Raw genomic sequence first — 72,089 nt, 5'->3', positions numbered from 1 at the left:
CGGGCTGAGAAGCATCTCAGCAAGATCCTTCGCCACAAGGTCAACTACTTAGGCGAAGCAAAAAAGTATTTTGTACAGTGGGAGGAGATAGCAGAACCGACATGGGAGCTAATATTCTGGATGAAGAGCCGCTATCAAGAAGAAGTCATGGCCTACCATGAAACAAATGGCACCAAGGGCGGTGCATGATTTGAACAGGAGAGTCTGTTCCCCTGTGACCTACTTTGTATAATTGTTTCTAGAGTCTGTTTTGATTTGGTTGAATCATGATGTGAATGTTGACTCACTTGTAACTTTTTCCGAGCCACCCTTGCACTTTGGTTTAGGTTGATCAATACCTTGAAGGGTTAGCCAGTAGATCTGAACTATAATGAGTCTGTGGGCAAAACAGTGAATGAATGCAAATGTGTTGGGCTTTCTTTGTTGACCCTCGTTGTGATTACATTCAATTGATTTCAATTTCACTTCCCATTTTCTTTTTCGCTCTCTTGCACTTTCTATACTCAAAGCTTCTGCAGCGACAAGCGAGCGATCAGAAAATCTTACTAGCTTATTGAAAAAATAGGCTCGTGACACTGGGTGTCGCTCATCTTAGTGATAAACTATAGCTAAGGTTCCTAGAACAGAAAATTATTCATATTTGCTTCCATCCTGGCCGTTCATTTTGTAGCCCATGGATGCGTTCAGTTAAAGAGTGAACAACACTTTAATTTTTTGTGGAGCCCATCTACATGAAAGGCATTCATTTGGGTCCTTAGAGGATGAACGATATCCAAAGCTCCTTGGACCATTGGACCTGATCTTCGCTCAATTTTACTTCTTGCACGACTTCTTAATCTTGTACTTCATATAGTACTCCATTAACCCTTCTGAGAGAGGAGTTAGAAATGAGAGCAGTGTTGGGAGCGGCTATGGTCTTATAAAATAGTGTGATGCATTACAATTTATTTATTTTTTAAAGGCAAGCTGGAGTTAGGTAGACATCTACCAGAACAACCACCACCCCATGTGGCAGAGGGATTCGATCCTGGGCCTTCAGCTTGACACAGGACCCCGTTGACCACATGGGATACCACTTAGGTGGTTGTGATGCACCACAATTTCATTAAGGTGATCGATTTAAAAACGTCCTTACCAAGGATGTTGTTGCCAAATCCACCAATTTCATCACCTCTGTCATCACTGCTCCAACAACGGATCCAAAATAATGTGTGTGGTTACTATTGTAAGAGGGATTAAATAATGCTCTGAACAAAGAAATAATTGTTTTGTAAGGGATATGGTCATAGAGGGTTTCATGCATAAGAATGATTCCTAGTAATGTATATCAAAACATGCATCTATAATTCAAGCAAGGTGGTCGTGGCACCCCACCTGGGGTTTTTCTGGCCTCCTCAAGGGTTTCTTGTCAGGTGGTGAGATTGGCACTCTGCTGCACAACCCACTTTCAAGTGGTTAAATCCCCTCATCCTCCTCTTTTGCCCACTAGCCTTAGGGATGGCAGTGGATCGGGGAAACAGAGCTCTGCCCCACCTTGCCCCATTTGGATCGGAGATAGAGGACATAAAACGGGGATGGAGGCAGGGATGGAGGTTAAAATTAAAACCCGTGTGGGGATGGACTTACGCTTTCCACGCCCCACCCCGTCCCGATCCCCACCTTGTTCCGTCCTCAATCCTTCTTTAGGGATGGCAATGAATCAAGGGAAAACGGGGCCCGCCCTGCCTAGCCCCGTTTGAACCAGGGATGAAGGATACAAAACGAAGATGGAGGCGGGGGATGGAGGGCAAGATTTTGAGACGGCCATCCCTAACTAGCCTGCTGTTTTGGTCTTAAAGCAAAGGACACACGGTAGACATCCAAATAAGCATATAAGTGCCAACCTGGATATGAGTCAGGTCAACCCAAAACCCGACCCAAGTGACATCCAGGTTGGGTTTAGGCTATAATTTGTCTCTGATTGTAAGTTCAAAACTCAATGGTATGTTGTATAACTGATGGGGGGTTCTGCCTAACTCAGCTTGCCTATCAAAAAAATTAAAAATTGATCCATGTATTTTGTATGTATTTCTAAGCAAAATAGACATTTTAAGAACTTTTCAAATGATCCTGGTCAATTTTGGACTTACATTTTCGTCAAAACCCAAACCGAGCTGTTTTTTATTCGGGTGTCACCCCAATGGATCAGATACCAGACCCGTTGGCAGACCTACCTGCTTTGTAAGGCAGAGTTCAGGTAGAACAGTTTTAATAGGCCTGGTTAATGGCATGAATATGGCTTTCCCCTCTAATTGAAAACAAACTTTAAGCTATCTTTGGAATTTCAATACATTTGCGACATATTTACCATATAAAATGCCCTGAAAGTAAATAATCACTTTATAGTTAAAGGTAATTTAACGAGCACTGGAGAGTATGGATATGCTTTTCAAAGGGAACAGTACTAATATCATGCCGTGTTTCTTAGCCTGCAGTCTAATTCCATAAACTATTCCCACTAGCATCTGGACCCACAACCCAGATCTCTCTATATCCAGATCCAAACATACAAGAGGCCCATTACCATGTCAACTAAATCAAACTCAAATACTTAAGGGAAAATTCCATTTAGGTCCCTTCTTTTCACCCTTCATTTCAAAAATGGTCCTCATTATCCGAAAATTCCTCGAATGGACCATAGGTTTCCTGAAACTGTAAAAGAGGGGCCGTGTCAACATCCAACATCTTGAAAAACATGATCTTTTAGGTTTCATGTATTGTCTTTTGAAATCGAAGAATATGTTAGGAAACGTTCAAGCAAAAAAATGAAGAAACAAGAACAATCAAATCACAAAGAAGATGAACACACATATTTATGTTGAAAAACCTTCTCTCAAACTAGAGAGAAAAAAAAAAACACGGCCGCCCAGAGAGAAATCTTATTGCTCTTTTCTGACTGTTACAAGAGAAAAAAAAAAAGAATTTATAAGGCAAGGGCGACAACCCTAAACCTAAACAAGTCGAGTCTGATCCATAAGAAACCGGGTCTCAAACACAACTCATCAGAATACCCGCATCGGGAGGAGCCCCCGAACCCCCTTCCTACAAGGGCAAAACTCTGAATCAGGGTCCACAACTCATCAGAATACACATTCATTCTCATGAAAAAGAAAAGGGCAAACATTTTAAACATTTGATTGTGAAGGTTATTGTTATAATTTAATTTTATCATTTAACTTGAGTTAATACCTACCCAGGTTGCCCGAAAGAAAAATAGAAACAGAAAATGTCTTGGAAGAGGAAAACTTGGTCTTTCAGGTGCATGTGAAATGAGAAATGAATTGGGAAACTTTTAACAAAAAGAAAACACTTACCAAACATGAGAAACATGCATCCCACAAAAAAGATACACTTAGGAAACACATAGGAAACATGTGGAAAATGTTTCTCAAAATTTTTTGATGTTTCCCACACGTTTCGGAAATGGATTCCCAAGAAACGCATTTCCCATGCTCCTATAGCATTTTCCGTGACCCTGGTTAATACACAATAAGAGTAGGCCTCTATTTGACAATTTCCAGGAAAACAGAGGTCCTTATCAGCAAATTCAGAAACATGAGGCCATTGATGAAATTAGGGGCCAAACATTTAAACAGGAATAGGAGCAGCTGAGCCAAGACCCAAACCCATAGTAGTCGTCAACTCACCCTACCGAACATCCACTTGAAGTTCTTGAAAGATCCGATCGAAACATTTTAAGCATTCGATTGTGAGGGTTATTTTAGTAATTTTATTTTATGATTTAACCTGAGTTAGAAGTAGGCCTGTATTTGAAGTTTCCAGGAAAACAGAGGCCCATGTCAGTCCGGATCGTACGATTATTCATGGTTCTGAGAGTTAACATGATTGTCAGTTTTCATATTCTAACAACCCTATATATATCATTAACTAAATGTGTGTAGGGGTGCCAACGGGCCTGGTTTACCTGGACCCGACCCGGACTAAACCCTATAGGGTCCGTCCTATGGTGAAAATTAAGAAAACCTGATTAAGACCAGGGTCCAGACCCGAAGGGCCGATCAGTACATGGACCTGGGTATAGTTTGCGAAATTTTATACCAGACCTGGGCCCGACCAAAGTTCCGATTAAGACCCATAAATTTTTAATGTAAAAATTATAAAAAATATTACTTTACCAGGTCTGGTTCATGTAGTTCTTATAGGTTCCGGGTATGGTTTCTCTTGTAATAGACCTTATTAGACCTGGGTTTGGACCCGATACCATACTAAAAAATCTGGTCCAAGTTTGGTTTCATCGGGGTCCAAACCAAATAATAAATGAGTGCCAAAATGATGGAAAACACTGGTAAATAATAAATGGGTACCAAATTTAAAAAACAAACAGAGAAAAAAAACATTTAAATAGAAAGCTCCCAGCGAGGATCGAACTCGCGACCTTTCGCTTACGAAGCGAACGCACTACCACTATGCTATGGAAGCAGGTATTGGCTGGTGCACACCTGGAAATTTTACTTATCACAATTTACCAATAAAACTCATACCAGATCCACTTGTTTACTCGGTATTTGTCAGATTCGGTAGAAAAAAATCAAAACCATACATAAGCCCAATTATAATCGGGTATGGTTTTCACCAAAACCAAATGCAACTAAGCGAAATCTAATTCAGTCGGATATCGAATAAAATTTGATTCTTTGAAATGCAGGGCCCCACCTTTTATCTTTAAAAGACGGCGTTAGGGTGTAACTGGCCCGTCCTAACTGGGGCAGCGTTTGTCCAGCCAATCAAACATACCCTTGGCATGTATCGAATATAAGATTTTGTTTGGATTTCAGTCAAGATCACAGTCTCGTTCCAGTTTCCAATCAATGGAACTTGACAAAGGGAGCCCCAAGCCTATCACAAAATGTCATATTTGACAAACTGTTTACTTGACACTTTTGCCCTCTTATCGCCTACAAAAGTAGGCACCTTCTTTAAACCATTTGTCCATGTTGCCGCCTGCAAAAACTAGGCGCCATGTAAGTGGCACCGAGAAAGATCAGGAATCATGTAAGTTGTCGCCTAAAAAAATAAAGTGTCATGTAAGTTGTAAAAATCAGAAGCCTAAATATGTAGGCGTCAAAGGCAAAAAGTATCAACAATAAATTGGCCATGTTTGTTATATTATCTAACTTGGGGTTAGCAATGGTATTTTCAACTAAAACGAGCAACATTTACGTCATTGTCAATATAAATTAAAGCATGTACGAAGTTCACATATTAACTATAACCATTGTTGTTGTTCCCTTTTGACTTACATTGTAAAGTTATGTTTAGAGTCTATTTTGCTTTTGTTGAGTCTGATGCAAGCTGCCCGGTTGAGGTGAATCAATACCCCGAAGGGGCACCCCGTATACTTGAATTGTAATAGCCTGCAGGCAAATTTGTGAATGAATTAAATATGTTGAGCTTTCTTTTGTTCACCCTCATTGTGATTGTTTCTTGTAATTGCAATTCTTCTCTCTCTATTCTCTTTTGCACTCTGATTACAAGCTTCCGCGACTGGCAAGCGAGCTGACAAGTAGGCTTATAGTGGTAAGGAAGGATCGTCGCGCCGTGCTGGCCTATTGAAGGAAATAGGCTCATGACAAGTGGTACCAGAGTCTGTTCTCGTGCTGGAAAAGAAACTCCGGAGTCGGTGTCAATAAACACGTCGACAGACTGCGATTTGTGAGCAAGACATCGTGGTACCTTATCAAAACTTGCACAACACCAAAGGCAAGGCAGTTGCCAAAGTTGAAGAGATGGGTTCACCTTGAAGCCAAGAGGAGATGGTTGCAACTGTCAACAGGGTGGTGGAATATGTGACTTCGCACGAGGAAGTAATTTCATGTGCAGCTAAATCATTCGGTGGATTAAATGATATAGTGGCGAGCCTGCAAGAGCAGTTGAACTTACTAATGGAGCAGGCCACTTCATTGATGACTACAGTGACCGACTTGCAGACTGAAGTAGGGGAGCTTCAGTTGAAGAACCGCACATTACAGCGGTCAGTGATTTTAAATGCCGAAAATGGTGAGAGGCCATCAAGAATTGATGTCCCAAGACCTGCAAAATTCAATGGTTCTCGTAACAACAAAGCCATTGAGAATTTATTTTTACAAGTAGAAGACTACTTTGATATTCAGAATGTGATTGTTGAAGATCTGAGGATTAAGGCTGCAACAATTCTACTCGATGGAGATGCTATCGCTTGGTGGAGGCGGAAGCGCAGTGACATGGAGATGGGTTAATGTGTGATAGACACCTTTGATGACTTCAAAATGGAGCTGTGCAACTGCTTTATGTCAAGGAATGCGCAAAGGCAGGCATACTGGATGGTTGGCAAGCTTAAACATACTAGTTTGTTGCAAGACTATGTCAGAACGTTCTAGAAGCTTATGCTGGAGGTGTCTAACATGCCAGAAGATGACAAGTTCAACAGGTTCATTGTGGGACTTCAGCCATGGGTGCAGTCTAAAGTGGAAAGGAGCAACCCCTATATTTTGGAAGATACATATGTGACAACCGAACGCTTAGTTGATACTCAGCGTAAGCCTTTCACCCCATCAACCAAAGTCGGAAAGAAGCGTGACCACAGAAGCAAGAAGAACGAGCGGCGTGACAACAAAGGTGAGACATCGACACGCCATCAATTCGACAAGAAACAGAACTACACAAAGTATAACAACAGTAACAAGGGTGCGGTTGTGACATGCTGGTTATGTGAAGATAGGCATATCGTCAGGCAGTGCCCAAAATGCCTCGTGAAGGACGACGAGCATGTCAATGCTGCGCAGGCATAATGCAGCGACACTGAGACTATGCAACCACATATGAGAGTCATGTGATCGATCAATACAGCTAGAAGTTACGCAGTTGAGAACATGCAAGTTAACAAAGAACTAGTGTATCTCGAAGTCATTACAAATGAAAAGTCTACTTCAGTTATGGTAGACTCTGGGACCACACACAACTTTGTCTCGCAGAAAGAAGCAGAGTGGTTGGGCATAAAGCCCAGGCCAAAGCAGAAGACCATCAAAATGATGAACTCTGAGGCAAAGCTCATCATTGGTGAAGCAAGAGATGTGGCTATCCAAGTGGGGAGTTAGGCCGACAAAGTCAACTTCTCTGTGGTGCCCCTAGTCGATTTTAAGATGATTTTGGGTATGGAGTTTCTGCGGAGCCAGAATGTTATGATGATGCCAAAGTTTAACATATTAACGATTATGGGGTCAAACCTGTCCCACACAGTGCAATGCCTTACGCAAAAAACACAAGTCTTCAGTGTTATTGGTGATGTAGTTAAAGAAGGGTGCCAAGCATGGAGAGCAGACATTCTTAGTAGTTGTGCGTGCAGAAGAAGGGAAGGTGGAAGCAGCAGTGTCGTCGATCATAGCCCCACTGTTAGATGAGTTTTGGGAGGTGATGCCTCCAGAATTGCCAAAGCATCTTCCACCAAGACGTGAGGTCGACCACAAGATTGAGTTGACCCGAGAGTGAAGCCTCCAGCAGTGGTTCCATATCACATGGGGCAAGCTTGAGTTGAAGGAGCTGCGCATGCAGCTAGATGAGATGTTGGACACACGCATTGTTCATCCATCGAAAGCTTCATTTGGCACCCCGGTCCTTTTTCAGATGAAACATGATGGCTTCAAATGGTTATGTGTGGATTACCGTGCTTTGAATAAGGTCACTGTAAAGAACAAGTACCCATTGCCACTGATAGTGGACTTGTTCGATCAGTTAGGCAATGCCCGTATCTTTTTCAAGTTAGATCTGTGATTGAGTTATTGGCAAGTGAGGATTGCTGAAGGTGATGAGTCGAATATAACTTACGTCACCCGCTATGGTGCTTACGAATTCTTAGTAATGTCATTCAGGTTGACAAATGCTTCAGCCATGTTCATAATCTTAATGAACCAGATCTTCTACCCTTAGACAAGTTCGTGGTAGTCTACCTGGATGATATCATGATTTACAGCAGCAACATAGAGGAACATGTCCGGCACTTGCCAACAGTATTTCAGGTGCGGAAGAAGAATGACCGCTGTGTCAAACGAGAGGAATGTCTCTCCGGGCAGGAGGAGATCAGATTCCTTGGCCACGTTGTGGGGGGTGGTGCGCTGCGTATGGATGGATAGAAGATAAGGGTCATCCAGGAATGAGTTCTGCCAAGAAAAGTGTCAGAGTTACGATCATCTTTTGGTTTGGCAAACTACTATCGGTGTTTCATCGAAGTCTATTCTCTCATTATTGCGTCCCGAACAGATTTGTTAAAGAAGAATCAGGTATGACTCTAGACAAGAGCGCGCCAAGATACCTTCGATGGCTTGAAGAAAGCCTTAGTGAGGGAGTCAGTGTTACGACTGCCTAATCACTCAAAACCCTTTGAGGTCTACATAGAGGCCTCAGACTTTGCCATCGGTGGAATTATTATGTAGGAGGGTCATTTGATTGCATATGAGAGTCGAAAGCTGAAGGATGCAGAGAGGCGTTACACGGTACACGAACATAAGATGACTGCCATTGTGTATTGCCTCAGGACCTGGCAGCACTACCTTCTGGGTGTTGAGTTCATCGTCAAAACGCACAATGTTGTCCTGAGTTATTTTCAGACACAGAAGAAGTTGACGCCTAAACAAGCTCGGTGGCAGATGTTTTTGGCTGAGTTTTATTTTACCTTGGAGTACAAGGTTGGAAAGACCAATGTTGTGGCGGATGCCCTGAACCACAGGGCTGAACTGGCAGCTGCGCACGCGGAGCCTTCTGAAGCGCATTTTGAGGACGCATTATTGAGCCGCATCTGCGAAGGGATGCAGCAGGATCCGACAACACAATACCTTGTTTCTCTGGCGTAGGCAGAGAAGACTCGAAGATTTTGGCTACAAGACGACCTCCTCATGACAAAAGCAGAACACTGACTAGTTGGCTACAAGATGCTCGCTTCACGGACAAGTTCTGGCGTTATGTATTTTGACTAGTTGGCTCTGATTTGCTGTTTTCAACAAGCTTCCATCCGTAGACAGATGGGCAAACAGAGCGCATCAATGGGATACTTGAGTAGTACCTTAGACACTCTGTTAGTGTCAATTAGGAAAATTGGGTGAATCTCCTTGACATGGTATAATTTGGTTACAATCTATAGAAGAGTGAGTCTTTAGGACACAACCCGTTTGAGATAGCCACAGGGCAGCAGCCACTAACCCCGCATATAACGACCCCAACTCATACCCCTTGAAAATGCAGATTTTTTTTAAACCATGAAAAAATCTTCTCAGAAACCCGGGCCTTTACAGTTCCACTCTCAATTAGATAAAACAACCAACCACAATAGAGCTTACAATTATCATCCATACCAAACCAAACCTTCATTGAAATAATAAGTGATAAGTCTCAAGACAATTGCATAAATGAAATTCAGAGTGCAATAACAACTAAATGAAACGAAAAGGAAATAAAAGAAGACTGAGTCACACTGTCCATTTGTAATCTGTCTAGCAAGTTTGTGACACCCGTAACTTCCCCAGAAGCCAGTCGGTTCACTAATCACCTGCGGCTGCAAAAAACCACAGAAAGAGGGAGTCAAAAATCTGAAGAATTCTGCGTATAGATCTCTAATAAAATAAATGAATATAAAGAACACATATATGATTTCATGCAATAATTCAGAGGAATGCAATTATGACAATTATATAATTCAATTAAGCATTCATGTAATAAGAAGCATCTATTAAGCATGAGAAAATATTAATCAATAACAGGGATCACAATTTAAGTAAGCAGAATATTTAACATGCATTAGAAATTAAACATTATGCATCCACCAACATGTAACAATTAAATGAACAGGTAAAATATGCATATTCTAATATATAGCAAGAGTATGCATGATTTATGTGCAATGCATGGACACTTTATTATTTTTCATTAAAGTTTTTCTTTTCATATGCATGCCCTATTAAATACATACAATTTAAGTTCCTTTTTTTAATTATTGTTTCCCGCGAATACACCAAACGGGTAAAATCTCTGAGGTCAAGTTAGGTTTTCAGGGTAGCTTAACACATAATTTGTATTTTATTACTGGGTTTCAAAATTAGCCCTCGACTAATATCAGGAAATAGCACCATCCATCGAAATATTGGAAATCAACATCCAATGTCAGAGACACCATGGAAATCAGCATCCACTGGCGCACTTTCTTGGTATACCAAAACAACAGTTGTGTCTACACACCACCTACAGGCAAAGTGACAGACTCTCCCTAAAACCGTGGCCAAGAGAAGAACCTTAATATCGGGTTCAGGAGTAAAAAGTAAAGCACACAGAGTTTTTGTGTCCTCGTGGTCCCCCAAAATTGAATCTCTAATATTCTCATTCTTGCGATGAGAGATCTCAGAATGTATATTATACTATTCTTATTTATTATTTTTTCATTAAAAGTCAATTATTGTGTTTTGCAAATCAGTATGCAAAAGCACAGGCAAAAGCTTGCATCTACCCCTGCGAGAACCATCACATGACTCCCGCTTGTGGAAACATATAAAACAGTATAATATAGTGCAATAAAAATAAAGGTAATTTTTGTGATGTATTTAAAAGTGCATAGAGAAGGAGCAAACCATACCTCAAGGCCCACTTGTCTCACGATGATTCATTTCGATCATCGATGCACCATATACAAAAAGTATAACATAGGCAATATCTGAAATAATGTCAGCAAACCTCCAAATGCACATTCATATATCTACCAATTTAACCAATTAACAATATACATGAAATATAACATTCATATATGCAAATTTAACCTGTGCATGATATATCACCTTCATGTGCATGTGCTCGGTATTCATGTGCATGTACCTTTATGTGTCCAATTCACAAACATGCTTCTATTCATGAATCATCTTAAGTTGGACAAGTGAGCATTCATGCATTTATGTACATGCAAAACACACATAAATCTTATTTATGTTCATGCACTTGAAGCAAACTTTATCATAGAATAATGCTTAAGCATGTCACATCAAATATATAAAAAATTCCAAACTTAACATGTAGTGAAATCAAAGTGCATGTAGATAATACATTCTTGAAATTTATCATGTATAGAGAGATTAAAATTCTAGATTTCACTAATCACATAACCAGGCACTGTTTACATAAGCTGAACAACATCACATCATTAACAGAGCATGATTCCAATAAGAGATGATCTTCTTAATTGGACTAAAGCAAGAGACTGCGTTCTGTCAATGTGTGTTGCCTCAGGTAGCCCCACAGACATATGGTATTCAATCTCAGACTATACTCAGGAAAGAAGGTTTCTCATCCAGATAATTAATTTTAGTTATTAGTCTTACAACAAAATTTATTTTCTATCGATGGATCTCCTATACAGTCACTTGGTCATTGAACCTAACACAAATATGTTCATGATAATATGTAAAGTTTTACCTCATTTTCCATTCAGACTATTTTATAAAATGCAATAAGCAACACAGGGTTTTATCCATGGGGCCTAACACAAAAGGAATTCTACTACCTATACCCAACCCATAGTTTTTGTCTTTATATACAGAAAGTTTACTAATATGAGCCCAAAAAATTAGATTTTTCATTTACAGAGAAATCACCACTTTTGAAACACACAGAGGCTGATTTTATCTATGAAACATACTAAAAAAAAGAATGACTAGTGTAACACTCGAGTCAAGGATGTCAATGTATTTATCAATGCCAAATAAGAATATCAGGATATTGAACCTAAATGGGCTTCTTAAACAACAATCTCTTTTTTTTCTCATGGGGTGTGGCCCGGGTTTGGACCCGAGACCTGGAAACCAACCTCTAGTTGGGTCCGTGCCTCACTCATACGATGTGGATCCACAAGTTGGATCCAACAGTGGATCCTTGAGTTATATGCATATAATTTTTATGTTTATTATTATTATTATTATTATTATTATTATTATTATTATTATATATAATATTATTACTATTATTTATTTATTTATTCTTTTCTTCTTTTCTAATAGGTTTACATGATACTATACATACATACCGTTTTATGGATCCTGGATTCGAAATACGAATCCTAGGCCCATTTTTCATATTTCACATTATTTTATTTTATAAACAAAAGTAATTAGCGAAAAAATACGGTTATTACACCGCACACTCTTGCCACACAAGAAAAGGGAAGGCCATCCTTCGCCTATCAGTTTGTTCACGACTGACACAGACAAAATGAGTTGGCGAAGGCATTCTTACATAAGGCGGAAAAGAGAATGAAGAAGTGGGCAGACGAGCATCGACGGGCTGCTGATTTCCAAGTTGGGGACCAAGTGTTGGTGAAGTTATATCCTGGTCGCATAAGCATCTTCTGCGGGCGACATTGCAAACTGCTCATAAAGTATGAAAAACCCTTCATCATCACAAAGAAGGTAGGCAAGTTGGCTTATAAGCTGGAGTTGCCCACAGACTTCAAGGTGCACTCGGTGTTCCACGTGTGCAACCTCAGACAGTTTCATCCAGACAATGGAGATCCGAAACACAACGTGCCACAATGCGTTTCCATTATGCAAAGGGCCCGGGCAGCACAACGGGCCGAGAAGCACCTCAATAAGATCCTTCGTCACAAGGTCAACTACTTGGGCAAAGTGAAGAAGTACCTAGTGCAGTGGGAGAAAACAGTGGAACCAACATGGGAGCTTGCATTCCGAATGAACAACCGCTACCCGGCTGAAGTCAGGGCTTACCATGAAACAAATAGCGTTGAGGACGATGCATTATTTGAAGGGGGGAGCATGTTCACTTGTGACTTACATTGTAAAGTTGCGTATAGAGTCTGTTTTTCTTTTGTTGAGTCTCATGTAAGTTGTCTAGTTTAGGTGAATGAATACTCCGAAGAGGCAGCCCGTATACTTGAACTGTAATAGCCTGTGGGCAAAATTGTGAATGAATTAAATGCATTGAGCTTCCTTTTGTTCACCCTCGTTGTGATTGCTTCTTGTGACTGCAATTGTTTTCCCTCTATTCTCTCTTGTTCTCTTGCATTCTAATTACAAGCTTCTGCGACTGGCAAGCGAGCTAACAAGTAGGCTTGCGGTGGTAAGGAAGGATCGTCGTGCTGTGTTGGCCAATTGAAGAAAATAGGCCCGTGACAGTTGTTATAATCCATCTGAATAGGCAATTCAAATCGAATAGGCCTTTTGCCAAAACGGTCAGCCAAGTTTTTGGACGAAACTGCATAATCGAGCCAATTCTACCAAGAATCGATTTAGTTAAATGGTTTTTTTTTTAAGTATACAAAATAAAATTAAATAAAAATTAATCTTTGAAATCATCTAATTAAAAAAATGATTTGATTAGATTCGGTTTGAACCATTATTATTTTTTTAGCAAAATAGATTCACTTAGATGCTGTTTGGATGACACCCAAAACCAGGGTGAAACCCTTTCATGATCCAGCAGACTTACAGAAACTTTTAAAAACAGCTAATCCATTGATGTAAATATGCTTACTTGCAGGGACGGTCCTTATGTTCACTGGCATCTACTTGGTTCCATGGGTTTAGAATAAAGAGGGATATGAGCTCGCTCAAGATGATGAATAAGACCAACGGGGGCTCAGCTTGTCTGGTAGGAGCAGCTAGTGCACGTCACCCTGTGTTGGGATGTTGCGGGTTCAAAACCCAAAGGTATAGTTGTATAACTGGTAGCCGAACCCCAGCTTGCCTTTCAAAAAAAGAAAAAGATAGAACAAGATTTTGTTGAGAACGAAGAACAGACTAAATCTTTTTTCTTTTTTTTTTTGTAAGGCAAGCTGGGGTTAGGCAGACCTCTACCAGATAACTCTTAAGCCCCATGTGGCAGAGAGGGATTCGAACCTGAGCCTTCAGCTTGGCACAGGACCCGCTTACCACATGGGATACCACCTCGGTGGTAGAACGGACTAAATCCTTGCTGAGTTGAACTGCCTCTGTAGTAAAGCAAATCAAAGAATTGGTGAGATATACTTTGTGCATTTGATCAATGTAGATCGATGGTGTGTTCAGCATGATCAATTTGTTGTGAATAAAAGAGTTTTGAAGTGTTGCATTGCCATCGATTTTTTTATCGCTTGAAAAACCCACTCACACATTGGAATTTAGCGATCCAAATGTCGGTCCTCACAAAACAGACCATATAGATCATATTTATAAGGTGAAAATTACCAAAAAAAAATTTGTGTTACAATTGTTTATATATACAAATTAGGGATGTCAACGGGTAGGGTTTACCCGCACATGACCCGTCTCATACGAAACCCTATAGGGTCTAGGTATGGTGATAAATAATAAGACCTGATTAAGACTCAGGTCGGGACCCGAAGGTCTGATTAATACATGGATCCAGGTATAGTTTATGAAATTTTATACCAGACTTGGGACCCACCCGAGTTCCGATTAAGACCCATAAATTTTCAATATAAAAATGATAAAATTTATTATTTTACAGGGTATTGTTCTGGTCTGGTTCATGTAGTTCTTATCGGGTCTGGGTAAGATTTCTCTAATGGTGGGTCTGATTAAACCCGGATCTAGACCCAATGCCAAACCCAAAAATCAGGGCCAGGTCTGGCTCCGAACCAAAACTCCACCCATTGACACCCCTAATACAGATGGTACAGCAAATTCTTTTATTTGTGTAGGTGTGAAAGGCTGAAGTGAGAATTAGGTACGAATGAAGATTTTCGGAGGTCATTTTTTTCTTACATGCAATGTGATCCAAGTACTTGATCATGTAGGAATAAATTCCAGTGCCATCCAATTCTGACATGTAAATAGGTTTCATATGGCTTGAAAATCAATGGCTCAAAATTTTCATAAATATTAAAGTTTCTAAAATTTATATTTCCAAAATAAACATTTTTCAAGCATCAAGTCCTAGCAAATGGACCATGCAAAACATATTCGTAGGATCGGATTTGAAAAAAGAAGAAGCATCAAAGTGCTCCATATGGGCTATTTTATATGCATCCTTCTCCTTTGAATTGTGAGCTTGTAGCTTTTAAGCTCTCTTAAAAATTGATTTTATTTTCAAAGGGCTCTTGAGAATTGAATCTTGTACCATATTGGTAATGATCAAATGTACTGTAGCACTACGTACGGTTAGATGTAAAGTTTATTGCAACCAAACAATTGAATACATACCATCAGGGGCTCCGCTTGTCTGGTAGGAGCAGCTAACACAAGTCACCTTGTGTTGGGACGTTTCAGGTTCAAAACCCATGGGTATAGTTTTATAACTGTGCCTAACCCCATCTTGCATTTCAAAAAGAAAAACAAGAGAATACATCACAATAAGGTATTGCGGTCCACAATTACCAAAGGGGCTCCGTGTGGTTGGTATAGGAGCTGTCAGTGCACATCTCCCTGTGGTGGGACGTTACAGGCTCAAAAACCCATGAGATCCGTTGAATAATAACTGGTGGGGGGTCTGCCTAACCCATAGTGACAAACATTAAAAATGGCAAAATATCATTTTTTTAAAAAAACTGGTGAGAATTTTAAAAAAAATCATAAATCTTGCATTTTTTGGCAAAATCTTGGCAATAAAAAAATTAATTAAAAATATAATTTATAAGAAAATATTAATAAAATTTATTTAAAAATAAAAATACATGATTTTTTCATGATAAATAGCTATTTAAAATGTAAATATTGTGTTTAGATCGTGCAGTATTTATGTTTTTTCATAAATTTCGCGATATTTTGAAAATCTCGCAAGAAATTGCCGTTTTAAACTTTCAGGCAATTTTTCGCTAGATTTTTCATAAATCTCACGTTATTTGTTACTATGGTCTAACCCCAGCTTGCCTTTAAAAAAAAAAGAACCAAAACCTTCCACATGGTTCTCTCAAGCACCCTAGTATACTCTACTTGTTCACCTGTGTCAGGTACGGTCAGTTCACCGGGTGGATCGCCCTCCCAATTCTACTCAATAAGAAGCTGCCGTTCCGGTGCCTAAGTGAGATAGTATGAAACGTCACCCATATCCTTAGGTTGATTGAAAACGAGAAAATGTTCTTGTTACAATGGTATCAACTTTAGTTGCCTATAGATAAACATTCTATGAACAACCTGCCGTATTTCAATGAAATCCACATACTTGCAATGTTGATTGCAATGCATTTATAAAATGATCTTAGAATTAAGACTCAGAAACATGAAAAGCCATTCTCGACTCATGTTTTTTCTTGTAAAGAGCTCATTCAAACTTGTAAAACAGGGATGGCAATCAGAACATGAACCATGGGTGTTAAGTAGATATAAATATATTCTGAACATATTTTACAATGCATAGTGTAATGGTGAAGAAATGGTTGAAGGTTTTGGATTGAAAGAAACTTAGTCAAATCCTATTGCCCTATTTGACAGGTTTCAGGGAACCCTGTAGGCTGTGGCCCATGTCAGAATTTTCAGAAAAAATAGGCTTATTTTTGGAATTAGAAGCAAAAGGTTAAGCTCTAAATCAAAGTTTTTTTTATTAATAAATTATAACTTTTTTAAAGGGTACAAATAAGTTAAATTTATGTGATAGATGGTTTATTTGATTTTTTAAGGACGGAAAGATGAAAGCCAAGTTACAGGTCCAAACTGAGTTCTAATTAAAAATGAGCAGAGGGGCAAAACAAATGTGTGTGCAATGTGAGGGAGTGCCGGGCATTAACAAAAAAGACTGAGGTGGTATCTAGAAAAAATAAATTAAAGAGTACACGTGGCAGAAAATCTTCACTACTTTTCTCATAATCTACTTCATAGTCAAGAATATTCTTCCGGGGAAGTGGGCCCATTAAGTGACCCGGTTCTCAATGAAGGTTCCTTGTGCCAAGCTGAAGGCCCAGGTTTGAATCCCTCAGCCACAGCTTGCCTATCAAAAAACAAACAAATAAATAAATAAATAATTGAAATGTGAGAAATGCAGAAAAGCTTGAGGGCCCACGGTCTATTCTTAAAAAATAATCATTTTTATTTTAATCACAGGTCACTGTAGCTGTATTAGTTTTGTCCCTGTGACTAATGTGATTCATGTTCATGAGCATTAACTTTCTTATGTTTTTTGAGATTGTGAATTTGACTTGTGTAAAAATCTATCATATAAGAATATGTCATGTCATGTCATGTCATTACTTTAGAACATTCACCGGTAAGCATTCATGCTTAGTAAAAGTTTCACAAGTTTTATGAGTTTTGAAGCTTCAACATTAGTGAGAATCACATTGCACTTATGCATGTATTTGCAATGCTCCTATGAAAGTTTTAAAATGTGAGTTACAAAATTACAGGTGTTGCAAACATTTAGAGGATTACACTTTTTTTATTCTCTTGCTCCTTTAAGACTTCTTCATTTACTCAGTTGCTCATCTTCAGATCCTAGAAGGTTTTACTGAAATTTTCAGTTAGAACATTAATTTGTATCTGGTTTCTGATTCACCTCATGTTTGAAGATACTAACAGGCCCATCACTTTTCACCATTCTACCGACGCGATACGGTCCCCCTGCACCTGATCATTCTTCAACTTTTTCATGCAGCCTGTCGGATGTGATGCCCTACAGCAGATGATCGGTGCTTAAATGCATCAACCAATATGATTGCAACTGATCTTTTTTTTTTATGGTAATTGCCCGAATCTTCTCAATATGAGGTAATCATCAACCACATAATGCTGCGATTAGGTGCAATGTGGTTGCACAAAAAACATGTGTCATCCCATCTTGAATGACACCTATTCGGTGGGACCGTAGGCCTTATAAAAGTTGATTAGTTCTTAAACTGAATCAGACAATTGTTATTCAAGGAGATAGAGAAATCACATGGCATCTCATAACTGCTTGTTTTGATTGCATTGTGTTAAAGGCCCCACCATCTCTAGGACACAAAGCACCAGTAACCAAACAGAAGGACAGGTGATATGTCAAAAACACAAATGTTATGTATTTTTAAATCCTTACCGTCAATGGCTTTCATCTTTATGTAATGATGACATCAGCTTTTCGGGTGGTGATTTCAAAACACACACACACACATATATATATATATATATATATATATATATATATATATATATATATATATATTGACCTGTCACCTGATGATCTACTGAAGTGATATGCTAATTAAAACACAAATACTTCAAGTTTTGAAATCACCACCGTTCGTTCATCCGCAGCCTATCATCATTTTTGGTGGGCCCCATCGTTTGTACTATGAACGAACGAATGGCGGTAATGAAACCCGCAGTCAGTGATGATTCCAAAGTCTGTTTTGGCATGAAAGCTCCGGATGGTGGCGATTTCTGAAAGCAAAAATTTTGTGTTTTGACATATCATCTGATGGTTATAAAGGTAGGTATTTATTTAATTAGCAGCCCCAACTTAGACATATATATGACCATCGGTTGATGGTGCTTTTTTGGGGTTTATAACCAGAAGAACCGAACGCAGCCTGGTAGCCCTGAGTCGACCTGCCATACCAACGGTCGTCGTGCCGGCAGCCTAAAACTCCGAGGCCAGCACCCTGAGGGATAGATGATGAGCAGTCGAGGGAAGAGAGAAAAGGAAGAAAAAGAAGGAGATCAAGCCATGGTGGGGTGGTTATCCTTCGCTGGAGGGAGGGAAGATCTGTCCGTCATCGTCGTCTTGATCGCTACGTATTTGCTCTGCGGGTCATATAGTGTGTTCTCGGGTCGAGTCCTCGCCTTGGGCCTCAACCCTTTGTTCCTTGTGATCTTTGGTAACTTTGCCACTGCCATCATCCTCTCCCCTTTTGCATTTTTCATGGAGAGGTAACTAAAATCTCTTTTAGTACCATTTTTTTTCTCTCTTCTTTGTTTGGTTTTTTGGCGAGTTTTCTAGTGGAAGAAGGATGGTGAGTTTTCTAGTAGAAGAAGGAGAAGCTTTTTTTTTGGATAATCCAAGATAAAAACCCCATGCCACCGACCCCACATTGGCCGGCGCTACCGGATGGTAAAAACCCTTGATGTTCGTCCTGCCCACCGGGGAAGAAGAAGAAGAAGAAGCTATTAAACTAGAATTGTAGTTATCTACAAGAAACTATGGGAGAGCAATTTATGAGTGTCTCGGTGGTGGACTTGATTTTATTGAAAATGATGAGAAATGTGTCTTTTTAGATTATTGGAATCTTTGGTTTTTTATGGAAGAATCCATACAATATTTATTATATATGAACTTTCTATACCTGTTGTTTTAGTTTTCAGACATTATTGTAGGCAGAAAAATTTGTTTGATGGTCAACTTTATATATCTATTTCCTTTTATGACAGGGAGAAGAGACCTTCCAAGTCAAGTCCACGTCTATTAATCCAATTTCTGTTCATTTCACTTGGTGGGTAAGTAATAAGTTGTTGCATTTTTTTTGGGTTACAAACTAATTAAATCAAGTAAATAGTTTAAATCTGCACTAATTCTCTGCTTTCAACATATCCCAAGTAATTGCTATAAATACTTACCAAAACTGAAATTTTTGAAGAATTGTTAAAAGTAATTATTGGTTAACTTTAATTGTGCTTTTTTTCTCAAGGGCTGCTACGTCTCAATACCTCTTGTTGTTGGGTATCAACAAGACCTCTCCTGCCATTGGATCTGCCATGCTGAATTTGTCTCCTGGCCTCATCTTTGTGATTGCTTGGTTTCTTGGGTAAATTCTATTTTCATCCTTTATCTCTTTTTTGCGTGGTGCCTTGCTACCATTTTCAACTCTCTCTCTCTGTCTCTCTCTCTCTCTCCATGATTGGATGGGGCCGGTAAACTAGCTGAAGCCTACCGAAGGGTGTTCAAGCTTGACTCATTTTTTGTGTCAGAGCTGAACTGAGCTTGAGCTCATGAAAAGACAGACCTAAACAAGCTGAGCACCATATATATATATATGTGTGTGTGTGTGTGTTTTCAGAGTTGATAATAATATTATAATAGAATTTGGACCCTAAACTTACTAAGCCAAGCACAAATTGACTCTCATTTATAAAATAAGTAACCATTTCAAACTTGTAAGCAATGGGATTTGAACTCTAAACTCATAGCTTGCAAGACATACACTTCAACCATCTTCACTTTAAGTTATAAAATATTTGTAAAATATATTTATTATCAATTAACGAGCCTGTAAGAACCAACGAGCAGCTCATCTAATTTTCCAACCCTATGTTTGGAGGTGAAAAATAAGAACTTTGTTAAATAGATGCACCCACGCTGGTGTAATGCAGATTGGAGGAAGTAGATCTAAGAAGCAGGCCAACCTGGGCCAAAATTTTGGGGACGATTGTTTGCTTGAGTGGGGCCATGGTCATGGCCTTCCTGCAGGGCCCACACATTCTAAACTCGCTGGTACAGGTGTCTGCATTCGTCGAGGACGGCTTTATTGGTTTCCTGTATCTCCTCGGTGCAGTTTTTACACAATCTTGCGTCATCATCCTTCAGGTACTCTCCTAATTTTTTTCTTTTTTGATAATTTACATGTCACTTAGGGTCAGTTTGTTTCATTCGGGCAAGGCATTTGATGGGAAGGGAAAATCCTGCCAACTCAGCTTTCTCATGAGAAAGAGTATGAAAGGATTTAAGCATGTGATCAGGTTACTGTAGCTGTGAAAGTATTGTCCATCAGAAAATGATTTATGTGATTCACATTCTCAAGCATTAACTTTATCTTGTTTATTTTTACGTTGTGAATTTGAGTTGTGTGAACATTTATCACGTGAGAATGTGTCATGTCATGTCATGTCACTGCTTTAATACATTTACAGCTGAGCATTTAGCGCTTGTGAAAGTTTTACACAGGGTTGAACTTGTGTGAAATTTTTACAAAGTTTTGATGCTTCAAAGTTCGGACGTGAGAATCACGGGATGTTTTTTTTTTTTGCATGTTTGCAATACAACTGTGAAAGTTATAAATGTGATTTAGAATCACAGTGTTGGGAAAGTTACAAAATCACATGCATTGTAAACATGCCCGGAAAGTGGCAAGTGATGGGCTAACTTGTGCCAACACTTTTCCACTGCAATGATGTGATTTTCATTCATGGTTCCACAAGGATTAGCAGCTCACCACTTTCTCATGAGAGGGTGGTGTATGTTCGCCCCTGATGATTCACTGAATCCCACGTCTGTGTTCGGGGCTTTGAATGAGCACCACGTATACAAGCACATAGGGCTCGTATTTCCGTGTATGTTGACATAACTTTGCATCGGACTCTGGTGTTGTTGCAAAGACTTAAGTACCCTTTCTTGTTATTCTTCTCATAAAGTGATGGTTTGAGAAAATGACAAAAATACCCTTCATTCAAAAAAGAAAAAAGAAACAGTTCAAAAAAAAGACAAACATGTCCTCCATCCAAAAAGTCGAGGATGATGTTGACTCTTCAACGTCTTCTTCTTCTTTCTCTATTCAAAAAAAGGACAAACATGTCCTCCATCCAGAAAGTCGGGGATGATGTTGACTCTTCAAAGTCTTCTTCTTCTTTCTTCGTAAAACACTGTAAAACCCTCTGTCTTTAGAGAAGAAATTAAGGGAGGCAAAGAGTTCTTCCTGTAGAAGGCCATGAACATCAACCCTCTCACTCTTTCTCCCTACTCTCTCTACTTCTGTGCACATCCAACAGACGATCCTACATTGCTTCATCGCCATCTTCTTCTTTTTCCTTCTTCGTAAAACACTATAAAATCATCTCTCTCTCTCTAGAGAAGAAATCAAGGGAGGTAAAGAGTTCCTCCTGGAGAAGGCCATGAACACCAACCCTTTCACTCTCTCTCTCTCTCTTCTCTCTCTACTTATGTGCCTCATTTAGAGTTTTTGCCCTTACAGGAGGGGGGTCCGGGGGCTCCCCCCCCCCCTCCCGGCGCGGTTAGCGGGCGGGGGTCCAGGGAGGGCCGCCCCTGGCGGGCTTAGGGGGCAGCGCCCTCCTGACCAATTTTTTTTGGGCCTTCCAACAATGATTTGTAGTATTATCGGGCTTTCCTACAGCAATTTGTAGTATTTTTGGGTCTCCAACGAAACGCTATAGTGATTTGCGGAAGACGCTACAAATCGCTATAGCAATTTACGGAAGACACTACAAATCGCAAATCGCTATAGCGATTTGTAGTGACTTCCGTAAATCGCTATAGCGATTTGTAGATTCTTTCGCAAATCGCTATAGCGATTTGTAGTGTCTTCCGCTAGCAAATCGCTACCCGAATTAGGACCAACTTGTCAGGGTCATATCTCCCTAACCGGATGTCATATTTCAAATCCGTAAAAAGTGGTGTCTTCGTTATTAAGTTTAGTTTATTTCTGTGAATTTTCAGCAATTTTTATTGTCATTTCATTCTCCATTTTAACTTCAACGATACATTACAACTACAATCATCAAAAGAAAGATTGCCCAAGCTAAGAGTCTTGAGAGAGTAGAGGAGGGCCTCACCACCCATCGAACAACAAAAAATACAACGACTCAACTTCAAGTGCAGTAAGGACTCAGAGTCGAATAAATTTAGAGGCAGCTCATCAGTAAGGACCCACAACAGTCAATGTGCAGGTCAGTCGGTGCTTGATGGAGCAATATAGGATCTTTTGATGGATGTGCACATAAGCAGAAATAGAAGGGAGAGAGAGAGAGTGAGAGCGTTGATGAGCCCCCGGACCCCCCTCCTGTAAGGGCAAAAGGCCATGAACACGCTGGGAGGAGCCCTCAGACCCCCCATTCTGTAAGGGTAAAAACTTTGAATCAGACTCCATAACTCTTCAAGCTGAATGATGCTACCCACACTGGGAGGAGCTCTCAGACCCCCTTTCTGTAAGAGAAAAAACTCTAAATCAAACTCCACAACGCTTCAAGTTGAATGATGCTACCCACGCTGGGAGGAGCCCCCAGACCCCTCTCCTGTAAGGGTAAAAACTCTGAATCAGGATCTACAACTCATTTAGTTGAATGATGCTACCCACGCTGGGATGAGCCCCCAAACCCTCCTCCTGTAAGGGTAAAAACTATGAATCAGGCTCCACAACAGTCAATGTGCAGGTCAGTCGGTGCTTGATGGAGCAATGTATGATCTTCTAATGGATGTGCATAGAAGCAGAAATAGAAGGGAGAGAGAGAGTGAGAGGGTTGATGTTCATGGCCTCCTCCAGGGGAGATTTCTTTCTCGGATAATCCTTCAGTGCAAAGACTGTGTCTTAAATAATCATCTTCGGGGCACTTAAGTCTTTACAACCACTCCTTTTCAAGAATCGTCATTTTTTTTTGCACCAATGGAGGAGAGGGTACTTAAGTCTTTGCAATCGCATCAAACTCCAACGCTAATTAATGCTGACAAACATGGGGATACGAGGCGCACATGCTTACATACGTGGTGCTCTTTGGGACCCCCGAACATGAGATGTAGCTAACTGCTGTGTTGGGGGGGGGGGGGGGGGAACATATAACCTGCTTTGCTTTCTCATTAAAGTTGCACTAAAGAAACGAACCCTTAATGAACTTACCTTTACCCACCCTTATTTTTTCAAATATTTGAAATAAACCGTTACTTTTTGAAGAAAATTGCTCGTATGACCGCTTGTATTTATTTTTTTATCTTCTCATTGCTGTAAAAATGAGAAAGCGACGGACATGATATTCAATAAAAAAAGAAAGTTTTGTTGTGGTCTTCCCTCTTATTTACCTTATTTTTGTTCGCACCTTCGTGATTAGGTGGGTTGTCACATCAACTTGTAGTTCTTGTACGTTTACCACGTGGGGGATCAAATATCCAGCACATGCCTATGGAGCTTTGGGACGATTGTTTTTATTTTTTCTAAAATCTGACCATACAGATGTGAATGATTATGCGAGAATCGACTTTTAAAAATCCCGATTCCAACACCAAGTAAGTTTTTAAAATATTCAACTAAAAAAATAATTTTTCTCAAAAAGCATGATTCAAGGGTGTTTTCCTAACAAATCAATCGTCTGATTTAAGGGTCAGATTTTTTAAAAACAACCTGAAAACGCCTATCCACTGGTAGGCACAAAAAGCATTAGGCACCTCCCCATTCCCCTCTCTCTCTCTCTCTCTCTAGATCTTCCGGATTTTTCAGACCATATTCTTATTTATGCTGATGATATGATTATTTTTGGGCGAGCAAACGTGCAACAAATGCTTAGATTCAAGCTTATTCTCCAGTTTTTTCTTTCTCTTTCTGGGCTTTCCCTAAATGATAGCAAATGCTCTATTACTATGTTCAATGTTCAGTATCCTATGCTTGCAGCGGTCAACGGATTTTCAATTGTGCAATCTTTGAGTTGCCGATGACGTATTTGGGCTTGCCGTTACAAGTGAAGCGCCTATCTTCCGCTGCTTGGGTTCCAACTATTCAAAAAGTGAAAAACAAGTTTTTTTCGTGGCAGGCGTCTTATCTCTCTATTGCTGGCCGTCTGACTTTAATCAGACATGTTCTTTCTTCTATCCCTGAATTCTTCATGTCAATGTTCGTGATGCCGGTGGGCGTGGAGAAGCAGATTTGTCGTTTAATGACGGATTTTCTTTGGTCTGGGTGTCAGCTTAAGAGTAAGCGCCATTTGGTTGGTTGGCGAACGTTGGTGTTACCTAAGCGTATGGCTGGCTTAGGTGTTTTTGCTCCAAGACAGAGGAGTATTGCTCTTGTGGCCAAGCAATGTTGGATGGCCCATCAACCAGGTTCTCCTTGTGCTCGTTTGCTTCATGCTAAATATGGTGCTCCTGATTTATCTAACTCTCGTCATGGAACCCGGGGCTGGCGATCTCGCACTTGCGAAGCATGTGGCTGAGAGCCTTATCGTCCTTCAGAGATCAAATTGGGGATACAAGTAATTATGATCAGTGGTTGCATTGGGCTATTGCACCAAATGGTGCGTTCCACACCCATAAAGTGTATAGATCGTTGCTCGCCCCAGGGGCAGATTGGTTCCCTGAGTGTGCGTTATGGGGTAAGGGCCCTACCCCAAGATCTCAGGTCTTGGCTTGGTTAATTTTGCATGATAGGGTTCAGACTCACAGTTATTTAAAGAAGTTGGGTTTTCAGTTCCCAAGTTGGTGTGTGTTGTGTCAAGCTGCTGAAGAAACTACTTTTCATTTATTCTGGTCCTGCCCAATCTTCGTGGCCCTATTTAATAGCACGTGGAGATCTACGAACGTAATTGTTAAAGAGGAGTCTTTTGCGCTTGATCTGCTCCTAGGCCCTATTGAAATTAGACGTTGCAAGCGGTGGAGACTGATCTGGAAGACATGGTTGCTTACTACTTGGTGGTTTGTTTGGATGGCACGCAATGATGCTACTTTCCGTCAAATTCCGGTCATCCTTAACAATCTTGTCCATAAAATCTTGGTTGATGTATACGCGATTCTAGGTATGCATCTTAGAGACCTCTCCTTCCGTCTGAACAACGTTCACTCATCGGTGGTTCCTTCTTTTCCAGAGGATCCTGGTTGAGCTTGGCTTTGTTGTTTGTTGCTAGCTGACAGTAGTTTCTTTTCCTTTTGCTTTTGTTTTTCTATATTTTAGTTTTGTTTTCTATTTTGTTGGGTTCAACATTTTGTTGATCTTCATGTGTGATAATGTTGATCCTCTTTCGGCTCTCTCTCTCTCTCTCTCTCTCTCTCTCTCTCTCTCTCTCTCTATATATATATATATATATATATATATATATATATAGAGAGAGAGAGAGAGAGAGAGAGAATATATATATATAGAGAGAGAGAGGTTATTCTCATGGTTTTTAAACTCTACTTGTTAACCAAATCGGAGTCTATATGGATTATTTAATCATATTCTTTTGACATAAAAATACGACTTTTTCTTGGTACAGGCTGCAACTTTGATGCAGTACCCAGCTCCTCTCTCCCTAAGTTCCATAACATCCTTAATGGGCTCAATCTTTACAGCAATTCTGCAGCTGATTCGGGAGCACAGGTTCGATGTGGGCGGGTCCACGCTGAGCCTTGGTATCCTTTGCGGGCTTGCTATAGTGGTATAAGATACTCTCCCTCCTCAAGTTTCATAACTTTTCATTTTCTTTTTTGCTTTTTTGTTAATAAAGAAAAAACACCTTGATTGCTCCATAGCAATGTTTCCAGTATCTGTATCGACCGTAGGGATGTACAATGACCCCAGCCTTTGGCTCGAGCTTGACTTGTTTAAGTTCGGCTCAAACTCGTTTCAAAAATAAATGAGCCGAGCTTGAACAAGGTTTCAGGCTCGAAACACATAAATGAGCCGAGTTTGAACAAGGTTTCAGGCTCGGAACACATAAATGAGCCGAGCTTGAACTGGCAGTCCAGCTTGAATAAGCTTGGTAAGTCCGATTAAGCTAGGTTCACATAGTTATAATAAAAAATATATATTTATATATCTATATATTTTGTTCATTTTCATATTACAAAGAGGATTTTACCTTACCTGATAATTCATTGGTCATCTCTTGAAGAGGCATTTGTTCAAATCTCACCGTTTTGCATCTCTTTCAAAAAGGCATTTTACACAATTTTCAAAAAAATTAAGAACATTTTTAAATTAAAGGTTTTCAGCTCGAGCCCGAAGCCTATCCGAGCCATGGTTGTTCAAGCTTGGTTCGAGCTCGAGCCGAGCCTGAACAACCTGTTTTCCATCACGAACCCAGTTGAGCCAGCTCAAACCCGGGTCATGTGCATCCCTAATCGGCCCTGAATCATTGGGCCACCCATTCAGCTGTATCGGCCCATATCGATACTCAGCTGAACCGTTATGTATCGACCCAAGAATACTAAAAAATTGTTATGTGTCAATCATAACATGACACATGTTAAAACTTTTAAAATAATATTTAAAAATATTTTTTGGTGTTTTTTACATTTATTAAAAAATAGCCGATTCAGGCCTGCAGCATGCTGAAATTCGTTCAATACGATACGTAATGCACACTAATACTGATAACTTTGATCCAGAGTCCAGACACTTCGTTACGTGGTGCTGGTCATAGCCCTTTTTTTGAGGGAAAGGCAATCAAGTGCTGGCCATGGCCCTGTTTCAATGTTTTCGGAATCGTATCGGACCCTGAATCGATTTGAAGGAAATCAGCCGATTATGATTGTGAACCGAATTTAACTGAATCGGCCAGTTTATAAACGGTTGATGACGTGTCAGGAAAATATTAAAATAATATTAAAAATCTATTCTAAGCCATTTCTTTAAATTTATTTAAAAATAAGCCCAATCAACGAAGTTTCGTATTGATTTTTTGCCGGTACAATACAAGGCTTGTGGTGTGCACTTCAAATCTCACTAGGATTTTTTTTTTTGGAAGGGTTTCTATCAAATGATTTTCATTAACGAATAATCTATTTATTTTTTCTTCGAAGTGTCTACTAGATTATTTGTAAAAGCGAATGATTTATGTAAAACTAATGGTTGGCTTTGGTTAATGCGGGTTTTCTATGACCTTGGTCTGATCCAACAGCATTTGGACATGGACCCTCTCAACTGGGTCAAATCGGTTTGCCCAGGCCTTGTAACCTTGTTATTAGTCCTTGAGAGCCCTGGTTGCGCAATCTAGTTGTGTGGCCCACACCCAGGTCAAAGCCAGTCGGACATAGACAAGGATCTGCCAGAGTCTATCCGGAGCATGTCCCATTCGCTGCACGGGAAATTGAGACTTGATCCGATCAGGGGTGCTTTGGATTTCTCTCATCTCAAGTAGATGCATGGCATCCAAATTCCAAAGCACTATGGGTAAAATGCACATCGATTGCATGGATGGGTGCCACTCTTTTTTCCAATGTTCAGACCAATGTTGTTAGGATCGTATCAGACCTTGAATCGCTTTCAAAACGATTCAAACATTCCAATTTTTAACCAGCAGATGAAACACATCAGTAAAATTTTAACATAGTATTTTTTAAAAAATAAGCCGAATCGGCTTCGGCTTGTTTTGTATCGATTTTTGGCCGATACGATACAAATCGGCTGATTCGCTCGTAGCTTGGCTATACCCGGGCTCATTTGATGATTTTGAATGAGCTTCATGTGACTCGAACTGCGGCACGCTGCAAGCAGCTCGGTTCGTTCACCAGCCCTAAGAACAGTAGTAAAAAATAGCTTGAAAAATTAACCATATCCTTTGGCATTCTCATTAGGCAGGCTTTATGAATGCGGTGTCCCTCAACTTGCAACTGTGGTCAATCAAGAAAAGAGGGCCGGTGACGTTCTCCGCGTTTTGCCCAGTAGCCACAGTTTTCTCAGCCATTCTTTCATCCCTCATTTTGGGGGACTCCTTCCGTTTGGCAAGGTATGTCAAAACACATCTTTCTCCTACATCTTTTTTTCTTTTTATTACACAAAGAAACTACATCCCAAATCGGGGGCTTCGCTTGTCTGGTAGAAGCAGCTAGTACACGTCACCTTGTGTTGGGACATTGCATGTTCAAAACCCAATGGTATAGTTGTATAACTGGTAGGGTTACGCAGACCTAGTTGCACCGATCTTAATTATTAAGCCTGCCATATATATAAAAGGTCGTTGTCTTTGGGTGTAAAATTAGGAAGCGGATCAGGTCATGCTGAACATGAGCGTTTTTGTTCATGCCGACATCGTGGCCATCCGATTTGCATTTTAAAAAGCTAAAAAGTCAACAAAACCACGTGGCATTCATCCAAAATGCAAACAGACGGCCACGATGTCCGCATGAACAAAAACGCTCATGTTCAGCATGACCTGATCTGCGCCCGTAAAATTATGTGGGTACCTCCTCGACCCTCAGTAAGCCTCGTGCAGGAAGCAGATCAGGTCATGCTGAACATGAGCGTTTTTGCACATGCCGACATCGTGGCCATCTGTTTGCATTTTGGATGAATGCCACGTGCTTTTGTTGACTTTTTAGCTTTTTAAAATGCAAATCGGATGGCCACGATGTCGGCATGAACAAAAACGCTCATGTTCAGCATGACCTGATCTGCTTTCCCTACTTGGCCTTGCCGAGGGGGTGATTACTCGGGCATGATGGAACCTGCCCAGGAGCAGGTGGAAGATCTATAGGCTCGTGTGTGCTATCGTCCAAGCACACCAATGCTGAGCAATAGTAAAGCGCTATGCCCGATTGAGCGGGTATAGCAATGGCCTGAATTTGAGTTTGGATACCTCGGGTGACGTGTGCTAGTGCGTCCAGCCTCACAAAATACACAAAAATAAAAGGTACAAGGCCAGCAAGGGGTGCGGCTAGCTCTAAAGCTAGATTACAAGGCTGAGTCAACAATTTTTGGCAAAGAAACCGTACTTACAAAATTCAAATCAAACTCAAATTTGGACACATTTAAGTACAGTGTCCTAAGCACCTGTAAATAAAATTTTACCTCAAACGCACATATATAGATTTGCCGGAATAGCTCGTGCAGGCCGATCTGTCCAAACTGGATGCGCACAGGTTGTTCGCCTATGTGGTGATGCGCCTGATGCATGTGTGCGCGCATGTATGAACTGAACAAGTGCTGCAACTCCTCCAAATACCGCTGCACGCTCTGATGTGGTAAGTGCATAACCTTTCTTTTGAAGGATCTCACTGGAAATAACCGCCCAGGATAGAGCTACTTCTAAAGGAGAGTCTTTGGGCCAAGGGAAATCACTCACTGCAGTTTGAGTTTTGTGAGGATATTCAACCCAAAAATTTTGGAGCTCTCTAGCTGAAGAATACAGATCCGGGATCAGATTTCACAATTGAGTTAAGGATTATTTCATATCTGTGCTTCAATACTCAGATCTAGCGTCGGCTACCTTAGATCTTCCGGCAAACAGCTATAGATCGAGTCACAAATGCTTCAATTTAGGTGAATTCAACTCCAGGTAATTTCCAGATCCTCAATCAAATGATTTTACATCAATTCCACGGTTGAATTCATCAAATAAGAGCATAGAGCACTCGGTTTTATGGAATCCACTTAACGATTGTTCAAAATCAACAAATGAGGTTGAATGATGAGCTTCATTCGATGTCCTCCTTAGATCAGATGACCAATCCATTGCTCAACCTTTAGGAAATGCTTTAGAGGCTGAAAATCCCTCCAAAGCACGCCGAAGATGGCCAGAGCTCACCGGATGTGCTCTCACCCTTGCCAAAGTGTTGATCGGACACCGCGCCAAAGTGAATAGCCTAGCTCAATGAAGAACTAGACTCCTCCAATTGAGCCTTAAGGACTCGATTGACCCAAGGCTTAATGCCCTCTACTCGATATGAGTAGCCTAAGAGAGAGACTCTCGAGAAGGAAAATTCAATTCAATCTCAAAGATTCAAGATTATTACAAATGACGCCAAATGGGGAAGCAGATAATATCAGGTCATGCTGAATATGAGCATTTTTGCTCATGCCCACATCCTGGCCATCCGATTTGCATTTTAAAAAGCTCAAAAGTCAACAAAACCACGTGGCATTCATCCAAAATGCAAACAGACGGCCACGATTTCGGCATGAGCAAAAAAACGCTCATGTTCAGCATGACCTGATCTGCTTCCCCAAATGGAGCCTTTTCATGGAGGCTACAAAAACCCAAAACCACTAATGGTGGTCTGAGTGGAAAGTCCAGTTGGCATTGACGTGGCCAAGTCCCAACTGTCGTGCCAAGTCACCGTGCGCATGTGCATTGGGCTCCTACCCAGCGTGTTGTGCCAAGCATGCATGCACTCACAGCTGTGCACGCGTGGCTATGCACGTGTGTACGCAGGCCGCACATGCGTAGTTTCTGTCCGGCGTTTGAACTTTTTTTTTTTTTCAAAGGCAAGCTGGGTTTAGTCAGACCCCTACCAGTTATACAACGACGTGCACTAGCTGCTCCTACCAGACAAAGCGGATCCCCTTGGAATCTTCTTCTTCTCATGTCTTATGCTATATGTGTACTGTGTTGGTTGCTGATCCAATTTTACTCTTTATGAATTTGTTTACCTGCAGCCTTATAGGGATGGCCCTTATATTTACTGGCCTTTACTTGGTGCTATGGGGTAAGACTAAAGAGAGAGATGCTCTTTCTAGCGATGATGAAAGCGGTTTGCTTGAGAGGCAAGAACAGACTAAAGCCTTGCTCAATTGAATTGGTTATGTAATAAACCAATCAAGGAATTTATGACACTCTTTGTAGATTTTTTTTACTTGTAATAACTTCAAATCGTGGCACCAATTATATGGACCCTACACGGCAGAATTGTGGCTTGTTAACATCCAATGAGGGGCCTACACTTGGTCTTGAGGCTTGAAAGATGTTCAGTCCCCATGACTTTGGTATTAAGGCTTAAAGATGGTGCAGTGTAATGAAACTTGAATTTTTTTTATATATTTACACTGAGAAACTGTCCTGGCAGCATAAAAATCCGTGGGCTTACCCCTCGGTAGGAGCAGCTAGTGCACTTCACCTTGTGTTGGGACGTTGCAGGTTCAAAACCCAATGGAATAGTTGTATAACTGGTAGGGGACTGACTAACCCCAGCTAGCCTTTCAAAAAAAAAAAAAGGTGATGCCCATGGGGTTTGAAGCTAGACCACCTGCCCAATGTCCTAAGTGCCATCACTACGCCAAACCCCTTTGGGGCGTAATGAAACTTGCATTGAAGAAGGGATATCATTAGAAAATTTTCATCCGCTTGGCAAAGAATGAACTGTGTTACACATAATTAGGGGTTTGGTTCTGATCACCCAGGTGGATTAAGACCTGGTTTTGATTTCTGGGTATGGTATCGGGTCCGGGTCTAATCGGACACACCCTAAGATAAACCGTACCCAGACCCGATAAGAACTACGTGAAACAGACCTGGGATATACCGAGTAAAACAATATTTTTTATCATTTTTGCATTGAAAATTTTCCGGTCTTAATCAAAACTCAGGTCAGGCCCGAGTCGGGTATAAAATTTCACAAACTAAATTCGGGTCCATGTATTAATCGGATATTCGGGTCCGAACCCGAGTCTTAATCGGGTCTTCTTATTTATCACCATACTCGAACCCTATAGAGTTTGGTACGGGTTGGGTTCGGGTAAACCAGACCCATTGACACCCTGCTTATAGTTACTCGAAGCTTTTAGAAAATTTTCATGCTGCTTTTTTTAATAAGGGAACAACCCTTCCATTACCGACCATACTTAGAGCGAATGAAAGAAAGAAATGTGGATCAGATATACGTGGTTCGGCTGTTCAGCCTACATCCACGACAGAAAAAAGAGCAGATTAATATTATTACTCTAATGGAAACCCCCACTGTACATGACCAATATACAAGACAGAGGGGAGAAAGGATACAACAGGACACGAGAGGCCACATTTATATAAGGAAATCGGGTGGTAATAGGAGGTAAGGAAACACAAGTTGGGTCCAAGTAAGGAAATACAACACATATATTGGCAGGTCTCCGGTTGATAATGTTGGAAGACAGTGGCCAAAAATAAGATTTTGTAAGATCCAGATCTCAAACCTAAACCTAAAGACATGTTCTTAAGATCACTATCTTTAGAACTTCATTTGTTATGTTTTGAGATTTCTGAAAATGAGAATTGAGAATTATTAGTATGTCCGACTCATCAAGATACAACTAGCTAGGTTTGGATCTCAGGAGAGAATTACTATTTCGCAATGCCAAGTAACCTCTCTCACACACGACTTTTATCTCAGTGCTGATAGACATTGGTTCGACACACAACTTCATGTGTGCATAGATGGCTAAGAGGGTCAAGTGTGTCACTTTTCCTCAGCAAGGGTTGCAAACTCACCGCTCTATGCCATCTAGTTCAGTTGGAGATCCAAAGGATGATCCTGACCATGAACATATTTCGTATTGCCGATTAATTGTGCCGAATTGACATTGTGGCTCGACTCGATTGTGCTCTTCTTGTAAAGTTGGCAAGCTGAACATAAACAACAGGTGTTTGACTAGGCTCGCTAAGTAATTATAAATATATTTTCGATATAATTTACGTTGCTGATCTGTTTATTGTAAAAGAAATAGCTGAAGTGTTTGGTTTGCTTGCAATAGGTTTAAAGTTAAAATCCTATTGGTTCTTGCTTTAAATTGGCAGAAAATCTTCACTACTTTTTATCAGAATTCACTTCACAGTCGAGAAATCATATGCATGCATGCCCACAAGGGCTCCACATTCCTGGTTAGGAGTGACTAACCATGGTCACCTAACTGGGGATAACCACGTTTCGAAACTCAAGGATGTGTCTTTTGTTGCATGTGAATGTGTGAACAATGAAGGGAGAGTTTTCTTGTGACCTAAAAAGAAATTCATATACGTAAAAAATTAATGTTGATTGTTATTTCTAAGAGCATGTTATCTTACTACAACGACGTCGGATGGTATAACTGAAGTGCGAGAACTGCAGCAAATCAAAAGGTTCAGTTTTTATTTAATTAGTCCATGCTTTAGAGATGATGCCTAAAATGTGCTTGTAATTTAGAAGATTACACTTTTCTGATATCTTTCAACCCAAAAGGTTTTATTGAAAATTTCAATTAGTTAGCACCTCGAATTCTGTTTCAATATACTAACAAGCAGAACACTCCAGTCGTGATTTTGATAGAACATGAAAATAATAACTGTCCCTAGACAAGAAAATACTGTGTGGGTCAAGGTCTTCACCATCTCAAAATTCTGCTCTCCCTCCTCGCCTTCATCATCGCACAGGTTTTTATTTTAACCTCCATCCATGTTTCATGTCCTTCATCCCCAGTCCAAATGGCGCAAGGTAGGGTGGAACCTCATTTTCACCCGGTCCACTGCCATCCCTAAAGAAGAAGGTCAAACCGTCCAAGTGCATTTTAGTTGTTTTATTAACAGGGATCAAGGACAGGGTGGGGTGGGACGGGGAACCCATAAGTCCATTCCCGCATGGGTTTTGATTTTAACATCCATCCCCATTTCATGTCCTCCATCCTCAGTCCAAACTTTGGACAGTTCTGTTCAAGGCAAGGCACCTTTGATACCTTTCATCATCCAGATGAACGACACCCAAAACCACCGGCAAGCTTCATGTTTATAACAAGTTTCAACCATTCATTTCTAATCGATTGATGGTGTATAGTTCATCCAGAAGGTGAATGGCACAAAAAATTCTTGGGGCTCTCCTTGATGACGGAGCACCACTGGTATGAAAGGTCGGATGAGGTGCAATCACATTGCACACTTTGCAGCTGCACCCATGGGTGACAACGGATCAGATAGACTCATGAGGTCGGATTATTAAATGGGTCAGGATGGTTTATGAAATTTTATACCTACCCAAGTTCTGATTAAGGTCAACGAATTTTCAATGTAAAAAGCTTTTTTTTTTCACTGGGTATGGACAAGGTCTGGTTAATGTAATTCTTATTGGATCCGGGTATGATTATTCTTATGAAAAATGGATCAGACATGAATCCAGATCTGGTACCCATATTGCTTAGTTGGACCGGGTTTGGATCCACCCATTTTAGTGAGGTCCAACCCCTTGACACCCCCGCCTGCACCTGAGCGCCCACAATCTTTCGGATAGAGACTGTCACCAATGGGGCCCTCAGATGTACACTAAAAGTGTGCAATGTCATTGCACCTGACCGGGCCTCCTTAAATGATATAGGGAAATTTTCATTTAAGGCCCAACTTTTTGCTCCTAATTTCAAAAGTGGGCCTCGCTTTTCTAAAATCCCAAGCATGTGCCATACTTTTTCAGAAAACACTAATAGGCCTGGAATCATATTAAAATTAGGGGTGGCAGTGGACTGGGCAGATGTCCGGGACAAGATCTCCACCCCCGCCCTGTCTCAAAATTATGCCCTTCATCCCCACACAGGTTTTGATTTAAAACTTCATCCCCACCTCTATTCCCAGTCTAAACGGGGCGAGGAGGGACAGGGTCCCATTTTCCCCGAATGTCATCCCTAAAGAAGGTTGAACCGTCCAATGGTATTTCAATTATTTTACTAATGGGAATCGGAGACGGGGCGGGCGGAGAATGCGTAAGTCCATCCCTGCATAGGTGTTTATTTTAACCTTCACCCCGCCTTCATCCCCGGGTGAGGCGGGGCGGGGCGGGGCCGGTTTTCCCTTGTCCACTGTCACTCCTAATTAAAATACAGATTCATTCCAGTGATTTTCTTGTGGAAGGAGAAGGATTCATGTGGAAGACCCATAATGATTTTCTTTGTTGGTTCATATCGCCGACCCCAATTGTTTTGGGATGAAGGCGTAGTTGTAGTAGTTGTTGTTGTTGCCCAAACAATTCCATGAAATTTTATTACTTGGTATGATTGCTTTGATGAAACCATGGTCAGTTAATATGTTAACCTGCAGCCTCAGTGTGATAGTCCACATATATATTTGCTGGCCTTTAAGAACAAAGAGGGATATGCTCTCACTCAAGATATTCAAAGCGATTTTCTTGAGAAGCAAGAACAGACTAAACCCTTGCTGAATTGAATTGGTGGTGTAACAAGCCAGTCAATACAAGGACGTGGTGATGCTCTTTGTAAAAGCTGCACTGCTTGTAACTTCAACTAGTTGACGCCAATGTAGATCCTACACGGTAGGATATTGATGTACTGTTGACAACCAATGAGGGTCATTCACGTGGTCTTGAGGCATGAAGGTAATGAAGTTCAGCCTTACATAGGGCTGTCAATGGGTCGGGTTTGTATCTGTACCTGACCAGACCCGAACAGGAATTCCCCGGTTTGGGCATGCATGCAAAAAGCCAACCCAAATAATATTTGGGTCAACCCGACCCATGCAATATGTGGGCCGGGTTTGGGTCATGATTTTTTTTGCCAGGTACGTACCTGACCTGACTCGAGTATTTTATATGTATTTTTAATAAAAAAAAATCTAAAATTATCTGGGTCTGGGTTTCGGGAGTAATGGGTCCATGCAAAATCAATTTGAAGATACTAAATGGGTTGCTTTTTATGCGGTTCCGGCCCTATAAATGTATTGGGCATGGTCGATTTATTAAGAATCCATACCTGGATTATGTGTTTCAGATGAAAAAAAAATTGTGTTTGGAGCCTCAAAATTTTACAAAGATTTTGGACCGTTGATTTTTAGAACTTTATAAAAACCCACCCATGCATGGAATCAAACGCTTTAAGATCTTATCCCAATAAAATCAAGTACATAGATCGCAAGTACGGTTAGAATTTAAAAATGAAATGAAAAAAACATGAAAAACCTATTTAGCACACGATTTAGCACCAAATGGGTTTAGCACCGACCATTACTCTGGGTTTGGGATTCCATTTTAATGACCCGGCAAAACCCGAACCCAACCATTAATTATATGTGTTGGGTTGGGTACCGGGTCCGCCCATGATGGGCGAGATCCGGACCCGGCCCACCATTTGAGGAGGGGACGGACGGTTTTGGAAACCACCCACTCCCCATTTACTGAGGCTCTCTCATTTGGGCAAAAAAAAAAACAGGGAAGACACAGAATAGGTTTTCGTTTTTTTTCTTTGGAGTGTGCTTAAGGGAAAGAGAAGGCATTGTGTACGTTGGTACACAGTGGGTTACAGTGTCTTTGAGAGAGAGAAATCTCAGTAGAGAGATTTGTGCAAAGAGAAAAGAAACAGTAAGAAGAAGAAAAGAGTACGATTTCGTGGTGAATCAACGTGATTAGCATTTGGACTCGTGAAATCATCGTTCTCTCCAAGTGAGAGCACGCATCCGTTGAGCAAAAGCAAGTATAAACGATCCTCTCACGCTTCCGTTTCAGAGAAAGGTATGTTTCGATTACTACAATATGGGTGACCCGACCCGTTGACAGCACTAAGGCTTGAAGATGATGAAGTGTAATGAAACTTTCATTGAAGAAGGAATATCATTAGAAAATTTTCATTGGCTTGGTAAAGAATGAATTTGTTACTGTTAGAAGCTTTTAAAACCTCATAAAGCTCACTTCATGAATGTGAAACCACACGTTTCTTTCATTCTTTCATTCTTTCAGAATTTTCACAAAAAGCACGTTAGAGAATGAAAAGCTTGCTTTTCTTAATATGAAAGACTTCTTTTATATTAGAAATGCATGTTTAATTTTATAACGGGCGTACTTTATTATTAAAAAATATGCTTTCATTATAAAGCTTATATAAATTGTTAATTAGGTAAAAGGCTTAAAAGATGCATTAAAGTAAAAACATTGGTGGTGTTTGCTCTTTTTTCTTCTGTCACTTACGCTTCTCTTTATACTTTTTAAACACTTTATGTTTCCCATATTCTTTAAAGTATTCACATTATACGGTGGTTGGTCATGGAGAGACCAGCTTGACATCCACACATCTTGGCATTTCTGGATATGAATGTGGTGTTCATTGATATGCAATGCATGAAATGCATATCATTTTATCATACGTTCATGCATTTATATGTGGTTTTATGGTATAAGTATCTATGTTTATAATGTTTAAGGTGCAAAGAGGTTTCAATTCTAATTTCGCTTAAAACTGAGTTAAAATGAGAGAGATAGAGTTATTTCAAGATAGTGGATCAATTTTTTAAGAGATTTTGATTCATATCTAACCCAAAGCTTTCACCGTGGATCTTATATCAGATTCATACTCAAACTCATCCAAGATCCAAGGTAAAAAAAAGTCTGATTCACCCTCAAAGATGGTGCTTAGAGGTAAATTGCAAATTTTAATAATTTCAAAGTGAATCTTAAAAATAGCTTGAACTGAGGGTTGTTTTAGGGAATAGATAAAAAATTTTATATAAAAAGAAAACTACAACAACCCTAAACTCGTTCAACAGTCTTGGAAGTTGCATCATTCTTTATCTTCTTCTTCTTCTTCACGTTTTCTTCTTCCCCTTCTTTTTCTTCTTCTTCTTCACGAATTTCTCTTCTTGTTTTCATTTTCATTTTACTATGTGATTCTCTTATAAATCTTCGTGTTCTTCGTGTTTTCTTTTTTCCGCTCACTGTATTTTGTTTCTAATCACTGTAGGTATACTTTTTTAGAGCTTCAAATTGTATTTGGCATTAAAATGTCAATTACCTTCATTGACCGACGACCAAGAATCTCATCTAGCAATTGTTGGCCATCTTTTCTTCTCCATCGATCTCTCTTTTCGTAGATTCAGCTTCGAGACAAATGCAGCAAGAGGTTATCAATATGCAGTAAAGAAAAAAAATGTAGGTACGTGTTTTCAAGAAAGGTGGGCGGCTCTCTTCTAGCTAAAATTCGTCGGACAGCCCTCGAGGTAAGTCTTCGCACCCACTGCTTGTAGTTAGACATAGAATAGATTTAATTTGATTAGAGGCATAGTTTGTTGTTAATTTATTAAATCAATTTGTTAATTGAATTGTTGTCTCATATTTTAGAAATTTTATTTCGATTAGATTAATTAGAATTAGATAAATTAAATTTACTTGCATAATGTCAATCGGTATAGCATGTCATGCATTTTTAGCGTATCCTAGTTAATTGTGATCGTTTATTAATTTTAGTTCAATAGTACTTAGATTAAATTTATTTTCATCTTATAGTTTTACTTTAAATTCTATCATCATCCATGTTTTTAGGATTAATTTAGTCGATATTAGTCGGGTCTTGTTTAAGTTAGCGGTAGATAGTTATATCACGTGGTTTAGTTTATTTTAGTGTTTTTAATTAATTTTCAGCATTGTGTCATCATGTTAGTGATTATTTTTAGTTTAGAATTGATTCTAGTATAGTTTACATTATGATTAATATTTAATTAGATTGAATTGCTTAGTTTTTTATTATTTTATCATTAAAATAGAAATTGGTAAAGTGAATTTTGTGTTTTAGTGCATCATTTCATGTAAATTTTTGTAGAATTTTGTCCAAGGACAAGGCGGATACGTAACTAGAGGATATTGGCTAGGTCTATGCCAAATTTGAGGAGATTCTGATATGTTTTGACCCTGCCCATCCTCTGTCCAAAGTTGACAGGTTCTGTTGAGTTTGGGTTTTCTTTATTTGTAATTCGGGTAGAATAGTTTGGTTTTTTTATTGTTTTTGGGTGTTGCTTTGTGTTATTCAATATATTAGTGTTAGTTAGGTCTCGTCCATGTGTGTGTTGATTTTCGTCAAGAAAAACATAGGTATTTTTTATTTATTTTTCTTTTTAGTTGTGATCGCTTCTTCCTAAAATTCGTCGGATAACCCTTGAGGTAAGTCTTCTCACCCACTGCTTATAGTTAGGCATAGAATAGATTTAATTCGATTAAATGTATAGTTTATTGTTAATTTGTTAAATTAGTTTATTAATTAAATTATCGTCTCGTATTTTAAAATTTTTATTTAGATTAGATTAATTAGAATTAGGTAAATTAAATTTAATTGAATAGTGTCAATCGGTATAGCGTGTCCTATGGTTTTAGCATGTCCTAGTTAATTTCGGTCATTTATTAATTTTAGTTTAACAGTAGTTAGATTAAATTTATTTTCATCTTTCTATTTTGCTTTAAATTTTGTCATCATCCACGTTTTTAGGATTAATTTAGTCGATAATAGTTGGGTCTTGTTTAAGTTAGCGGTAGATAGTTATATCATACGATTTAGTTTGTTTTATTGTTTTTAATTAATTTCCAACATTGCATCGTCATGTTAGTGATAATTATTTTTAGTTTAGAATTGATTTTAGTATAGTTTATATTTTGATTAGTATTTAATTATATTGAATTTCTTAGTTTTTAATTGTTTATCGTTAAAACAAAAATCGCTAGAGTGAATTTTGCATTTTAGTGCATTATTTCATGTGATTTTTTTAGAGTTTCGTCCAAGGACAAGGCGGACACGCAACTAGAGAATATTGGCTAGGTTTGTGCCAAATTTGAGGAGATTATGATCTGTTTTGACCCTACCCATCCTCTATCCAAAGTTGACAGGTCCTGACGAGTTTAGGTTTTCTTTATTTTCAATTCGGGTAGAATAGTTTAGTTTTTATTATTATTTTTGGGTATTGCTTTGTGTTATTCAATATATTAGTGTTGGTTAGGTCTGGTCCGTGTATGTGTGCATTGATTTTCATCAAGAAAAATAGAGGTGTTTTTATTTAGTTTTCTTTTTAGTTGTGGTCGTTAGTATAATCTTTTTGTTTTTGTTTTTGTTTTTGTTTTTGTTTTTGTTTTTGTTTTTGTTTTTGTTTTTGTTTTTGTTTTCGTTTTTGTTTTCGTTTTTGTTTTTGTTTTTGAATAGTATTAAATTAGATAGATTTATTGTTGATTATTTGATTAGTTATTGATTTTCTTTTAGTTATTCTTGAATTTAGTTAGAATTAATTTGATTGAGATTTTAACTGCTAGTCCTGCGAGCTTCTTGGTTATTTTAATAATAGTCTTGTTATTATAGGTATAGTTGTGTTATTTTGTTTTGCAAGTATTTTCTCTTAGAGGTTGTTATTTACGAAGTAGGGTATCTATCATTGCCTCTTTAATTGAGCCCGAAGAGAGAGAGAGAGAGAGAGAGAGAGAGAGAGTCCTGAGCTTAGATTAGGATTTGTTATTATTTTTAATCGTGTTTACTTTTGTCGCATTATAATTGAAGTGATAGTGTTATTCTTTTATTTATTTTTTTGAAATATTAATAAAGTGAGGTTTTTAAGTGAAATAATATACCTTATTTTATGTTCCTTGTAGAGATGATCCGACTTGCCATTATATACGAGTGCAAGGACTGATTTTGAATTTATTATTTGGTGTGTAGTTCTTGTTTTAAAATAACCGTTGTAAAAAATCACACCATCCATCTCGAGAAATGTTGAGATCAATGGTCATCAGCACCGGAGCTGCATGCCAAGCGCCACTGCATAAAAAATAACCTATTTCTTTAACATTTTTTTTAATACTTACATGAAGAAACTAATCCCAGGATCGGAGACCTAGTCACTTTGGCTTTGCCTGGCATACTTACGATCACTATCCTGGCAGCGTAAAACTCCATGAGCTTACCCCTTGCCCCAAGAGAGTCGTCATGCTTAGGCTTGTGCAAAGCGTGACACCCATGGGATTTGAACCTAGACCACCTGCCTAGTGGCCTAGGCCCCAATCCCACTATGCCAAACTCCTTTGGGGCTCTCTTTCTTTAACACTTGTTTCAAGCTACACAGAGTCGCTCCTTGTACCATATTCTTAATTGGTAACTATGATGTCATTGGTAGACCCATAGGGTTTGTTGTAGTGGGATGGGGCCTAGACCATTTCACGGGTAGTCTAGGTTCAAATCTCATGGGTGCCACCTCTTTGCTTAAGCCGAAGCTTGGCGACTCCTTGGGTTCAAGGGATACGATCTCATAGTTTTACGCCGACATGGACAGAAACCGTTAGTACGGCAAGCTGAGCCAGCACGGCTAGGCCTCTGCGCATAGTGTAGTTTCTCCGAATTAAAAAAAAAAAAAAAACTATGACGTAAATGGCGGTGACATTTGACCCTTTTTTTTTATCTATTGTTAAAATCAAGAAAAGAAAAAAAGCATTTGGATCAATTGTCACTATCAGGGCCTAACACAACCTATTTTGCTTTTCTTTTTTACATTTAAAATGATCAACAGATTTCTCCCATTTTTTGTGGATCCAGCACCACAGGGAACTCGTATCATACTCGGGAGTCAGGACCTAGGGTTCCACTATGAAATCTGAGTTAAATCCCGATCCACAGTCAGACCCATTTTTTTAAATTCAGATCCACTGAGAGGTCAAGCATGACATAGCTGCTAAACCTTACCAAGTGTTTAACTGTGAATGGCTTGGTGTCCATCCAGAGCCCACCATGACCAAGTCAAACTCGAGCTTAACCCAATGTTGACTTCATGGATCATGATGGTAACCAGGGAGTGAATCTAACCCACCGGATAGACTCAGACCTATGTCTAACCGGATCTAAGGATGCATGTCCTGGTACATGGCAGATTTAACTGGGTGGCAATGTAGCATTTGTTTAAAGGCCCAATGAAACGAGAAAAGACAAATAAATAAAATTAGTTGGATCAGACTAGTGTATGCTTAGTCAGTATATGAACCAGATCCACATCTGAACTAGTTTCCTCTTGTCATAGACCAATCATTTGGGCATCGTCACTGCAGGTAGGGTACAAGAAGTATGGATTTGCAATGATCATGGTTGAACCAAATTTAGATCTACATTTCAAGAAATAACGTTTGATCTGGGTTTGAACTAGTTATGACGAAGTAGGGTTGAACCTGGATCAAAGTTTCATGCAGTAGTACTGAAACTGGTTAAGAAACCTGACTTATCTATACTGGAACGCATAACCCATACAAGTTTATAATTTCAGTCATATTCATACCTGGATTTGAACTCTAATTAAATTGGCTAAGGCTTGATCTAATTTTTAAACTCATTTCAGAAAATAGGCAATATTGTCAATTTGGATTTCGGACCTGAATCGGTTGAGACTCAAACTGAATCGACTTGAATCAATCAAATTTATTTCTTTTTAACTTTTAAAAAAATCATGAAATTTTATAAAACTAAAAAAATATAAAAAATGGCATAATCGGCCATTTCAGGCTGAATCACAGATGAATCCTCTGATTCTGTTTTGGGTCAAGACCACGATAACATTGGGCTTGACAAAACCTAACCCAAACCCAAACCCACCCAGTTAGGCTCCTATTTAGGCCAAAGAGATTTGCGCGACATGATCTAGATGGAGAAGATTGTGCTTGTGGGCAAAGGGGTGCTCGCCCAGCCAAACATGGGCTATGGTCGACCACACAATGCTCACGAAGACGCGGTCTGGAGAGGTGACCGGGCTGACCCACTTGTAAGTAGGCTAGGAGAGGCATGCCCCTAAATAATCGCTCTAAGTAATCTTATTCAATTGTGGTGATGACTTGTTGGACCAAGTTCACTTCATCCCTTCCTCCAACCACATCAACTTGACCAACTTTTTTTTTCTCTTTTTCATAACTAAGATACCCTTTTCTTTTTCAAAGGATACCTTTGTACCTTACTTTGAAGATGACTACTCCACCCCTAAAGCTTGATTTTTTCGTTATCGTTTTATGAGTTTGTAAAAAGATGCATGGACATGAGGGCACTTCGGCTCGCAAGATTCAATATTTTTTTTTTCAGAAAATAAGACATGAAGGCATATAATATTTTAAATTTTTAATCAATTTTTTATATTTTAATATTACAAATATACTTTTATTGAAAATATTAAAATAATTTCCCTATGGGTCAGTGTGCGTATGTCTTAAGCGTGTCACAGAGATACACTTAAAATGGCATGTCCTTGTGACATAGGCATAGTGACAAATATAGTGAGATTTATGAAAATCTCGTGAATATCGTGAGAAATTGCCTGAAAGTTTAAATGGCAATTTCTTGAGAGATTTTCAAAATATCATGAGATTTATGAAAAAAAAACATAAATACTGAGATTTAAATGCGACATTTATGTTTTAAATGGCTATTTATCATGAAAAGTGTGTATTTTTTGAATAATTTTTATTAATATTTTCTTATAAAAATTATTTTACATATTTTTTAATTTATTTTTTATTGCTGATATTTTGCCAAAAAACACAAAATATATGAAAAATTTTCAAATTCTCACAAGATTTTTTCATTCTTAATGTTTGTCACTATGGACATAGGTTGTCCTTCGTGCGCTCTCACTTACACACATAATAATAAGAGACATGTAAGATATATTAAGCAACTTCTTAACAAAGAGAGGTAGAGAAAGTGCTAACATGCCTCCTAGAATCATATTTATTTTCTAGCTACTAGGGTGGTTGTAAAGGTGTTGAGTTGAAGACTCCGGATCAAACCCCGCTGGCACACGGGTGTGTCGGTAACTTTCGGAGGTGGGTCACATAAGGTTGGGTAGTGTGGAGCTTACTTGGGATTTTTTTCTCGGTTCGGCAAGGGTTCCTCCTCATAAAACAAAACCAAGATTGGCCCTTAGTTCAGAGAGGAACTCACCTCCCCAACTCATAGTTGGCATAAAAAATAGCTAGGCTGGTCGTTCTACTTGATCGGGCATCGATAAAATTAATGTCATTTACAAAGATTGCAGAATGTACCAAAATTAACTTGATATATACGTTGTGTAACATATAAGACACGTTATTGGACTCCCCATCTTTCCCATTTTGAACAATAAACCCTCCATCCGAGATTAGGGTTACTAGTAAATAATAAATTTAGAGATTAAAAGAGGGCAACCCACATGGTAGCCACCATCATATACTCCTAGGTTTATTCCATTCATATATCAAGTATAAAGGGAGATTGGAAGCAAGAAATTTTTTTTTTTATTAATTTTATTCTCACCTAGGGATGGCAGTGGATTGGGAGAAAATGGGGCCCGCCTTGCCCCGTTTGGATCGGGGATGAATGCGGAAGGTTAAAATTCATCCCCGTGCAGGGATGGAGGCGGGAATGGACTTACGCTTTCCCCGCCCCTCCTCATTCCCATTCCGATCCCCGCCCCATCCCCAATCCTTCTAAGGGATGACAATAGACCGAGGGAAAATGGGGCCCCACCCCGCCTTGCCCTTGCTTGGATCGGGGATGGAGGACATGAAACGGGGATTGCTATAGAGGTGGAGGTTAAAATCCATCCTGGTGCAGAGATGGAGGTTAGGGTTTTGAGATGGAGCGGGGGTGGAGACCTTTGTCCCCGCCCTCAGTCCATTGCCATCCCTATTCTCACTCCCAATATATAGTCAAACCACATCCTTTGAGACATTGGGAGGAACTGAGGATAGCATGAAGGGTATTTTGGTCTTTTAAGACATCCTGGAAAGAAAATAAAGAAACCATTGAAAGTTCTAAGGCTTTTAGTTCACTAAATGTCTTGGCCTAGACCAAAAAAAGGCGGTAGGAAAAATTCTTTAGGAGGGGACACAAAGGGAATTAATCAGAAAGAACAAGGAGCAATCACCTACCGACATACGAGGGGAACGGTTAACCCTTTTCATGGCTTAGAATTGAAGCGATATGAATAAAAGCCGTCCGCCATGCATCCCCTGGCCGGAAAAAACTGGCAAACGGTCGCCCATTCCGGCACGCTGACCTAAATCCGGCGGAGCCACTCCTTCACCACCACCACTCCTCCCAATCCCCCTACTCATTGGAAAAGTCCTCTCTCTCTCTCTATCTCTCTCTGTATATGCGGTTGGCTCTCATTCACCAAAAAAATCTTTCCTTATTTTGCTCCCTCTTTCACCTGTCATCTTATTCATCGCCTACAGGCCACAGCAAAAGCCATGCATTACAAAATAAAGAAACATGCAATAATAGTCTAGAGATAGAGAGAGAGAGAGAAAAAAAAATAATTGTCGGTGCTGTATGGATCACAACCACCAAGGCTTCAAATACAGCTGCAAGATCTGCAAGAGGGGATTTGGCTGTGGAAGAGCTCTAGGCGGGCATATGAGAGCCCATGGCATCGGCGGCGACATCGACGGCCACGTTGAAGACAGCGATCCGACGGCTGACTGGGAAAACAAGCTCGGCAAGTTGCCGATCAAGCACATGTACGGGCTCCGGACCAACCCCAACCGGCTCAAGAACTGCAAGTCTTGTGGGAACTGCGGCGAGGAGTTCACGTCGTGGGATTTGCTCCTCGACCACGGGAAATGCACGTCGGACGCGGAGTCACTCGTCTCGGGCGATGATGAGGTGGCGGTGGCGGGAGCCGGAGGCGAGAGATGGGCTAAAGGGAAGCGGTCCGAGAGGGTGAAGCAGTGCAATTCGAATTCGAACTCGAGCCAAGAGGAGGAGGACTTGGCTGCAAATTGCTTGGTAATGCTAGCTTCCGATGGGCGACTCGGCACAGACCGACGGATTCCGGTGGAGACCGAGGAGTCGTGCGCATCAGCCACGAAGGAAGATCCATCGAGCAGCCGGATAATCTCCACCGATCGCGTGGGGGTTCCGGCGGCACCAAGAAACCAATTTGAGTGCAAAGCGTGTAAGAAGGTGTTCAATTCACATCAAGCACTAGGGGGGCATAGGGCCAGCCATAAGAAGGTGAAGGGTTGCTATGCCAAGGTTGATGAACAGGATGAGAGTTATTTGGAGGAAGATGTGATCACTCATGATGAGTACTCTGTCCCTCCAAGGACCAAACTGTTGCCTCAGCCAACACAAAACATGTTGCCACCAACCAAGAAGAAGCCAAAGGTGCATGAGTGCTCCATATGCCATAGAACATTTGAAACTGGGCAGGCACTTGGGGGGCACAAGAGGTGCCACTGGGTGACCTCAAACTCAAATGATGCAATGGTGCAGGTGAGAAACCAGAGGCAGAGGCCCATCTTCCATGAGCAAATCGATCTCAATTTGCCGGCGCCGGCTGACGAGCAAGCTGGAGTAGTCCTGGAACAAGAAAGGAGGGTCAGGGAGACAGCTTCGTATATCCATTCTTCATGGCTGGGGATGAGCTCAAAGGCTGTGGAGGATGAAGTAGATAGTAGGGTGAAGATTGGGAAGCTGGGTAATTTGAATGATATGAGCTTGGGGAATGGATCATCCCCATGGTTGCAGGTGGGAATCGGGTCATCAAACCATGAGGATTAAACAAGATTTGTAATTTTTTATATATATGAAAAAAAAGAAACCATAACTATATATAGGGATCAATCAAAAAAAGAAACAAATCACACTTTTTTTTTTCCATTTGACAATTATTTCTATTGATGTATATGTATTCACCATTCTTTCTACTCCTGATTGGGATGTTCAGGCAACAATATTACTTGAATAAAGCAGTTGTATTTATCATTTCCTTTTTCATTTTTACATGATTTCTATGAGTTTCCATCAAAATGGGGGATGAACTAACAAGAGAGACTGAGCTTTTCTCTGTGTGGTATGCATGTGTGTGTGCTTACTATTCTCAAACAACTCATCCATCAATAACTGTAATGGGCCACTCCTTGCCATGAACTCCAAGCCATGGGTTGCATTTCACACTTCACTTCACACAAGTCTCGCCACCTGCGATGCATCAAATGAGATAGTTGGATGGTTAGGTCTGATTGGGATGCAGTCATCCCTAAAATCATAACCTATCGTCGTACCATGCAACCCTGGGATCTCTAGTTACTAGAATATGAGAACTGAAATTATAATAACTAATGTGAGCCTTGATTTTCATGGGTTTTTTGTTCTTTTCTTTTGAATCGAACCTTACAGATGTGATCTATAAGCTTAGTTTTATAAGAACCCATTCTTGAATCATCCAATTTTGATGCATAAACAAGATCTTTTTAAGGTTTTTAAATCAATGGCTCATAATCTTTATAAATATTCAAGCATTCAAAAATCACATTTTTTCATCATGCCCACATGATCCAATGGTTGATTCCTAGCTAATTCATCATGTCAAGCACATCCACATGGTTGGATTTGCAAAAACAAATGCTGAAAATGCCTATAGTTCTGCTTCGCTGTGCTTGACATCATGAAAAATGCTCAAAAACATCGTTTAAACCACCACTAAAGGTCCTAAAATATTTTTATTAATGTCGAGTGCATCCCCCGAGGGCGTTAGATACGATTTTGACCATCGTAAAGACTAGAAAAAGCACAAAAATGCAATTTTTTTTGCATTTTTGCTCTGTTTTCGTGTGTTGATCATCCACCACGCGCAATGATGGAACATTTATATATATGAGATACCACACTTGAATTAAATGCTAAATGGGGTACGGTGTTAAATGGGACATGCTATTAGATCACTGGAGTTTTTTCAAAATTTTGACCATAAAGATGTGTTCAACATGATTGATTTAATAGAAAAAGGCACTTGAACTTAGGGTTGTTTGGTTCCAACCCAAGTAGAACCACCTGATTTGAGATGATGCTACCTGGTCTGGACCTAGGTCTAATCAGACTCACCATAAGAGAAACAATATTTAGATTTTACAAAGATTTCATGAGCCAAACCTTGACCATATATACCTAGTAAAATAATATTTTTTAACTTTTTTACATTGAAAATTTGTGCATCTTAGTCAAACTCAGGTTGCTTACGGGTCTGGTATGAAATTTCTCTCACCATACCGAGATCCATATATTAATAGGACCTTTTGGGTCTGACCCAGATTCTCGTGAGACCTTCTTGTTTATCACCAAACCCTGGCCCTATAGGATATGGTACAGGTTGCATCTAGGTCAAACCCGAACCATTGACACCCCAACTTGGACCATGCATTTTGGACAGAAAAATGGTATTTGGAGCTTTGAAAAATTATAAAAATTGTAGGCCATTGATTTTTTAAACCTTATAAAATCCCATCTGTGCATCGGAATCAAAGGCTCAAAGAACTTATTCCTATAAAAACAAGCATATAGATCACATCTGTTCTGTCAAATTTTTGAAAAAATACAAAAAACACAGTAGCATGACCCATTTAGCATCGTGTTCATTTAACACGCACACACACATTTATATACGAAACATATATGATGGTTTTGTACCATGAAACCATATGGTGACAAACACTATTATTTGTATGGATTTGTCCACCAAATGGTAGATCTTACCCTACAAATGGGTTTAAAATGATTTATTTACTATGATATAAGGTTTTATCATGTCTAATACATCATATGATTATATTTTTGAGGCAGTGAAAATCACTGTCTCACAATTCATGAAAATAAGGACGGTATAGTAGTGATATAAAACATCATATTTCAGTCAACCTTGATGCATTAAAATAGTAAATAAAACATGGTAAACATAATCAAAAAGTTAGATTTTGCATTTGGAGCTTAGATACATGAAAGTGGGTCGGTGCATGATCACTTTTGAACATGACCAAAACAAACTTCCGCTGGGTGTCAGTGTAAGTGTTTCTGCATTGGGACTTTTAACAGCGACAAAAGTCGCTGCTAAAGGTGTTAGTTTGTGGAACCTTATGTTGAGTGTCCATCACGAGCGCGATGGGCACTCTGCACAAGGTCATGTTCGAAAGTGATCATGCACCAACACATTTTTGCCCATATACACATATGAGAAAATATACTATGATTACGTATCATGACACCATATGGTAGTACACACTCTTGTTTGTACAGTTCTGGCCACTAAATGGTAAATCTAATTAGAAGATTTTATCATGTCTAATACACTATAAGATTTTATTCTTTGACAGTAAAAATCAAAGACTCATAATTCATCAAAATGAGGGTGGTTTAAAAATCATATAAAATTTTGTTTTTTAGTCAACTTTAACTCATGAAAATAATAAAAAAATATATCAAACATGATCCAATGGTTAGATTTTTTTTTTGAGATAGCTCTACATAAATCAAGTATATATAGGAAAATGGAAACCTAAAAAATGGGCACTGTGCTAAATGAAACATGCTATTGGATTTTCAGTGTTTTTTATTTTTGAAATTCCAACCCCATAGATGTATTCAGCATGATTGATTTACTAAAAATTACACTTAGATCACGCATTTTGGATGGAAGAAATGGTATATGGAGCCTCAGAAATTTATGATGAAAATGATAGTCCATTGATTTTTAAAATCTTATAAAAACCAATTGATGCATTAGAATCAAAGGCTCCAATAAGTGATTCCTATAAAAACAAGCATATAGATCACATCTATGCGATCATGTTTTTGAAAAAAATACCAAAAATCCAATAATTTTGTAGGTTTTCATTTGCACACACACACACACACACACACACACACACACACACACACACACATATATATATATATATATATATATATATATATATATATATATATAAAGGTTCTGTTTTAAGATGTCCCATGAAAAATGGTTGAGCTTACATCATATAAAGTTGTGGCAATATAAAGCCAAGCTCTTTAATTAAGATTAGTGGTAACCTGATACACCAGACCAGGTTGCCGGAATAAGGTGTTAACTCTTTCATCCCAGGTTTGATTAAATTCCTACTGGATGTATGGGTTCCTTTCACTGATGGGCTCTATAAGAGCAGTATCCTAGAAACATAATGCAAGATTTTTTGACATAGTTTTGTGCAAGTGTGTGCCTACGGGTGTTGTATGCATATCAGCAGGTTATATAGGGAATCATCAGTTATATCCAAACTTCACCACACATCTTACTCACAAATTGTATATCTCACATGGGTACTGTGAGAGTACTGAGGCTCATGCATAGGGCTGGTAAATCAATCGAGCAATTAGTGACTCAGCTCGAGTCAGCTCATCACGAACTTGTTTGTGATCAGTTTGTATAGTTGTTGAGTCGAGCCACGAGCAGCTCGTTTAGCACAAGCGAGTCAAGCCCAAACGCAAGGTGTTCAGCTCAGCTCTATACACTATAAGAAATTTGTGGATTAGCGATGGTCGTAATCCATTGCTGAAGAGTTTAGCAATGGGTTAGCGATGGATAACTTTCATCATAATTTTCTAATTGCTAATTAGTGACGGAACATATTTGTTGCTACTTCTGTCGCTAATTTGCAATAAATTAGTGAATGCCATGATTTGTCGTGAGGTTGTCGTTAATCTGTAGAGATTTGATTTTACGATAGATACACATCCATTGCTAATTTTGTCGCTATTGTAGCAACAAAATTACAATGGATTTGAATTCATCGCAAAACATCGACCGATTCAGTTTTATAATGGATAAATATTTATTCCTAAACCGTCGCTAAATTGAAGACCGATACTAATTAGCAATGGATATTATCCGTCGCTAATCCATCACAAAAAATAAAAAAATTTAAAAACAAAATGTTTGAAATATAAATATCGAGAAAAATTTTCTTGTTATACAATTTATATATCCTGTGTATAAAAAACAATGTACACATACAAAATACATATACAAAGCAGCTGAAACAAATTTAACACAAGATACAAGGTGGAAAATTTTATCGATCCATTATAATCCTCGTAAAATTCTAATTATTTACAAGTGAACATATACAAAGAGTTTTTTTTGAAACAACAAGAAGGTGCAATAAATTAAACACATGAATCTAATTATAGCCAAGATTCTGAGCATCATCCTCTTCATTGCCTCGATCTGCCCCTTCATCCATTCCTCCATCAGCTCCTCTATGTTGATTATCTCTAGCATCCTATAAGAGAACCGAAAGGTTAGTATTGATAAAAAAAATATAAGGAAATAAATTATATGCAATGCACCTAATCTAAGGCAGTCAAAGTAACATGAATGAATTACACATAGACTAGCTAGCAAAAAAGTGAAAGACATTAACAAAATTTAGATATGTGTTATAAGGCAGTCAAAAAACGTTCATAATGATGTAATCATGCTCATATATGATGAAATCATGTATATATGTGTTCTAATATTGTCAAAAAACTTTCATAGTAATTCAATCATGCATATATGTGTTAGAAGGTAGTCAAAAAACTTTCATAGTGATGAAATCATGCTTATATGTGTTCTAATGTTGTGAAAAAATTCTCATAGTGATTCAATCATGCATATATGTGTTCTAAGGTGGTCAAAAAACTTTCATAGTTATTCAAACATGCATATATGTGTTCTAATGCAATCAAAAAACTTTTATAATAATGAAATCATGCTACTATGTGTTCTAAGGTTGTCAAAAAACTTTCATAGTGATTAAATCATGCATATATGTGTTATAAGGCAGTTAAAAAACTTTTATAATGATGTAATCATGCTCATATATGATGAAATCATGTATATATGTGTTTTAATATTGTAAAAAGACTTTCATAGTGATTCAATCATGCATATATGTGTTATAAGACAGTCAAAAAACTTTTATAGTGATGAAATCATGCTTATATGTGTTCTAATGTTGTCAAAAAACTCTCATAGTGATTTATATGTGTTCTAAGGTTATCAAAAAACTTTCATAGTTATTCAAGCATGCATATATGTATTCTAAGGTAGTCAAAAAACTTTTATAATAATGAAATCATGCTAATATGTGTTTTAAGGTTGTCAAAAAACTTTCATAGTGATTTAATCATGCATATGTGTGTTATAAGGCAGTAAAAAAACTTTCATATCGATGTAATCATGCTCATATGTGATGAAATCATGCATATATGTGTTCTAATGTTGTCAAAAAACTTTTATAGTGATTCAATCATGCATATATGTGTTACAAGGCAGTCAAAAAACTTTCATAGTGATAAAATCATGCTTATATGTGTTTTAATGTTGTCAAAAAACTTTCATAATGATTCAATCATGCATATATGTGTTCTAATGTTGTCAAAAAACTTTCATAGTTATTCAAGCATGCATATATATGTTCTAAGGCAGTCAAAAAACTTTCATAATGAGGAAATCATGCTAATATGTGTTCTAAGGTTGTCAAAAAACTTTCATAGTGATTCAATCATGCACATATGTGTTATAAGGCAGTCAAAAAACTTTCATAATGATGAAATCATGCTCATATGTGATGAAATCATGCATATATGTGTTCTAATGTTGTCAAAAAACTTTCATGGTGATTCAATCATGCATATATGTGTTATAAGGCAGTCAAAAAACTTTTATAGTGATGAAATCATGCTTATATGTGTTCTAATGTTGTCAAAAAACTCTCATAGTGATTCAATCATGTATATATGTGTTCTAAGGTTGTCAAAAAACTTTCATAGTTATTCAAGCATGCATATATGTGTTCTAAGGAAGTTAAAAAACTTTCATAATGATGAAATCATGCTAATATGTGTTTTATGGTTGTCAAAAAACTTTCATAGTGATTAAATCATGCATATATGTGTTATAAGGCAGTAAAAAAACTTTCATAATGATGTAATCATGCTCATATGTGATGAAATCATTCATATACTAGCTTAAAATCTAATGACATGAAACTTTCATACCTGATAGGCACCTGCAGACGAAGTTCTCCTCTCCCAAAAAAAGTTGCACAACTCATTACGTACAATGTCGAAAATGACTTTATGTAAATAGTAACGCATTGTGTCCTTAACAAGCTGACGGACACCATCTCAAGAATTAGCAGGGTCAATTGGACTCTGAGAGTTGATGTTGGTGGGAGAACTCTGAGAGCTTTGGCTGGAGGAGGCAATGACTGGTGAGGTGTTCATATTACTCTCAAACCCGAACACACGACCCTTTTTTGGTTCATCCCATCCATTTTCAATGGGTGCAACGCCTACCTTCTTACGTATCTCCTTGTTCTGAATCTTAGCTTTTATTGTATTTCCACACATCCATCTAAGCATACGCATCTCAGCTACACTCATTTTTTGAATATGATGTCTCTTGGCAGCCCAACATTCCGTACCATATAGTAAAGCAAGCCTAATAGTCGTCCTATAAAACTTTCCCTTCAACCGCAATGGCAAAGTGCCTTTTATGTTTTCTTTTATTTTTGTCTTTTTTATTTTTCATTTTGTGATGGACATTATTGTCAAATGCCACATTAAGTCATTGTGAACGGCTCTATGAGCCCCTCTTGTGTATATATAAAGGGGTATTTCCCCTTGGTTGGGTTATGCTTTCTCAAGCACCCTCACTCTCAACAAAGACTATTTTTTACTTGTGTTTTAGCCCCCAAATGGCTTGTGTGCATGTGTTTATGTATTGACCCATAAGTGGTCCTTGTTTGGTTATGTTCTTGTGCTTTTGTAAGCCCATAAGAGGCACCTACTTGTATCATTTTTCCATTTTCATTGCACACTCCAAATACATCAAAAGGTTACATGTTGTCCGAACTTGACATTCAGTCTGGAGCTTTCTCCAGTCTTTACATTCTATGTTGCAGTTTACGAAGTGTTTACAATAAATACTCAGGATATAGGGAGAACCTGTTGTTTCATATAGAAAATTCATACCAGAAGATGCATTAGGGTCACAAATACTCATGCATGCGCTCACATCTAGTAAATGCCACTGATTGTCTGAAGTTATAGCCCATGTTTATCCCAGGGTACATGATGGCATTTCATAGTATCATTAGCTATGGGGACTCATTTTGGGTTTGTCTCCTTTTATTCACTACATGAAAGCTTGTTTTCTTCTTTGCACAAATGGCTTGAAACAATAAACAAGTTGATGTTTTACAAAATTGTAGCAAGTGAAGGGGCAAGGCTCGTGTAGAGGAGCGAGTGCTTAGTTACCAAGATGTAGCATGCCAAGGAAGAGATGGAGCTTGTTAGTGAGCCTACCTACTGACGGTGCAAAAGAATGCTCCATAGGTCTTTGTAGGACTTCTCTTCCATACTTCTCTTTGCTCTGATCCCTAAAAGAAAGTAGAATAAGGGTTGCTTGCCAATCAAGCAAGAAGCATGCAGGATTAGAATCATTCATGTTTCATTTTGCTCTGATTGGTAAACTTCTCTTTTCTCATCGGTTGCAGCAGGATCAAAAGGTGGATGTTGAGTGGAGTCATCGCCATATCGCTCTACCATATGTTGTTCGTATGACTCTTACAAAGTAATGATTATAGTATGGATTAATAATTAAGGATTACAATGTTCATGGTAACTTGTCTATTTTAATGTTTATTAATACAATAAATACATACTGGTGTCGCTCTCGCCTTCTCTGATACGAACTCTCTCATGCTCTTATGTTTATGTGTTTCAACAAACACATCCTTGTAACGCACAATGCCTCATTTTTCTGCTTTCTACGAGGTTAAATGATAAAAAAATCAATTAAAAAGTATGCAACAATACTTATAAATTTGACTATATATATTAATGAGTTACAATTTTCTTTTGTTGGCTCCCAAAAGACCTAGATTCACCTGTGTGTACATGGGCATCAGGCATCTTCGCTCAGTTTTATGCAGCCTTTGCTGAGCGGTTTCAAAATTCATAGCCGCCTACTTATCGCACATTACATCCCAATAATCTGACCTGATAGTAAGAGGGTCATGGTCTTTTCACTGCAGTGCATCATCTATTTCACCAGATGTTTTTATTGTTGCAGTCTTCATATTATACACCATGTCTGCAAATCGATTGATAGCCACCTTCTGCCATACTCGCCTTGCGTCCTGCTCCTCCTTTTCCTTCGCAGTCGCGAAGCGATTTAAAGCCTACAAATAATTTCAGAAAGTTAATACACACGACTATAATAAAAAATTAAATATGAAACACATTAGATATGATAAATGATTATATACCATGAATGAGGACCACAATCTGTCCAACATGTCCTTCGGGTACTCTTTCCATTGAGTGACCGGTCCTGAAAGATGTTAAACTAGTGACTGCCTAATTTCTTGTATTAGTTTTTGTGGCTCGAACCTCGTACTGCACATGAATTGGTACACATTAACTATCGATATTCACTATTTATAAGATAAGTATTGGATAAGTGAAAATGAAATACTTATGGCCAATTATCGATATACACTATTTGAATGAGTCATCATGTGTTAGACTAAGAAGACCCTGCATCCGACATTGTCTCATGACGTATATGAATAGCTGGTGTAGGTGGGTCATGTACAGGCGAAACTATAGAAAAATGAGTTAGAAATTCACACAATATACATTTAAACTAATCAAGTATATAATTAGTTAAATGATATACCTATCGAAGTAGCCTATAAAGATGAAGACTGAAACTGGCAACCACTGGGTGCTCGACCACTGTGACCTTCACGAACCATATTCTAACAAATAAAAATTTTATTTGGATCAATTACACAACTCTATATCTTTATGGATACATAATCAAATCGAAAATGACTTCATGTAATACATTCAAACATTGCAATATATTCAAATCATTTAAATCATTCACATCAAACATTGTAATACATTCAAACATAAGATATGACATCACTTGCTAATCATGGATAACTTATAATTAACTTGCAATACAATTGGATCAGTTACACAACTCTATATCTTCATGGATACATAATTAGCATAGAAAATAACTTTATGCAATACATTCAAATCATTCACCTCAAACATTGCAATACATTCAAATATAAGGTATGTATTATAAGATGTATTTCACTAACTCGAATATGTTTCCTCATCACTTGTTTGACTTTCATATTCTTCTTCTGCTACCTCCTCCTCTTCATTCTCTTATTCTTCTTTATTGGGCGCACATCCACTTGGTATATCATTTCGATCATATTCTTTCATACGTGTGTCATCAAACAATGAAAATATGACATGCATACCATGTGAGACATCATGACCATAAGAGAAGTTATACATATCATCTGATTAATAGTAATCACCCTCTTCAGTAATCTTGTCTTTCTTTAACTGATCATACTCGAGGTATAGTTTAGACTTCACCTTGCAAACTGTCCACCATTCATTTCTATCTGACTTCTTTGTATTCAGATATAAAGTATAGTAAATTTGTTGAGCTTGTGAGGCTAATATGAATGGTTTATATGTTTCAAAACTTGATTTATGATTTACCTCTACAATGCCTGAGGCTTTGTCGATTTATGTTGTTGTGGGATCAAACCAATGACACTTGAATAAAGTTACCCTATTATGTATGCCTAAGTAAGTCAACTCCATTATTTCTTATATAACATCGTAGTAGTCATGTTCGTTTTCACCGTAGTTGCTACCCTTGACACACGCCACTATTCATCGTTGACTTGTTTACACCGTAGTCCTTTGTATGGAATCAATAACCATTTACGATGTACTCATTGTAATATTGCACAACTTTGGTTGGACCATTTTGTAAATCACATATTCCTTTGTCATTAACATCACCATGACGGACCAACAAGCATAAACAATGACTATGAGTATGACGAATTAAGTAACTTATTATTGTTTACACATAAATAATGTATGTCATCATCCTTACCAACTCTTTCAACCATACCACAAACTTATTTTTACGTTCTTTCTGTACTTCTGAATCAATGAGACGTGGAAGTTTTGTTCACAACTCCAGATCAAATCGTCTGCACTTAATAAATATTTATGTTACCAAACTATGTACGCACGTATATAACTTAGTGTTACATATTAAGTATACTTACTCGATGTAGGGATCGATCACTGAACAATAAAAAAGGATATAGATTTGTGTTGTGTCTTGCTCTTGATCTTCCAAGTGTTTTGACCGACAACTGCCAAAGGCATGCGCAAGTGGTTGAAATATCAATAGTTTATCAACTACAATAAATTATTCTCCATCATCATTACGAGGTGGGTATGTGTAACATGTTTGAATGTGAGGTTCAAAGTACATAGATGAGAAATTTAAAATCTCTTCTAAAGTGTATACCTCACAAATAGAACCCTCTACTCTTGTTGGACCTTTTTGTTGAGGTCAAATATGCATATGTCAATAATATACATCTCATAATACAATAAATTCTCAATAGCATTGAAGAGAAAAATATAAAAAAAATATATCTTTCAAATGGGTACATCCACTGATATTGCACAGGACCACCAACCCTAAATTCATATGAAAAATGTATGATCAAAAAATTTTATAACATCAAAAAATACTGACGAAAATATCTTTTCTAGCTGACAAATATTTGTGATGACAGAATTCTCGAGATTCTCTACCTCAGTTAATACAAATTTTGATGTGCATAATGTTCTAAAAAATCTACTCAACTCGGATAATACTTCTCATATAGGTTTGTTTAACATATCATGGAATGCTAGGGGAATCAACCGTTGCATAATGATATGACAATCATGCATCTTCAACCCATATAATTGTCCCTTGTCTATCTTCACAGCCCGAGCAATGTTAGAGACATACTCATCTAGAAATCTCAACTGTCTCAACCATTGACATACCTGTTTTACTTGATCTGGTCCAAGCACATACCTTGTCTTTGGTTTCAGTACTTTGTCATTGTATTCTTTGAGTTTTAATTCTGGTCTTTTACATATTACTTTTAAATTCATACGGGCCTTCAGATTATCCTTCGTTTTCCTTTTGACATTCATTACCGTATTAAACACATTATCAAACGCATTGTTTTCTACATGCATCATATCCAAATTATGTCGTATCAATAAGATCGGTCAATATGGTAGTTTACAAAATATAGATTTCTTTGTCCAATTGTGATCCTTCCGGATATTATAGGTTTGGAGTCATTTTGTCCTATGATATTACGGATATTATCCTAATCAGTTAACAGAGAATTATAAGAATGCTATGATGAATAAAATATCTAATTTATCATGCATTGTTGGATATATATATCACAAAGATATTTAGAAAGATAAAAGCATATTCATAAACATGATACATTCAATTTAAGCATGTTTTTATAATACAATTTCACATAGAGGGCATAATTAATTCAAAAATAACTTCATGCAAGTATGGATACATGATACACGATACACATATATCACAAAGATATTTAAAAAGATGAAATTACATTCATAAATATGATGCATTCAATTTAAGTATGTTTTCATAATACAATTTCACATGAAGGGCATATTTAATTTGAAAATAACTTCATGCAAGTATGGATACATGATACACACAGATATATATATCACAAAGATATTTAGAAAGATGAAATCACATTCATAAACACGATATATTTGATTTAAGCATATTTTCATCATACAATTTCACATGGAGGGCATATTTAATTTGAAAATAACTTCATGCAAGCATGGATACATAATGTGTGTGTGTGTGTGTATATATATATATATATATATATATCACAAAGATATTTAGAAAGATGAAATCACATTCATAAACACGATACATTCAATTTAAGCATGTTTTCATAATACAATTTCATATGGAGGGCATATCTAATTTGAAAATAACTTCATGCAAGCATGGATACATGATACACGACACACGATATATATATATATATACAGTAACATATTTAAAAAGATGAAATCACATTCATAAACGCGATACATTCAATTTAAGCATGTTTTCATAATACAATTTTACATGGAGGGCATAATTAATTCAAAAATAACTTCATGCAAGTAAGGATACAGTCACGTCAAACATTGCAATACATTCAATAATTCATATCACAATAATGTCAAACATGTACCTGCAACAAACACACTCCAATATCCCACTAATTACTATAATGACTAGCATGGACTCCAAACTACGAAAATAAGAGTACTTCTGTTTTCATACATTTAAATCATGATCAGCATGATCTCTGAACTCCAACAAAGCAGTCCTAGATATCCACAAATAAGTGAGTGTGTGAACAAGAAAGTAAATAACATGTGATGTGCTTGCATCACTTACTCACCATGGGTATTTACCCGATTTGTTTTTGCCTTTGTATTTTTTTCTTATTTCTTTTTGCATTGCATTTTTAGCTGCATGTGATGCTTAACACTAAGCATCACACAATTAGCATAATTATGTACCTGCAATGCACATTTATACATTGCAATACACATTTATATATGGCAAAAAAAACAAGGACAGTGGTGAGAGGAGAGGCGCAGTGGGGGCTGAACCCCTCCCTAGTAACCCAAGCAACATGGAGGGGGTCTCGGTCCCTCCCTTACGAAGAAGGAGAAACAGGAGGGGGTTAAGCCCCTCCCTCAAAACCCAAGAAAAAGAAGACAGGGAGGGAAATTAACCCCTCCCTTGCGAAAAAAAAAGGAACGAGTGGGGCAAGGGCCTTGCCCCCGCATGCCAAAAACACTGAGACAATAGGGGCAAAACCCCTGCCGACCGGAAGGAATGAGAAAGGTGTTTGCTTTGCAGATCGAAAAAACTGGCAGGGGTGCCCCTGCTTGCCGGTCGGAAAAGGGAGACAAGCTGGGGTGCAGCCCCTGCCTGTCGGCCAAAAAAAGGAGACGAAGAGGAAGGGGTTGTGCCCGTCGGTCGACGATAGGGAGGGTCAGCAGAGATGAAGAGGAAGACAACGGGATACAGAGAGAGAGAGAGAGAGAGAGAGAGAGAGAGAGAGAGAGAGAGAGAGAGAGAGAGAGAGAGAGATCTGAGGGGGGACGGAAGGCGGAGGGTGTCACCAGCGGCAGATGGAAGGGAGCAACGACGGGGTTCAGGGAAGGGAAAGAGAGCAGTGACGTGGTGACCTCCGGTGAGGCGAGGAGCGTGGCTCAAGGAAGAGAGCAGTAGCAGGGTGGATTCTGGCTGGGCTGCCGGCGGCAGGTAGCCGGATGTAGGGAGGGCCGACGGAGGCAAAGGGGTCGTCGTCTGCTAAAGGGCCAGCCGACGGAGGCAAAGGCTGAGGGTTAGGGTTCGAACACGATTTGGTGGATATCAGAGAGCGAGGAGAGAGAGAGAATTTCATGCCTTAGACAGGCTTATATCGAAAAATAGCGTCGGGTTAGCGACAGAAAAGTTTCGTGTCAAAATCCATCGCTAAGTAGCGACTTTCGTAGCGACAAAAAAAATTCGTCACTAATTCATCGTTACGTTGCAACGGAGCTTGACACGAAACTTTTTCGTCGCTAATTAACGACGGAGTTTGAGACAAAATATTTTTGTTGTTAAATCCGCAACAAATTTCAATTTTAACGATGATTGCTTTTCTCTCGCTAATCCGTTGCAATTTTGCGACAAAAATAATCCATCGCTAATTAACGTTTTTCTTGTAGTGATAGTGCTCGTATAAATAAAATATACATACTTTTTTTTGGATAATATATATTGTGTAATATATAAAAGGAAGAATGCATAAAATATATATAAGAAAGAGGGATGAATGAAAAATATATACATAAAATATAGATTATTAATTGTAATTTATAAAAATATAAATATTTTCAAGTATAATATATAAAAATGTATATACTATGTATGAATAGCATGGAATATTTTTACACAATCCAGCTCGTGTTCTACTAGTCTCGTTCATGGACGAGCTGAGCTCAAGCTTAGCTGAGCTAAACATAAACACAAATCGAGCCATTAGCTCAATCCACTAGTAAAGGAGCTGAGCTCGCACATGCTCTCATCGGTTCGTTGGCCACTTTTACCAGCCCAACTCATGCACGTCTCCATCAAGTGAGACTTGTGGTTAGGAATGAACGTAACAAAATATGTTAATTGATATACGATGGGACCTGATTTGCTCTAGTGTGTGTGCGTGCACGCGTGACTTAGAGAATGATAAGATCAGTGTCTTTGTCAGCCATAAAACTTCTAAACGTCAAAGTAAACATCCTGTCATGCCACGCGTGTAATGTTAACGTAAAATAAAAGAATTAATGAAGATATGGAAATAATGTTTTTTTGAGCCGGACCAGGACCACGGTATGGTGACAAATAAGAAGACCCAGGTCCAGACCTGAAGATCCAATTAATACATTGACCCGGGTATAGTTTGTGAAATTTTATAGCAGACTCGGACTTGACCCGAGTTCCGATTAAGACCCGCAAATTTTTAGTGTAAAACTAATAAATTATATTATTTTACAGGGTCTGGAATTCATGTAGTTCTTACTAGTTTCAGTTCTTATAGTAGAACTTATTAGACCCAGCTCCGTACCCAATACCATACCCAAAAATCTGATACATGTCTGGTTTTACTTGGGTCCGAACCAAACCCAATTCGTTGACACCCCTCCAATTTATATGATTTGATTCACAACAAGCTAATTTGACCGTGAGCCAATCCTTAGGCCCCATTTGTTTCATTTCCATGTAGAAAAATATTTTATATGAAAAATGATTAGGATTTTTAAAACTTCCAGTAAACTCAATCCCGTGATAACAAGGAGGAGGTATGAATGGATTTACACATAAAAGTGATTGGCAATAGACAAAAAATAACGTTCACTTGTCCACGATACTTTTCCACAACGATGATTTGATGATGGTAAAAAAGGATTACATCAGGTTGCCAGCTCAGCACTTTCTCATAAAACGTGGGCTTAGTAATTTATAATTATAATAATTTCCGTCAAAATAATATTTTTTGTTAAAAAAAGTAAAAAACAGATCCAAACCGTCCGAATCGTTTTGAAAATAGATTCAAACTTGATACCGATACTGTCCTGGCAGCATTGATCAACTATTTGCATAACAATAAAAAGTGGCAACTTTTTTCAACCTTGGTAGTTAACTAGGCAATCAATTGAGCTTTCTTTTTTAGTGCAATTAAAACCAAAAATCATTAATTGATGCCACTGACCGGACGATAGCCATTTCATAAGTAAATTCATAACACCATTTACATGTAGGGTGGGCAACGGGGGCAGCCCAATGGGCCAAGCCGACCCTGCTCATCATGGGCCGGGTTTGAGCTATGATTTTAGGCCAGGGTCGGGTCAGTTAGGTCTTGGGCCAAAACTTGACTCCTTATATGCGTGGGATGGGCCTAGGCCGGCTCGATGGGTTTGAGTTATTTATTATTTTTTTAATAATATAAAATTTTTAGAAATTAACTATTACATAGTAATTTGAATAACTATTGCTATTTAGCTAATTAATTAATTGCATGAGAACTTGTTATTTGTTAATTATCACTATTTACCTTTCTTACATGGCGTAACATCATATTATAATATATCTAATAATATGTAATGCAGTGCTATGACCTTTCCAGGAATTTTTGAACATCATAATAAAATGGGTGAATGTGGATTTTGCATGCATAGCATAAAACCCATGGTTGAATCCATTTCAAGCTCTATATCTCTTATTTTGGAAATAACATAGCATGATACAAAAAGGCTTTTAAATGTTTTGTATTATTTTAAAATTTAAATTTTTTTATTTAATTTATTTTTATATTTTAAAATTTAATATATTATTTTTATTAAAAAATAACCTATAAATGGGTTTGGGCTAAGCTGAGCCGGACCCAGCCCACTTCACATTGGTCCGTTGGGCCAATGGGCTTTTCTTCAAACCCGTGACTCTTAAGGACTGCCCCGGCCCGATGACCACTCCTATTTACATGGTGTTAATTTGAATGGCTGCTTGCAATCAAGTGTTGTGGGGCCCGTGCAATGCTGCCATGTGATTGGTGGGTATGATTAGGGGGTGTCAAAAAGGAGGGTTTGGTTCGAACCTAGGCGAAACGAGACTTGGACATAATTTTTGGGTATGGTATTGGGTCTAATCATGTCCACTATAAGAAAAACCATACCTAGACCTGATAAAACTACATGAACCAAACCGGACCATACCCAATAAAACCATGTTTTTTATCATTTTTACAATGAAAAATTGCATATCTTAATCAGAACTTGGGTTGGGTTCGGGTCTGGTATAAAAATTCACAAACTATACCTGGGTCCAAGTATTAACCGGTCCTCTGGGTCAAGATCTGTATCTTCTTATTTATTACCATACCCAGACCCTATAGGGTTTGGTTCAGGTCGGGTTTGGGCAAACCAGGGCCATTGACATCCCTAGTTATGATATTCCTCACAAGTTCCTTGATGATGGGATCATATCATGTTGTCAAAGGGGTGGGTACCGACCCCACCTAAACCAGGGTATTTGGGTATGGGCATAAAAAGTACCAACTCCAATGTGATTTAGGTCGAGTTGAACCTTACCTGAGTAACATGTGGTTCAAGTATGAGCAATTATTATTTTTGTTGAATATCTGACCCTAATTAACTAGCCTGAGTTTTTTTTTATAACTTTCATGTGAAAAGAAAAATCTAAATACCATCTAAATCATGTGGTTTCAGTTTGGAATTTTGATCGAATCAGAACTTTAACCCAACTGTTTGTTATTTGGGTGTGTTTGAACTCTAAATGCACCCTGATGGGTTGGATATCAAACTGTTTCGGGTGCGTAAGATACACTAGACAAGTTATCCAAGACAATGCATTCTCGATGACTTTGTTGAGGCAATCCTATTGTTTCTCTGCGACCTACTTTGTACAGTTGTGTCTAGAATATATTTTGCTTTGGTTGAGTCTTGATGTAAAGTGTCGAGTCACTTGTAACTTTCTTCGGGCTAGCCTTGCACTTTGGTTCAGGTTAATCAATACCTTTAAGGGTTAGCTTGTAGATCTGAATTGTAATGAGCCTACAGGCAAAATTGTGAATGAATGCAAATGCGAAGAGCTTTTTTTTGTTCACTCTCATTGTGATTGATTTCGAGTGATTGCAATTTCTCTCTCTCTCTATTCTATCACTTTATTGCACTCTCAACTATCAAAGTTTTCGCAGTGACAAGTGAGCGACCATAAGGCTTGCGAATGTAAGGAAGGACCATCGCGCCACAACTGGCCTATTGAAGAAATAGGCTCATAAAAAGTTGTATCAGAGCCCATTCTCAAGCTAGAGAAGGGACTCAAGAGTCAGTGTTGAGAGACGCACTGACAAGCCGTGATTTGTGAGCAAGACATCGTGGCATCCCAATACAACTTGTGTAGCACCAAAGGAAAAGGGACATGAGCAGATGGACGAGACTGGCAATAAACTGGTGACTTCGCACTGGAAAGTGATTTCATGCACAGTTAAGTCATTCAGAGGACTGGACGATGAGGTGACAAGCCTGCGAGAGCAGGTAAACTTGCTGATGAGACATGTTACTTCACTAACTACGATAGTGATCACCCTACAGACTGAAGTAGGGGAGTTTCAGTTGAAAAACCACACTATGCAGTGGACAGTGACCCTAAATGGCAGAAATGACGATAGACCATTAAAGATAGATGTGCTGAAGCCAGCTAAGTTCAATGGTTTCAAGGATAGCAAGGTCATAGAGAACTTTTTGTTCTAGGTGGAAAACTACTTGGACATTCAGAATGCATTGGCCGAAAACCTCAAGGTGAAGGCAACAACAACTCTACTTGATAGAGATATGATAGCCTGGTGAAAACAAAAATGTAACGACATAGAAAGATGACATTGTGTAATTGATAACTTTGAAGCCTTTAAGATTGATCTACAAAACTACTTTATACCGAAGAATATACAGTGCCAAGCTTATCAGATTGTGTCAGAATTGAAGCATACTAAAGCCTTGATAGACTACATCTGGACGTTCTAAAAGCTCATGCTAGACGTACCCAATTTGTCAAATGAAGTCAGACTCAATTGGTTTATTGTGGGACTACAACTTTGTGCACAGTCTGAAGTAAAAAATGAGCAATCTCGAGACTTTGAAAGATGTGTATGTGACAGTCGAGCGACTAGTGGATACACAATGCAAGTTCTTCACTCCATCGACTAAGGCTGGGAAGAAGCCAGGCTACAGAGGCAAGAAGGAGTATAAACACGACAATAAGGGTGAGGCGTCGACCCAACACCATTTTCATAAAAGGTAAAATTATAAAAAGCACAACAATAATGGCAACAAAGGGTCGATTGTGACTTCTTGGTTTTGTGGCGATAGACATATCGCTAGGCAATGTTCAAAGTGTTTTGTGAGGGATGACGAACATGCCAATACAGTGCAAGCTGAGAGTAGTGACACTGAAGTCGTGCAATCCAGGATGAGAGCCATGCAGACGATCAACACAATTAGAAGCTACGCAGTCAAAAGCATGCCGGTTAGCAAATAAGTCATGTATCTGAAAGTTATTGCTAATGAAAAGTCTATTACGACAATGGTAGACTCTGAGGCTACACATAACTTCATCTCGCAGAAAGAGGCAGAGCGGTTGGGCTTGAAGCTCAGGCCAAAATAGATGACCATTAAGACGATAAACTCTGATGCCAAGCCAATCCTTGGTGAAGCAAGAGATGTGGCTATCCAAATTGGGAATTGGGCGGGTAGAGCCAACTTCTTGATGGTGTCCTTTGACGATTTCAGAATAATTTTGGGCATGAAGTTTCTTCGCAGCCAGAATATGATGATGTTGTCGAAGTTTAACTCATTGATAATCATGGGGCCAAACTCTTCGCACACGGTGCAATGTCTTACTCTTGGAGGCAAGTCTTCAATGTTATCTGCTATGCAATTGAAGACGGGTGCCAAGCGGGAAGAATAGACATTCCTAGTCATTGTGCGCACCGAATAAGGGAAGGTGGAAGCAGAAGTGCCGCCAACTATTGCCCCACTATCGACGGAGATTTAAAGAGTGATGCCCTTAGAATTGCCAAAGTGTCTGCCGCCGAGACGCGAGGTTGACCACAAGATAGAGTTGATCCCTGGAGTAAAGCCTGCTGCCATGGTCCCTTATCGCATGAAGTCGACTGAATTGAAGGAGCTGCACAGGCAACTGGATGAGATGTTGGAGGTAGGCATTATTCATCCTCCTAAAGAATCCTTTGGCGCCCCAGTGCTCTTCCAAGTAAAGTGTGATGGTTCCAAACAACTATGTGTGAATTACCGTGCGTTGAACAAGGTCATGGTAAAAAACAAGTATCTATTGTCATTGGCAGTGAACTTGTTCGACCAACTAGGTAGTGTCTGTGTCTTTTCAAAGATAGATCTGTGATCAGGTTACTAGCAAGTGAAGATTGTTGATGGTGATGAGACCAAGATGACTTGTGTCACTCGTTATGGTGCCTACGAATTCCTAGTGATGTCATTTGGGTTGATGAATGCTCTGACCACATTCACGAAGTTGATGAACATGATCTTTTACCCTTACTTACACAAGTTTGTGGTAATCTATCTCAATGACATCGTGATTTACAACATCAACATGGAGGAACATGTCAGGCACATGTGAACAGTGTTTCGGGTGCTGAAGGAGAATGACCTCTATGTCAAGCGAGAGAAGTATCTCTTTGGCCAAGAGGATATCAGCTTCCTTGGCCACATCGTGGGGGCATGGTTTGTTGCGCATGGACAAACATAAGATAAGAGTCATCTATCAATGGAATCCATTGACCAAGGTGCTAGAGTTGTGGTCATTTGTTGACTTGGCGAACTATTATCCATGATTCATTGAAGGCTACTCCATCATTATTGCGCCCCTCACAAAATTGTTAAAGAAGAATCAGGTATGGATCTGGATAGAAGCTTGTCAATATGTCTTTGATGACTCGATGGAGGCCCTGGTGAGGGATCCAGTGTTGCAGTTGCTAGACAACTCAAGACCCTTTGAAGTCCATATAGATGCTTCAAACTTCGCCATCGACATAGTTATTATGCAAGAGAGTCATCAGATTGCTTATAAGAGTCAGAAGCTAAAGGATGCAAAGAGGTACTACATGATGCACAAACATAAAATGATGGCCATCGTGCACTTCCTTAAAACCTGTCGACACTATTTTTTGGGTTCCCAATTCGTCGTCAAAACGGATAACGTCACTACGAGCTATTTTCAGACGCAGAAGAAGCTGACACCCAAGCAATCTTGATGACAAATGTTTTTAGTTGAGGTCGACTTCACTTTGGAGTATAAGGTGGGGAAGACCAATGTTGTTGTTGATGCCTTGAGTTGCAAGGCAGAACTGGTGGTTGTGCGGGCGGAGACTTTTGAAGTTCACTTGGAGGACACATTGCTAGATCACATCCACGAAGAAATGCAACATGATGCAACAATGCAACACCTTGTCTTTCTAGTGCAGGCAGGAAAGACTTGGTGATTCTGGTTACGAGGTGGCCTCTTCGTGATAAAAGGGGGACGCGTCTTTATACTGCGGTAGGGAAGCTTTCGCTGTAAATTACTTAAGGAGCGTCATGATACTTTATGGGTTGATCATCCAGGTCATGAGCAGACCTTAACACTCCTTTAGCGCAATTACTATTAGCCGCAGATGAGAGACGATGTGGAGGAGTATGTGCAAACGTGCCTCATTTGCCAACAAGATAAGAGGACCAAACAGAAGACTGACTGCCTCCTTGAAACTCTACCTATCCCAGAACATGTTTAGAAAAACATTTTTATGGACTTCATTGTTAGCTTGCCGAAGGTAAATGGCTTCAGCTCCATCCTAATGGTGGTGGATCATTTATCTAAATATGTTACCTTCATCCCGGCTTCCAAAGAGTGACATACAGAGAAGACTGCAGAGTTGTTCGTCAAGCATGTTGTGAAACACTAGGTGTATCAAGAAGCATTGTAAGTGATCGCGATACTTGCTTCATGGGCAATTTTTGGTGTGAAGTGTTTCGCTACTCGACTCTGATTTGCTATTTTAAATAAGTTTTCACCCATAGACCGATGGTCAAACGAAGTGCATCAACGAACTATTTGAGCAATACCTCAGGTACTTTGTTAGTGCCAATAAGAAAGACTAGGTGGAGCTCTCAAATGTGGCCCAATTCTGCTATAATATTTAGAAGAGCGAGTCTTCAGACCACAACCCGTTCAAGATAGCTACAAGACAACAACCGCTGACCCTGCATACTCTAGTTGTACAAAAAAAGAAAAGGTCATCTTGTGCCTATCAGTTTATTCGAGATTGCCACGAGCAGACCAAATTGGCGAAGACGTTTATGCACAAAGCGCCTCAGACGGCGATAAAGTGAACAAACAACTAACATTGGCAAGTTGGGTTTCATGTTGGGACCAGGTGTTGGTGAAACTTTACCTATATTGCACAAGCATCTTCCGTAGATGACACCGCAGATTGATCAGAAAGTACGAGGAACCATTCTCCATCACCAAGAAAGTGGGCAACCTATCGTACAAGTTGGACCTGCCCCTAGACTTCAAGGTGCACCTGGTGTTTCATGTGTGCAACCTGAAACCGTTCTATGCAGACGAGATGGATTCAGAACGTAGTGTGCCGTAACGCGTTCTTATCCTGTAGAGGTCTCCGACGGCACAACGTGCCGAGAAACGTCTCAGCAAGATCCTTCGCCACAAGGTCAACTACTTGGGCGAAACGAAAAAGTATTTGGTGCAGTGGGAGGAGACAACGGAGTTGACGTGAGAGCGAGCATTCCGAATGAAGAGCCGCTATCCAGTCGAAGTCAGAGCTTACCATAAAAAAAATGGTGTCGAGGGCGACACATGATTTGAAGGGGGGAGTCTGTTCCCCTGTGACCTACTTTGTACAATTGTGTCTAGAGTATGTTTTGCTTTGGTTGAGTCTGGATGTAAGGCGTCGAGTCACTTATAACTTTCTCCAGGCTACCCTTGCACTTTGGTTCAGGTTAATACTCTAAAGGGTTAGCTCGTAGATCTGAACTGTAATGAGCCTGCAGGCAAAATTATGAATAAATGCAAATATGAAGAGTTTTTTTTGTTCACCTTTATTGTGATTGCTTTCGAGTGATTGAAATTTCTCTCCCTCTCTATTCTATCGCTTTCTTGTATTCTCAACTATCAAAGATTTCGCAGCAGCAAGTGAGTGATCAGAAGGCTTGCGACGGTAAGGAAGGGCTGTCGTGCCGCACTGGCCTATTGAAGAAATTAACTCATAACAACTATGGTTGCGACCCTTTTTGCAAGAGACACTCATGTTCTATGTTTGATGCGGGCAAAGAGTAAGCCCTTTGAGTTTTACTATATCAGGCCAACGATCTTAAGTACAACAAACAAAGTTGTGACTAGGTCTTTGATCCTGAAGTGGTTTCTCTGAGTAAACAAAAAGAAAAATGGTTGGGTAAGCCACATTCATCCTTGCAAACAATTGTATGCAGTCATTGTTCTGACAGACGATTGTGACGTCCCATTTAAATGACCTATTTGTGAACCCCTGCCCTTTGTGCCTTTTAAATGTAAAATCCTTGTTCAACATTTCTTAAGGGCTTGTTTAGAATCTCTATGTTGGGATGAGCGTTTATGCATTTGGAAAGGGAAGTGAGGCCCTTTCTCCTTTGTATTTACACTAAAGGATGGATTTGGCAGCAAAGCAGCCACTTCTTCAAATGCATAAACTCCATGTATGCCCATCCTAGCACATACCCTAATTGGATATGGCATTGTCATTTTGAGTAAATTTCAAATTGGTACCAATGGGGCTCCGCTTGTCTGGCAGGAGCCCAATGGTATATGGTTGTATAACTGGTAGGGGTCTGCCTAACCCCCAAAAAAATTCAAATTGACACTTAAGTTTTTCAGCATAATTGAAAAATGCTCATAATTTTTTAGAACCTTTAAAAAATGCACCAAAACTTTACTATTGGTCAATCACGACATCTGTAAGTAGTGTTGACATTAATTTTATAGTGAAATCTCAAAATGTCTCTTTCTCCTCCAAACTTCAAACTCTCACTTATATAAGTAAAATTGTTCTATGGCAGGTAGAAAGCATAAGCAAAAAGTGATTGGGGAAGGGGAAGCGAGAAGCAAGACACTTCCAAAATTTTAGAAAGTGAAAAGTGCAAGACAATTTAAAAGTAAACCAAGAATTGACTCAAAAGCGACCCAAAGAGCAAACTAGAAGTAACCTACCAAGTGAACCAGAAATGACCTAGGAAAGGAGGAGAAAACAAGGGGGAAACAAAAGAGAGAGAAAAAAAAATATAGAAAAAGAAAAAGAAAAAGAAAAAGAAAAAGAAAAAATGTGCTTTCCAATTTTTTTTGGCACTTTACAACACATTTCGAAAGTGTCATGTTTCACATTCTCAAAACACACCTCGAAGAAGCCCTATGGCGCTTCCGCTAACCCTAACCTTAATATCAATAAATTTTAAGAGTAAATAACAACAATAAAAAACATAACTTTGTGGAAGAACAAATCAAATCTAAACCAACTTAGTTCGTAGGCCTTGCAAACACATGTTAACATATTAGACCAAAAGTATATTCCAATTGTTGGAGGGTAAAATAGTAATTTTTTGTGGCATGTTAATTTTAGAAAAGTTTGTTTTTTTGAGTTATAAAAAATTTTTGTGCTATTTTGAAAAATTCCTAATATTAGGTGAATTTTTGAATTATCCAAAAATTTAGATGCCATCGTGAAAATTTTCCCTAGTAAAATTCAGGTGCAGAATAAACTTTGCTGTCATAGATAGTGCTGATCCGGATCCAGACTCAGTCATGCCAGTTCACATTGAATATTTAAATTCTGATTCGGATCTACAATGGTCTTGTCCTCATCCGAACTGTTTAGTTGGTCTTCAACCTGATTTGGTAGTAGACAATCAGACCCATATCCGATAAAGATTTATGTGAGACCCCGTGCACATAAATAAGCACACAATTTTCCGTAAAAAACAAATTGTACTGATTAAGCTGGGTTTGGTCTTTATTCATCTGGACTAAGACCATAACGTTGCACCCAATCTGATCAGACCCATTTAAGGTGCCTTAAGTTTGGACATTCCAGACCCAGATAGATCCGACCAATTGATAACCCTGACACAGATCAAGTTGGACATCTAACCAAATATGGATCCATTTAGTCAGATTCAGTAGCCAAAGTCAGATCCAATGTCTAATAAAATAGGATCCAGTGTCAAGTTTTGCATCCAAAATTGAGTCCAAATACGAGAAAAATCCAAGTACAAATACATGTAAAAACGTAAGATTTTAAACAAGTCAAATCCGGATTCGGCTTTGGCTGAGCCTAATCTGACTCCGAATTCGAACCCGGATCCGATTATGCCAGATCTCATTAGGTCGCACTCGGTAATGCCTAGATCCGACCCGTTTACCTCCCCGCGCGCAAATGGCTTCCTAGTAATTTCCGAAACATTTTAGGGTTATAACGGTTCATTTGTTTCTATTTAAAAGACGCCTCCTCCCACCGTTTCCCCGCCTTCTGGAGAGATCGAACTCCCGCCAGTTTTCTCAACAAGGTAAGAAAATCATCTTTTCAACTAAACCCTAATTCTCTCTCTCACTTTTTTTTTCCTTCGATTTCTTTGTTCTTCCGATCTTCGTTCTCTCTTTGATTCTGATCGTTGTTTGGCGTCTTCGTTGATCCATTGATCGATTCATGAATCGTGATGGTTCTCTTTCGTCGGGCTTAGGGCTTTGATAAACCTACGGGAAGACGATGGCGAGATCTAAGGTTTCTCCGCCGGCTTCTCAGGGCGTTCGTGAACAGCCGGCGGCGGGGATCGTGCCGAGGGTACGGCTCGAGAACTTCATGTGCCACACATCAATCTGCAGATCGAGCTCGGTGATTGGGTGAATTTCATCACTGGACAGAACGGAAGTGGGTTTAGTTCTTCTATTTTTATATACCTTTTCTTTCTTCTGGTTGTTTGATGTAATTTGTTGTGAATCGGGGGCGTTGTCTGGGTGTGGGTTTTAGGCGATAAGAGCGCGATATTGACGGCGTTATGCATTGCGTTTGGCATCAGAGCTTGGTCTACGCAGAGGGCTTCCACGTTGAAGTATTTTACA

General features: G+C 38.9%; 2 protein-coding genes and 1 non-coding gene across 5 annotated transcripts; 2 read left to right on the top strand and 1 right to left on the bottom strand.

Moving 5' to 3' along the window:
- Positions 1-4,407: 4,407 nt before the first annotated feature.
- Positions 4,408-4,479, bottom strand: TRNAT-CGU (transfer RNA threonine (anticodon CGU)). The gene has a single exon. It is a non-coding gene; the product is annotated as a tRNA-Thr (tRNA).
- Positions 4,480-18,470: 13,991 nt separating this feature from the next.
- On the top strand, positions 18,471-31,383 carry LOC149813857 (WAT1-related protein At5g47470-like). Of its 3 annotated transcripts, none has more exons than XM_089992039.1 (7): positions 18,471-18,857; positions 19,356-19,421; positions 19,613-19,729; positions 20,295-20,508; positions 25,887-26,048; positions 28,189-28,340; positions 30,989-31,383. In XM_089992039.1, exons 1-7 carry the CDS (start codon positions 18,601-18,603, stop codon positions 31,125-31,127), a joined length of 1,107 nt encoding a protein of 368 aa, XP_089848165.1. In that variant the 5' UTR covers positions 18,471-18,600; the 3' UTR covers positions 31,128-31,383. The 3 variants fall into 3 exon arrangements, with proteins under 3 accessions (XP_089848165.1, XP_089848166.1, XP_089848167.1); XM_089992040.1 differs by having other exon boundaries at positions 20,270-20,508; positions 25,963-26,048; XM_089992041.1 differs by having other exon boundaries at positions 20,270-20,508.
- A 13,966-nt stretch (positions 31,384-45,349) lies between these two features.
- On the top strand, positions 45,350-46,670 carry LOC149813856 (zinc finger protein ZAT9-like). Its single transcript, XM_089991217.1, has one exon. The coding sequence runs from the start codon at positions 45,350-45,352 to the stop codon at positions 46,580-46,582; it is 1,233 nt and encodes a 410-aa protein (XP_089847343.1). The 3' UTR covers positions 46,583-46,670.
- The last annotated feature ends 25,419 nt before the right edge of the window (positions 46,671-72,089 follow it).

Source organism: Nuphar pumila, chromosome 16, assembly GCF_984573655.1.
Source record: "Nuphar pumila chromosome 16, dmNupPumi1.hap1.1, whole genome shotgun sequence".
Lineage (NCBI taxonomy): Eukaryota > Viridiplantae > Streptophyta > Magnoliopsida > Nymphaeales > Nymphaeaceae > Nuphar > Nuphar pumila.
This window is presented reverse-complemented; position numbering and strand designations above follow the sequence as displayed.

Excerpts from the sequence above, each read along its gene's own strand:
- LOC149813856 (XM_089991217.1), top strand. The coding sequence starts at position 45,350 with ATGGATCACAACCACCAAGGCTTCAAATACAGCTGCAAGATCTGCAAG.
- LOC149813857 (XM_089992039.1), top strand. The coding sequence starts at position 18,601 with ATGATGAGCAGTCGAGGGAAGAGAGAAAAGGAAGAAAAAGAAGGAGAT. Across the intron at positions 18,858-19,355 it reads TTTGCATTTTTCATGGAGAG|GGAGAAGAGACCTTCCAAGT; the intron begins GTAACTAAAATC and ends CTTTTATGACAG. Across the intron at positions 28,341-30,988 it reads GACTCCTTCCGTTTGGCAAG|CCTTATAGGGATGGCCCTTA; the intron begins GTATGTCAAAAC and ends GTTTACCTGCAG.